This window comes from Barbatula barbatula, assembly GCF_947034865.1.
Source record: "Barbatula barbatula genome assembly, chromosome: 22".
Taxonomy (NCBI): domain Eukaryota; kingdom Metazoa; phylum Chordata; class Actinopteri; order Cypriniformes; family Nemacheilidae; genus Barbatula; species Barbatula barbatula.
The window spans coordinates 6,083,525-6,155,613 of NC_136785.1; the positions used below are offsets into that span (position 1 = coordinate 6,083,525).

Consider the following 72,089-nt stretch of genomic DNA (forward strand, 5'->3'; position numbering starts at 1 on the left):
TCACAGTGAATCTCTTGTTACACGTGTTGAGCAGTGTGTGCAATGTGTGTAAAGACATTTTAGGAAGCTGACACAGCAAATGGTGATGCACAGGAATGCCTTTTGAAAATCTGTCACAAAAAAACACTTGTATTTAATGTTTGTTTACTGATTATTTTAAGATTTGAAGAAGATGCAGGAAAGATGACTGGCAAGCAACTTCAAAGTTGCTTCATCTCCTCCCAGCCTTCGTCGTCACCTCAGGTGAGAACAATGTTTTGAATTTCATTTATTTATTCTGTTCCATGTTTGTTAAAAGTATATTTAGATATGTTCAGGAAAACGGTGTGTCGCTTCTGGATAAACTTTGGCGTCGCTGTCATTTTGAAACATTTGGCAAAGCATGCCTTCTGATAAAAAGCTCCGTAAGGAAAGAAGCGTTGACTTCAGTCAACAAACTAACAAACATTGTACAGAAAAAAACGGGCACACCCTGGGCCAGTCAGCAATGCAAATGATGCACCTTAAAGCCATCAGGTGCGAGATTTGACAGAAAATAATGAGAACCACTGAATCTTTTATAAGGTTAACACTCACATTTCCCAGTCAGCTGTCACACAAGAAAGACTTTAGCGCATTCATGCTGGAGAAATATACCTTTATTGGCTCATTAAAGCTGACAGGGGGCTCGGGACCGCCACTACTTGGGCTCGAGACCGCGAGTGCGCCACCCTGTTTTGTGTCAGTAATTTGCCGAGGAGATATACCTACCTTAAAAAAACGAAGGGGGAAAATTATGAAGGGAGCAAGAATAAGAGAGAGAGAAATGGCAGAAGCTGGCGGGGCGAGTGCCGAAAGATGGGGGTGGAGGGGGGCTTTAAGGAAGGGCCTTGGGGGAGGGTGGAAAGATCGCTAGCACGCCAGGAGTCTGATTCTCTCCTAATTGGAAGCATTGGGCATTGTCAACTGAGGATTTTCAGTTGTTCACTGACAGGTAGAGTCGTCAGGATGATAGCCCACTTGTCAGCGCAAAACACCAATAAAAACAAACCACTTTTGATTTAATTGGAGGCCTAGCCGTGGTGGGGTGAGGCAGAGTGGATTGGGGGCCGCGGATTGCTTCAGGGAAAAAGTGCTGTGTGTGAGAGTGTGTGTATCGAAACAGTGTTTGACAAAGAAATCATCACTTTGTGTAAAACCACCCGGTGCAGTGGCTCACATCGTTGGACAGAGAAGAGCGGGTCGTCGTTATTCTGTGTGCGCCGCGCATGTGCGGTCACTTCCCAGGGTGCTGAGGTTACAGGAAACACAGAGTTTGATTTGGTCTCAGGAGGCCTTGAGGTTGTTCCGCACTCATCACTTCGAGTGTTTCTTCTCAAAAATGCACGCTCAGAGAGATATTGATATGGTGATACCTCCGAGACTGAAGCAGAGGAAGAGCTGACCTTACCTGACTTCTGCTACAACCACTCCACAAAGTACAAAAAACACCTTTTTACCTCTCATCTCTGCAGCTGGGTATCACTTTATACAACAGCAGTCTGAAATCACAGTGTTCAGCAAAGTGATAGACTTTTTTGAAAAACATTGTATTTGTTTGCTAGGCTTGATACAAACAAATGAAAGAACATATATTTCTAGTACTGGGTGGGAGGGGCATGTTACTTTAATGTGACCACCTTCAGCGAAGAACAGATGTTAGGCACTCTTTTATGTCATGCAGTTCAGGAACAAGTCTGTTCCATTTAGTTTTAAACTACAATGTTTGCACAAGGTGATTTGAAGCTGGAAATCTCAACGTTAAGAGCTATTAGCTTTGTTGTTAGAGATATTTCAGTTTTATTAATTCAGTTTATGAATTGCAATGGAATTCCAAAAGTTTTCGTGTCAATTTCAATTTAATTTTTAGCTATTTTGTAATGTGATTTTGTAATTTCATTATTTCTGTTAATTATTTTTGTAAAATTCATACTTATTTCTGTTCAAGTTTATTTATTTAGTTAGTAATTCGGTTTTAGTACATTTTCCTCAATTTAAATGTATTTCATTGCAAAGGCAACATTTCTAATTCCTGTTTAGGTTATGTTTTTCAAATAATATTATGGCCGATATTTTATTTGATTTCAAATGAACTGAAATGTTTTATTTGTTGCTTCAAAAGAGGAAAAGTCAAAAAGTTCTTCAGCTCTCAAGAACTATACAGTTTATTTGTGTGTAATCCGTAGCATAGATGAAGCATTCAGAAGCATTTATTCAAGTTTGACATTGGTAAGCTTTAACTGTTTCAGCTGTTTTGAATATCGACATTGTGTTTGTCGTTAGTTGGTTCATGATGACTGAATTTCTACTACTACATTGTCAAAAATCCAATTCTACTCTTTTGGCATTTATCATTTTCCTTTGTGCCTGTTTTCAAATGTAAACCATTCTCTCCATTCCTAAGGTCAAAGAAATGCATAGAAGGAATACAGCCAAGGTGGTTTTTCATTAAGAGTTCAGAGTTCAATGTTAACCCATTGCACAGCCATTACAGAATAATGGGGTGGGTGGGCATTGCTGCGGCTGGTGGTCCCATCCAGCTGCCACTGGGAGACACACACAAGCTGTTGGACAGAGGGAAAGATGCCCCGTATAGCCTGGCCTACAGGGGGTGGCAGAGAGCACTGCCCCTCATCTTTAGCCTCTCTGTCAGGGCTTTTGGGAGAATTTTTGAAGAACAATTAATCATTGAAAAATGTTACTTTGAAGTCATTGGAGAGACTGGCGGGAGACAGTGACAGAGGGAGTGTGGTATGAAGTGGTCAGTAGAGCATACTTAAGGTGTGTCATTAAGTCAGTGTATAGATGTTTTTTGTATCTTAGTCAACACTGTGCTGGGGTTTGGAGATGATGATTGTCTTGTTATATAATGCATTTTGGTAGCATGTACATGTGCAGTCCATCATCCCCATTTCATGTCCCTTAGATTTAATCCGGTCGAAATATTTTGCAATGTGCAGGTAAAATGAGAGTTCAGAACATCATAATTATCACACCTGTCATTGTTAGGACCGCCCCCCCCCCTCGCCCCCAACCGTGACTTTTATTGCTTCATTAGTGCACACCACATGTTTTAGAGCACACTCGCCTTTCATTCTGTAAGCAAAGATGATCATCTAGCGCTCCAGGGCGGGGAAAGAAACCATAAAGACTGTCTTAAATCTTCCCTAACCAGGATTGAATATCTGCTCCTTAATCTCGAGATAAACAAAATGATGCAAGTGATAGAATAAGAACAGATAGAATGTGAAAAGTATACAGATTTATTAAATCAGATATTAAAGGGATAGTTCACCCAAAAATGTCATCATTTACTCACCCACTTGTCTTTTCAAACCTGTTTGACTTTCTTCTGCAGAACACAAAAGAAGATATTTTGAAGAATCTTATGAAACCGAACCGGGATGGTACCCATTTTTGTTATTTATTATATGTTTAAACTAAGTGAAAGAAAACACACAATTTAGGAGTTAGGCATTCAGAAAGCCTATAAAGACAATAAAGTCATCTGATTTACATTTTAATATCAAACTTAAGCATAATGTCAAACAATTACTGCAAGAAAATGTAACTGAAGCAGTTTTAACTGAGTCTTTTATTTTTGTATTTTATTATAACGGTTAAAAATGACAGACCTTCAACGGAATGAAATTTACACTAGTACTTTCTCAACACCTACAGATTTGTATTCAGTATTTACTTTATGAGTCAGTGTATAGGGAGGCTTCTCGTGAACTGTACAGGTATTTCTGGATTTTCAAAAACTATGTGTGTGTGAGTGAGTGTGTGTATGCATGTGAAAGAAACCAAGCGAGACAGAGGTAGAGGGGTGTGGGGTACCGAGAAAAAGACCCCAGCAAATGCTCATTAGAGTTGACCTTGGCACCAGGAGCATGCGTTTGATGGATCGGGTACAGGGCCAAACAAGCCCCCGGGGAGCCATGATCTTATCTCTTATTGTACACACACCTCCCTCCAACTGACCCTATCCCTGAGCACTCACAATGCTCCCCTCTCCACACATCACAGGCAGAATAAATCTGTGCTTGACAGAGAGAGAGAGAGAGAGAGAGCGAGAGGAAACAATGTCAAGGAATGGAAGGAAAAAGAAGATGGAGGCGCAACAGAGAGAAAAACACGCAAGGGCCATGACAAACCAATAGCTTGCTGAGGTGTCATTAACCACACAAGTCAGGTGCACTTCTTCAGTCGACGCGTTTCTTCACAGAGCCGAGGAGATGGTAGGCCACAGGATTGGATTGGGAGAGGGCGTTGCAGATTTGAGAAACTGAAGAATATTGAGATCAGTGTAGTGGAGAAAGAGCTGATGAATCTTTATTGAAACTAGCCTTTATTCCTGAGGGACACTGAGTGGAGTTTGTTCCCAGAGCCTCAACCATCCTTCTCGTCTGTCTCTCCTGTTGCAGCACGCCGAATCTTCCCCCGTAACTTGTAGGCAGGGGACAGGCATGAGGCAATCAATACCTGCAGGAGGAAAAGCTAGGGAGCACTATTCACATGGGCTTCCTCCACAGCCCCTCACAGAGATCTATTATTCCTTTTTACTGTACCTGAAAGAGATGTAGCTCCTTTGGGCTTCTGATGGAACAGGAGAGGAAAATGAGTCTTTTAAGCATTTTATTTCAGATGAACCACGACCCGTGAGTGTGAGCTGAAAAACACGTAATTTACCGCAGTGGACCAGAATGACAGAAGAGGCGTTGTTGACAATCCTTCCAACAGTTGGAAGGGTTTTACGTTTTGTCATTTTAAAATGATTTCATGTAATTTTGTTCATAAAATGGTAATTTTTTGGGAGAATCTATTGACAGAAATGCAATATAATATACATAAATAGAGGTGAATAAAGATCTTACACAATGAATGAGCTATTTCCACCTACATGCACCACGGGTCCCCTTAAGAAGCCCTTAACGGACAAACTGATCAGAGCGTGTTTCATAAATAAATTTTTTCCCATTCGGCAAAGAAGTGAAAACATGACTACATCTTAGCGATGTGTAGGCTAGTGCTTCGAAAGGGAGGGTTGGAGCGAGCCGTTGGTTGCAATTTACAACCTCACCACCAGATGCTGCTTATTTTCATACACTGGACCCTTAAAGCTTCAGGAGCAATAGGGGTGCAAATATTTGCTCTGACTCAATGCAAGTTTGATTCTTATGAAATGATGCAATGCATCATAAATTCTTAAATTTGGTCAGGATGGGGTTCAAATTGTGTGTATAGAGGTGACTTATGTAATTGGAGGGGCAATTAACACACTTTTCACGAAGTAGAACTGGGTCTATTTTTGGTGGATTCTTTGAATTTAAATGAATCCCCAAATTGTACTTGGAAAAAATGATGCACACTATATCATGCATAAAACAGATAAAATGTTTATCAGATGCATTTGTACAAGTGTATTGAGAATCCCCTTAATGACAGATTTGTATTCTGTGTGTGGTTGTGAATGGTTTGTTCAGCTGTTTTACATATTGAATTTTTTATTTTTTAGTTCAAGACATGTCAAGGTGCTGGACAATTAAGCCATTGCTCTGACTAAATGACGAGAGACATAGATATCAAGTCCACTGATGGAGCAAGTAAGCTGCTAGTCTGAGGTCAGTGGCTCCTCTGTGAGCTTGTGTCAGAAATCTCTTTTCTTTGTTGCGCTGACACTTTTAAACACTGCTCCATCATCGTTTGGTCTTAAACACCCTTTGCCATGGCAAGCTAATGAACAAAAATACATAGTATATACTTTCCTGGTCGTTTGACAGATGGTGTGAAAAGGACAAAATTGGCTTCCCACAGGAAAGAGGAATCCACCCTTACTGCCCTGATTCCCTGTCCCTCAGTCTCCTCCTGTCTGCTTCTTAACAACTGGGTGGGCTTGATGTCTTATCTCTGATATCTCTCCACTCTGGGCTCATTTCTGACAGTTGGGGATGGAAACACAGCAAGAATGTTGCTGTAATTGCATCTGGTTGCGTCATGAAAAAGTAATAATGCACCGTCAAGAACGTCAAAGTGTCAGCGTTCAGCAGAACTGATTTGGTGTCGGCGGCCGTGAAAGTAAAGCCCCTTGCCGGTGGGCTGCCGTAAGTTATGAGAAGGGAATTTAGGCTGAAGGACATTTGCCAATTATCAATCTTTTTGTTTAATTGGAAGGAGAGGTGGCATGAATGAAGAAATGCTCTTTTGCATGCAGTTTGAATGGCAATACCTTTATTTTTGTGCACTGATACAATAACCTTCTGCCAACGGATGGATAATATTTAGTCAGAGGTAAAATGCAGAGATGAACTGACACTGTGAAAACTTCTTGATCACAAAAACTATTTTGGTGAAAGGATTTGTGGAGAGTCACAAATTTGTAATCGCCATATTGGTGTGTAAGCAGATTCAAGGGTGGACATTGTATTATTGTTAAAACATCTTAAGTATGCATGGAATACTTGTTCATCATTACACATAGGTCAAACGGCATCACTAGGGAAAAAGCTGTTAATAAGCTGGTAGCCTAGTTTCTTCATTTGATAAATCTCAGTATTCAACAGAGCTGAATATAGACTGCAGTGAGACCGTTTTGGTTGTTCTAGTCTAGTCTAGTCTAGTCTAGTCTAGTCTAGTCTAGTTTAGTTTAGTTTAGTTTTATATATTTTTATATTTTTATTTTTATTTAATTTCTTTCTTTATTTCATTTCATTTAAGCACTCTCACACTCTATCTACTTAAAACCTGATGTGCACACATTCATATGGTTAAACAGATCCTACTGAAGTTAAAAAAGCGTCTGCAGCATTAAAAAAAAGGGATTATTAGGGCCAAATGCCTGTGGATTGATCCTATTGTCCTTTAATAATGTGTCTATGGACTCACTTAGACATGCAAAGAGAGAGCGAGTCACCAGGATTTACTCTTCGTGTGGAATCCATGTTTGCTGAGAGAAAGCCAGAGGTCAAAGTTCCTTTCAGTTCCCAGAGTTGTGAAAGAACGCGTTAATCAATTCTCACATCATCATTGCCACGTCGACTGCTCATCTTCCGTCTCTTCTCTTACCCGTTCACTCCATCTCTTTTTTTAGTTTGTGTACGTTTCGGATTGTCAGAAAGTTTGAGATTAGCTGGCCTTGTGGTCACTACGCGGACACGAAACACGGACGAACAAAAGCGTACACTTTTTCTGCCTCCATTCTCCATTTTGCATTTCCCAAGCAAATAGTTGCATGACCCTGATGTCTTTCGCTTCAGGGTTTTCTGCTGCCCCTGTGTGGCAAAGTTCCTCCCGCAGAGTCTCACAAACGCCTCGGTGTTCCACAATACACGCGTGAAGGCCTTTGCATCCGCAATCCATGTATCCCATAAGGCCTTGCGTAATTAAGCGCATATGGTCGTTAGCAGCCTGTCCTTTCTATTCCCTCACGTTTACATATACCTCTCGCTATATATCCCCCGCCCCCTTCCTCCCCATGCTGCGGTTTGTCAGATGAAGTGATTGCTTCTTGCGCCCACCCCCTCAGTGGTATTTAGCTATTCTCATTTGCATGTACATGCCCTTGCTGTGCGGCCCGCGAGCCGCTGAGATTGATCAACAACGCAGCGGCATGTTTTATTACATGTCAGTCGGAGGCAGGAAACCAGACGCAATGGGCACATAGAAGCACACACACACACACATACACGCATGTGTATAGCTATGTACATGTGTAATGTCGACAGTCCACACAAACACATATACGCACAGAGACATGCAAATGTGACATGTACATAGTAGTGTGCATTTATTTCAGATTCTGGGGAGGATTCACTAAAAATGAATGCGTCTGCCGTCAGTGCAGTTTATTTACATGCGCTGTTTGCGTTGTTATATCTGGCATACCTTGCAGGTACTGTATGGCATCACTCCACCAAGACTGCTTTCCACGGACATAAAAAGTGCATTCTGGGTTGCACTGGATTTTGTGAATATGGTGCAGTGTGCAGCTTAATATGCAAAGAAAAGAGACGTGTTTGCACAGAAAAGAATGACAGGAAGTTCAAATTTTTAAACTGGATTGTGGCTAGTTAGTACACAGGTTGCATACACATTAGCCATTAGTGTGCACTATTCATTTGTATATACATATTAATATATGTGGACTGTGTGTTTATGTTTAGTGTATATAGATGTGTATATACTTAGCCACATTAGTTTTGTTACGGGTCCACGTTTAATCCTGTCTAGTTGACTCAATCATTTGCAATCTGCCCGGATAAACCGTCGAATAAACCCACAAATGGTGCCCTGAGATTCTTCTTGAGTTTCTTTTCCTGAAGAAACAGTTTTTTTAAGACTTTGGCAAAGTCGGCTCCACCGTGCCTCGGCTTCCATGGCTGATAGATATTAATATGCGCAAACGGTGGATGCGGTACAAAACGCTGGTAATGAAGTGAAGAGCTTTGGGCTCTTGTGGAGCTTAAGAGCAGGCGTGGGGGAGCCAGCACATGGTTAGCCATATGCCTCTGAGCAGTTAGCAGACTCCTTTGGGAGGCCTTGGGGAGCGCTTGCTTGCTTGCTTGCTTTCTTTCTTTCTCCCAGTATGGCTTGCATTTCTTATATTTTTAGTCATGTTTGCACTAATTCAGTCCTCTCGAATATATAACCTGCCCTTCAACCTGATTTTGCACCGTGGGTACGGTCTGGTTAGCATCTGATGGCAAGCAGGTACAAAAAGGTACCTGGCACTTAATAGAAAAAAATGTCAGTCAGAAATATATAAAGGCCATGGAATTATATATATAATATATATGTGTTTGTGTGTGTGTGCGTGCGTGTGTGTTTGTATATATTACATAAATGATATATATCTGTATATATATATATACATATATATATATATAATGAAAATATATAAGTAATGTGTGTGTGTGTGTGTGTGTGTGTGTGTGTGTGTGTGTGTGTGTGTATATATATATATATATATATATATATATATATAAACAATAAAGAATATTTATATATATATATAATAAAGTAAATGTGTAGCGTAAAGTAATGTGTAGCGTGTGTGTGTGTATATATTCCTTAAATTATATATATATATATATATATATATATGTATGAACAAATTTATATATATATATTGTTTATTATATTATAATTTATTAATATATTTTGACATAATTTCATAAATTTAAAATATTACAATTGTTTAGTTTTTTCTCTGAATATTTAAGTATTTTGTTCTGTGTTATATACTTAAATGTTATTTTAAGAAGCACAAATCAAAATGTTTACCACATTGTCATTTTTTCAGTGTATTCCTTTTAGCGGTCAAATGCTACGAATATTTCACATAGTGCCACCACATGCAGTTTTGAAGGGGAAGGTGTTCTTGATAATATTTGGAGAAAAAAAGTTGTTTGAAGATGAATGTTTGTTTACTTAGATGTTTTGTATGTCGTCGTTTTGCTTTGCATACAATCGATCTTAACCACATGGTTTTGGGCACTGGTGAATAATTCTTAAATATTTAAATGGCAAGGCCAATTTGGTACTTTGTTAATTTTCTATTGTCTGCCTAGACCTAGGTCCTTGTATGTAAGCAGAGAGAGCGTCAGAGGTCACAGAAAAGGCCTACAGCAGAGGAGGAGACTTTCAAGTGCTGTGATGTATGTGAATGGACCAGAAAGAGCACGAGAATCAGTCAGGGCTGAGGGCTCTTCCCCTCACCAAGACATCTGGATGGAGATATCTGCTGCTGTTCTGTGTTGAGAGAGAGAAAAAGATTTAGAATGAAGAGGGATTGTTCTCTTTTAAATCTCATTGTAGCCCAGCAGCCTGGCTGAATCTCTGCAGTCCCTGAGGAGAGAGCGCAGAGTAATCCAGGCTCTGCCTTCTCCTTACACAAACGCCGGGATCAGTGCTCCTCGCACAAGTAATTAGAAGATAATGGGCAGTAATGCGGCCCGATCTGTCCCCATTATCTCCTGGCACTGCCAGCACAGCGCCATCTGGTGCCTGATCTGGACACAGCAGATCCTGAAAATCGAGCCCGGCTTTAATTTAATCCGGCCACACCTTTCGTTTTTTCACGAACTCTGTGTGTTGACAAATCATAATTAAATAATATGTCTGCAGTGGCTGAACTTGTTATGTGTGTTTCTACCCCATAACCATAATAGTGTATGTATCTATTGACAGTGATGTCTGAATGAGATCATAGGAATGCCTACAAAAAGTTATATAAGCAGTTTTTAGGCTACCTGTCTATCCACATTAAGCTGGAAAGAAGTTCTTCCAATACGTTTTGTTGTTACAGGTACAAGCCTCTCTTTAGCATGTCATCCAAGCATTCAAATCATGTATTGTGATAGGGCATAACTTTTTCATAGTTTCATTTTTTATACTGTTGTCCAGGACTCTAGGCTATATATAGAAGGTGGCTCATGTATTTGTATTCACAAGGGAAATGTATCTGTTCTCTCGTTGCTGTTCCGGGCATTGACGTTTACCCTACACCCGAAGCACATCTTTCCTATCAGCCAGGTCAGGTGTCTGTTTCTGTACTGAGCAGCTAAATGACAACACTTGTCTACACTTACACAAAAACTGGCAGCGCTTTTAAAACCTGGATGCATGCATCCTTATCCTTTAGCCGTGTTATTTATTAATCACGGTTTGTCTTTCTGTGTTTTCTGCGTATTAATCAGATAATGGCATTGGTAGTTTGTTTAGATCTGATCTCTGTGATCTCAGGTATAGTCCAGTGTTTTAAAATATCTGCCATTATTTACTCATTTTCATGTTTTTTATAGCTTTCTTTGGACAGTAAAACAGGAACGGAAATTATAGCAGAATGCGAAACTTCTGTTTTATACATGTAAAGTGAATGGTGACCAGGGAACCTTCTAACAATAAAAAATGCATTTGTTTACTTGTTTATTACTAGTATGGTAGTTTATGGTGCTTGTTGATCAAACTTGACAGACTCTGGTCATCGTTCACTTGAAAAAAGCAATGTCAACATCTTGCTTAACTTCTCCTTTGGTGGTCCACAGAAAAAAGAAAATGTTTGGAGTCGAGTAAATGATGACGCTACTAACGCAATTCCCAATCACATGAATGAAATCCTGTGCATACCCATTCATAGAGTCAATTTCATATCCATATGGCGACCCCTCCCATTACTAATCTATAACACAGATGATATGCAAATAAAAACATAAACACCACAAATCAACACAAGCCCATATTGTTTTTCACTGCATCTCCCGCCCCCTGCCTCCCCGTTTCACTAATTTGCTCTTGCAGCAAACCTGTCTCTTTATTGAGATGCTAACTCCCTTTATGAGCACCTAATCCTGTAGCACGGGGGATAATTTATAGGGCATTTACATGAGGAAGGCTAGCTAATTGGGAGCATGTGTCTGCGTAAGCCTGCACGACACCCCTGCACTACAAATGAGCGTCTGCCTCCTCTGACATCATCCATCTGCATCTTAATATCATTTACTTTCATAAACTTGACTAGATGGTTTCGTACATTTCACCTGCCTGTATAAAGTGCATTATAAGCGCTTTCTGGGTTGTTGCAGGGTAAATATTAAGTGTAAGTCTTGGCGTCTGGATCTCCCAGAGTGCACCAATGCAGTGGACATGCTGCTGGGTGACCTAGTTGCGAGGTGAACATTTGTTTATACCATCATTCCTGATCTCTCTCTCTCGCTCTCGCTCTCTCTCTCTCTCTCTCTCTCCTCTCTCTCTCCTCTCTCTCTCTCTCTCTGTGACCCCAAAAGATGATCCAAAATTATTCACTGCTGGACAAAGGAATGGATTAAGAGTGGGTGACGCAGGGGTTATTTGTATAAAATAGATGTACTATCTTTTATCCTACGCTTTAGAAATCTTGCTGACTTGCTTGCTTTGAAGTACAATTAAATTAGCTTTACAACCGTTTCAACTTACAAAATTTGGGCCAGTGGTGAATTAAGTTGAAATTGAAATGAAGTTGATAAATTGGAGTAAAAACATTGGACAATTTAGAATAGTTCAAATTTCTTTAGCCAATTTTATTGTACTTAATTAGTAAGGAATTAGTTGAATTCTTTCAAAAAAATCCTTGAATGCTTTTTGGTTAGCCTTGAATAAACTTCAGGCACTTCAACTGAAAGGCACAGTCTGAGAATCTCCCCTAACATTTGATTGAACACATCCCCACCTCTAACGTGCAGCTGTCATCTTTGGCTAAGTGCCACACAAGACTGGGAAAGTCCATCCGAGAGCTGCACCACTGCACCTCTCAAGAGCTGACCCTTGACCCCCTCGGCCAACAGGGAAGTGTCTGGGTCGGCCTCCGCCAGGCAAGCGGCCCTTTATGTACCGGTGATATCACCTGACCTGTGACTCTCCTCCTCAGTCTCAACAGGAGGAGCGGAGAGTCCTGCTCTACTCTGAGATCCCCCATTTCTCGTTCCTCTCCCTCCTCTCCCTCTCATTTACATCAGCTCGTTTTTTATAGCTTCACGGTTATATATTGGGCTTTGTCTGACTGTGTGTGTACCTGCACCGGTCCCAGCTGCTGCTCATTAATAACCTGGCCTGCCAAAGACACAGAGAGAGAAATGGACGAGCTAGTTACCATCCCGGTAAAACATTCAGAAGCTGTAAGCACAGCAGAGCGGAAAGAAAAGTCTAGAGCATCGAAAGAAATGTGCTTAAACTGATAAGTTATGCAGGTTCGTAACCTGAATTCATAACAAGTGTTAAGGGGTTTGTACAATATATGAAGCAAAGTTTTAGGTGAACTTGAAACAAAGGTGAACTCAATGTATGGAAGGAAAATGAATTATTTTGGGCCAGACTAAAACTAAGATTGAGAACCCCTGTTTCAAACAATAGGTTTTGTTTATATATTTTGACATGTCCTGTAGACAGTGCAGGTGATGCTGGGGTTGTTCTGAAGAGGTGAGATCACTGATCTGAGCAGACGGGTTCTTTTATAAAACGAGTAGAATGACAGAGGGCCTGAAATCTGTTACCCCGATCTCTGCTTAGAGAGCCAGAGGGGAATTAAAAGCATGGAAAAAGGATTTCTTTAGCACGCCTCATCAAAAGGGAATTAGTACGCTCTGGGAGGGGTGACAGGGGAAGGGCGACACAATGAAAGGATAACGGGGGAAACAGCAGGATGAGCTGGTGTTCTACGTCTCAAGATTAGCCAAGATTAAAGACTGAAAACACTGAGTCTGTACACCTCTGACCATGTACTGTCTGTAAACTTTGTTTCAGTTTGGGACTAATTTGGGCTGTTTTTGCATATCCACTACTATGAAACAGATAGGGTACAGATTCACTTTTTGGCCATAGTGGCAAATAGCAGGTAATGTTTTTTTAACCAAAACATTTCTTTCTATAAAACTGCATTATTGTTTATTAACGATGTTTGTCCAATATTTTTTATAGTTTTTTCTTTGCTTATTTCTGGATTGGTGCATGTCAGTGTAACTCAGAATATCATATATGAGTATGAGAATCGCTCTGTCTCTCCCGTCAAAAAAAGTACATGGAGTTCTGTCGAAAAAACATTTAGACATCCTAGATAAACTTCTATTGAAAGATTTTCCACTAAAATGTTTCAGAAACCATGGATTTCTAACTAAATTATGTCAAATTTAGTGATGCAATCTAACTGTTAGGTGTGTTGGAGAAGTTATTTTCATTCAAACAGATGTGCAGGGGCTTATAAAATATTCTGTGACTTATATTTATAAACACTGATTCTCACGCATTGCTATTATTATGCCGTCAAATGTAAAGCTAAATTGTTTCTTTGAAAACTGGCTTAATTTCAGGGGCTTGATTCCTCTCACACAAGTTTTCTCTTTAAGTGTTGAGAGACTTGAACCCTTCAGTGTACCAGTAGAGGGAATCGAAAACCAGAAGTTTAAAGCAACTCCCGAGATCCGCCTCGGGCGTCTGAATTCGACCTGAGGTGTTACATCACCAACAAACCTTCGATTTCTCTCCCCACACTCCTCTCACGCTCTTTATTTTCTCCTTTTTCTGTAACTCGACATGGCGCCTCTGTCTGATTTGATGAAGCGAGCTTTGAGGCATCCGGCGCAAGACGTGCAACAACCAGCAAACAGCGTGTAAACTAATGTCAACAGAAGCTCTCGTCGCCACTCCTCACCTTCACCCTGATGAAACACGCTGAAACTGCATCTCTACCGAACATACAAGCTTTGCTTTCCTTTTTTGTGGATCTTTGTCTTCGTGATTTTACGGTCACGGTTTTGGTGGTGTTTCAGGACTAAAGAAGAGTTATATTGAGACATTATCTCTGGCACGGCGGCTGACTTGACTGTGTTCTTTATTTATCACGTGTAGTGACACATCACATCGATGTTGTGTCAAAGAAATCTGCTCACGAGTGAGCTCGGTGTGCTGTTTTTTTCCATCTGCTTATATGAAGCAAAGCTTTTGCTAAGGCTTAAATGAGGCTAAAATCCTGCTATTGATATAAATGTGTTTTTAATTGTTTGTCCTTGCAGATTTTGCATGCATTCCACATTAGTTATTCCCTCTGGATGTATTTGCCGTTTTTCCACCCCCTTTTTCCTCCTCCATTAGACTAGTGTCTTTTTTGTTCCCCTGCTTTGTTCCGAGAACACGCCGTTGTGTCTTAATCAATGTTTGGCTAATACCGACCCAGCAAAAGTCACATCCCTCAACATGCCCTGCTCCGTGTCCCCATGCACCCTCTCCCAAAGCACGTCCCCCTCAACTTCATGTTCGCACCAACGCAAACACCGAACATCTTGTTGCAGTACTTAATACCCATGGGCCTCCACCCCTGCCAAGGTGCAGCACGCTGTGAAACAACACACCCCATCAGTAACCAACCACGCCGTACTGTACGACCGCCCCGCCCAGCAGATTCATCTCCACGCGCACGGCCCTGATCATCAGCGCTCTGCATTATTGTGATTTATCGCTAGCCGCTCTGCGGAATAGCAATAGATCACACGAGCCGCGGGGGGCCTGGGGAGGAAGAGCAGGAACATGGGATGCAGGGGCCTACAGAAAACCCACCTATGATGAAGTGCTCTGTAATACACAAGCAGCGCCCGGTAGTCACTCTATCAGAGCGACCGTACCACATTCTCTTAATGCAGCTTCATTACACGTTTCTGTTTTCAGACGCCATTATGTTTTGTGGACCTGTGGTTTCTCCCACACCGCAATTTTTAAATAGTGAATCTGAGATCCAGTGGATAATGTCTTGTCTGTCCCTCTTGTATTTATGGTTCACTTTATTTATAGTGTATTGTATCTCCTTAAAGCATTTGTTGTGTTAAAAAATGTGGATGTGCTGCTGTTGTTACCCTTGCATCTCGTCTGTGTTTATCTAACATACAATGTATTTGCAGTACAGACTTTGTACAGTGTACTTTACTAGGATAATATGATGATTTGTGCAGTCTGGTAGACAAAGTTCACAGTTACTTTACAATTATGGTATTTTTATCATTTAAAAAAATCATAATTCAGTTACAGAAGATAGTATAAGTATGAATCACAACATACTGCATGGATGCGCCAAATCTGTTGACCGGGGTAATTTTTTTACCCCATTGTATCCAACAATATTCAAAGGCCCCGCTCACAAGAACTAACCATTTCTACCCAATAAAATAGCGTGTTAATTCAATATAAAAATAGTCAAATAATAAGAATTATCTTCATTTTTTGGGTTGTTTTAAGATGTATTCAATGCTCGTTTTGACAAAATGTAAATTATCAGTCATCTTGAGGCCCCCTTGGAAGTAGAATGGGTCCCGCTTCTAGGCCACGACCCCCCTGTTGAGAACCACTGTGATGGACATAACTTTAAGAAGTTCAATTTAAAAATGTAAAAAGTAAAATGTCAATATGCTGGTTTGGCATACAGAATGGGAGATAAACCTGTACTGGTGCTGCTGGTAAACTTTCCATTCCCATGTGCATAAACCTCAATGGCGATCACAACAGATATCTATTCTCCAACTCAAATCCCCTTATATTTTGACATCCGTAATCTCTGATTATAAATGAGATTAAGTTTTTTAAAATGCAATATCCATATCCTATCACCGTATGGCCTGGCGAACAAATAAGCCACCTTGTGCGTGAACTGTAAATCAGGAATAAAGAGGCACCCCGGGGACGGGATAAAAAAGACCAGCAGACCAGAGATGCTAAGAACCTGTACATATGACACCCCCATTGTTAGCATGTGCAGATGAGGCAGCTCAGCTAAATTGCTAACAATGAGTGGAGGAAAATCCCCCTTTTACAGGGGGCCAAAGGCACACAACACTATTATCATAGTGATTTGAATAAACTAATCTCATTTTCTGCATCAGCTAAGGGGGCAGATCAAAATCACTGACATGCATGTGCGTATGTGTGTGATGAAGTGTTAGGAATGAGGTAGTAGCTATACGTGGAGGTTTGGGGTCGAGGGCTATAGGATTAGTATACACTTAAAAGATTTTGTAGATATTTCTGTTTTTGATACTGTGGCGAAGAATTAGTATAATATTTATGTTGATGTTTGTGTGCGAGAGAGAGAGCACTGGGGTGTGAAGGCGTAATATCAGATCTGACAACAAAAGGATAGCGGAGGTGAAAAAAACAGAATCAAGCTGTTTCCATTCTTCTCGTCTTCCGGTCCAGTGGAAAAGTTGATGAAGTTTAAATGAAGCAGAATTAGGAGATCAAGCGGGCAGGCGCGTGCTGATACTATCCGTAAGCCCTCTCCCACAGGACTTCACGAAGCCAGGAATTGAGTACGGGCCAGCTGACTTGGATGAATTGGAGAGAAATAGCAGAGAAAGATGGGAATGGAGGGAGAAACAGGGGCGGGAGATGGGGGTTACGAGCGGATGGAGCATTCCCTAAATGTGATAATCTCCAATCACCTCTAACATCAATTCTGTCAAGGTTTCGGTTAATGAGCTCACGACCGCTCGAGCGTTCTGCCACCTCCCGTTTCTCTCTGATTCCCTCACCATGGCTATCATCACTGTTATTCTTTTCATTTAATCCTCCTCTCTTCAGCTTATTTGACAGGGGAAGCCTATTACGCAGGCCTTACTGCTCTCGTCTATCTAAATGCTAACTACGCCCGCACCTCACACGCGGGGAAGGAAACCGCGTTCGAATGCAAAGGGTGCCAAAGCAAGGGCTAATCTGTTGACAACTTCGGTTGTGTTTTATCAGTTTATTATTTGTTACGATGGAGGGGAGGTGGGCTGTTAACGGGGGGAAATATTTGTCACTGCGCGCTGACGTTTTCTCCGAGGTCACTGGGCCTCATCAACGCGCGTTTCCACTCGAGATGGTCCGACCCTTCTGCGGGTGCCGAATCGAGCGAGTTCGTTTTCAACCGCTTCTCACCCTCTCATATCCGCCTCTCTTTTAATATCCACTGCTCAGATATTGATGGAAAAATCACGAGTGTCTTTATTCCTCCCGCTACTTGCATGAAGTTAGACGTGCTGAATTGATTGGTTGTTGCTGGTGTATTGGGTTGGAAAGCTTGGGGTAAAAGCTCTGGGTCACCTTGGAGCCAAAGCTGACTTTCCTTCTTGAAGCCAGCTCCTTAGTAGAAAGTTTAGCGATATTTTCTCCCTATTAATAAATCTAGAACTTCCCCAATAGAAATGTCACAATATCCGATGTTCACTACATATTTATTGTGGAATATCAAAGAATTCATGATAACAGTATTATTATAATCTATGTTCAAATCTTAATAACTTTTTGGGGGCACAATGAAGGACTATTGTATCTATTGTGACTCCTAGAGTAATATCGATAAACAAGGTTCTTAATATCAGTCATTGACAATACCAGATTTTTTTAAATAAATCTATCTTAAATAAACTGGTTTATAGTTGGTCTTTAACTGCATGGTGCAAGCTTGTTTATTGAAGCTTGTGTACCCTTCTCTCTCACACAAACTTACTCAATTATTTTCTTTGTGTTCCACATTGCATACATTATAACAATTTTTGTCTTTTTTCCAGAATGTCAAAACAAAGAAACGGAATAAGATGCATATCCTTTGGCGTCTTTTATTGCAAGCTTTGCTGTCCCCAGTGCACGATTCCTTAATTCCTTTGATTCGCCTTTATCAAGGGTGCGTTTGATTTCACACAGACCAATGAAACAGCAGTCGGTAAGATTGCGAGTGAACTATCAATCTTTGTAATGCGATCGGTGGATGGAGCACCATGTGTAAATGTTTGCACAACCCTTCATTCAGGCCTGCCGTCAAACTTATTCCATTGAACAGAAGATTCAGGGCAGGCACGTCCCTCTTTCTATATATTTTCTCTCACTTCAAAAGCAGCATGGCATTGAGCCTGATGAGCGTAGTGCATTTTACAGATCTGTACATTTTTCATATAGCCGCAGCTTTAATGTTTCATCTAAACCAGCTCGGGAGAGAACAGCTGTGTGGGTCCCAGTTCTTCAGCAACTGACTGAGAACTCATTTCACTGGAAGAGACGGGTCAGGATGTAAAGGGCTTTTTTATGGTGCTACCTGCGGGATCAGATACAAATTGATCTCTCTATGCCTTAAAAAAATTCCACTGGCACCATGCGAGCATCCAGATAACTGGAATAATACACAGAAAATTATATCAGTGACAGCTAAGACTGGATTAATGTAACTTATTAAAATACGTTGTGTCCATCACGCAACACACACCTGAAGTCGCTCAGACACTGTAAAAAAGAGTGTTTAAACAAATGAATAATTAAAAAATAATACCATCTTTATCCAAATCAATTAATGTGGTATTTCATTATATTTTCTTTATATTTAATTAAAGATACAACACACAGGTCAAAACAATCAAGCAATCACAGTATTTGCGGGTCACTTGAGTCTCCTGTAACATTACAGTACAAACAATGTAGGTCACAATGAGTGCAAAGACCAATCCAGTAATATCTGAATTCTTTGAGGAGTAACATCGCCCTCTTGTGTTAGAAATGCTAAATCGCAGTCTGGTTGGAACGCTGTAATACCTTTGGCCTCATTTATACAATTTTGAGTAGATTTTATCCGTAAAGTGTGCGTGTGTGGGCAAATTTCTATGCCCATTTTGTGCATACGCACGATTTATGAATGAGGCCCGGTTACTTGTATCTCCATTTTCATTCTATGCAGCATAGTGTCCGGTGTTGGTCTAGGGGAAAAGCAGGATTCTTTTTTATAATTTATAAACAGATTGAAAATATCAAAACATACAGTGATGTCTAAAACATCAAATAGGTAAGTGTAGCTTAATCGCTGTCATGCTTTTGCTGTCTCCGGACAAACAGCGTTCAATGCCCTGTGAGCGTCAGACGGTTTAAAGCCTATGCAACAGAATTGATTCACACACCTTTTCTAGACCTTGGAAGCTAAAGGGAATATGTCAGCAATCAATAAAGACCAAAACAGTGTGCGCCAGGTGCAACTTACTGAGGAAGAAAGAGCTCAAGCGAGAAACCAAGAGCAATGCATCATGCGTATTTTCTAACTCATCCTCCGTGACTACATGCAGCTCAAGAAAAATCTTTAGCTCTGAAGGAAAAGGTCAAATCAGAGGTAGCCCCTGGTGAGGGAAGAGCATTTTTTCACACATGAGGAGGCAGCGTAAGGCCCTAACAGGCTGCTGCCAGTCAGTGATGTGCACTTCTCCCAGCTTGGTGCTTTGTCAATGTGCTGTGACTAAGCCAGGGTGGTCCCATATCTTCTCTCCTTAGCCTAATTAAAAGAGGATTAGACGCCACGGAGCCCCAGACCACTCCAGCGAGCAGCACATCCTTTCCTCTTACTTTCTCGGGAGAATCGCACATCGAGGAACGACAAGAAGGGCGAGAGGGGCTGTCTGGATTGATGCCCAGACAACGAGGGCCGTGATGGGAATGACGGGAAGCTTCGGTCACTTTGAGCATGAGAACAAAAACGATGGGGTGTAGCCTATCTGTGAACAGCCCCCCATCTTTTCAAAGGCCTGCGGTGCAAGTGATATGAAGTGCAATTTAAAACGAGACATTTACTAATTGACACAACGTGCGTTGTGTTTTAGAAATATTAAGACCTATTTGTTTTATAAAAGATGTTTTAAAAAACAGAAGCATAATAAACATATTTGAAATATGCAGAATACGTTCAAACTATTTGCAGAAATTGTAACATTGGCCTGTATAAATACATACAAGGACATCTGAAAACAGAAAAACGTGCATAAATAATAAAATAATCAAATAGAAATTGCGTATACATATTCGTAATTCTACGCTTTCCTTTATAATTGGCAAGCATTTTTGTCGTTAGTTGAGAAATAAAACATTTTATATTATAATGTAATATGTATAAAATAGAAATCGTTCATGCAGCTATTGGTTGCTTTTTTGGTTGGCATTATATTCATACAGCATTGGTTCGATTTCCAGGGAACACACATGATGACGTACTGATGAAATTGAATAACAAATACACTAAGTTGCTTTGGATAAAAGCATGTGTCATATAATAAAAAGATAAAGACACATTTTACAGTCAGTTAATGGATAATATATCAACTATTAAAATTATATATAGTCTATTAATGCACCAGACTCACACCTCACACCTGCTCTCCAATTCACACATTCCCCCACCATTCTACCTGCACTTAAAGGTGTATGTAGAGTATGTGAACAGGGTCTTCAAGAAGCAGAAGACTAAGAAAGCTCCAGGCCCCGATGGTGTTTCTCCTACCTGTTTAAAAGTCTGAGCTGACCAACTCTTTAACAGATCTCTGGAACTGTGTGAAGTTCCCCATTGCTTCAAATGAGAAAATGGGCTAAGTAAATTGCTTTAGACCCCAATAACTCAGCTCACTCCCTCTTCGAAGTGTTGCCATCTGGCGGGGACAATAGAGCACTGTATTAAAAGCTCTTCCTACACACTGTCCATTTCATTGCACATTTGCACATAGCATCAGGAAATTGTACATTGTAAGAAACAATACGATAAACCTGTAAATAACACATCTGCACATTCATTAAAACAATTAAATGTTTTTTTAAAACTGTATATTTTTCACTTTCATTTTGACGGGTTATCACATTTATTTTGAGGTTTTTGAATGGCACAAGTTGTTCTAGCCTTATTGGATAAGTGTTCATTTAGATTTTTCTAAAAAAAGCTGGACTCCATTATTAGCCGTTAGGCTTTTCAGCTAGTGGCTTTGTTGTCAACTGAGAGATTCAAAACACAGCATGAACTGAAAAACAGGTGGGGTCTCCACACGCAAAAGAGGTGACAGTGCAGTTAAGACTAGAGTATGACATCAAAGTACCGCGATAGCTTTAGGATGGTACTCACTGCAGAACACAAGATCCAGGGGGTGAGGTTGGATCAAGATTTGGAGAGTAAAGCAGCGGTCACATTATTGCAGTCTGAGCATGCATTTGTCATATGCAGCTGCAAATATGGGCGTGACATAAGGAAACTAATGCAAGAATGAAGGAGGGTCACGTCCTGAGGAGGGGATGGTCACGCCTTGACGAATCCATCTGGTTGCACGTCTTCACGTGATGCGAATTCGCAGGTCAGAGTTCACCGAACTTGATCTGCATGCGCAACCTTGCAGCAGAATCATGCGCTTCCAGTCTGTCGCATTCGCATGCGTATGAATGGAAGTAAATGGAGCAAAAAGACAGGTGTGATCGCCGCTTAAGTTGTAACTCGTGGTCGCCAATGTTTCCTCTTATCAATGTCATCATTTAGTGTATGCCTGTAAGGATCACAGTTGAATATTTGTTAACCCAAACCCTTACCCTAAACCTAATAAAATAATTCAATTCAATCTTATTTATATAGCGCTTTTCATAATGTGCATTGTTCCAAAGCAGCTTTACAGGAGAAAATAAGAAAAACACAGAAAAGGTCAAACACAGCACAGTGCATGGTGTTTATAGAAAAAGCAAGATCATCCTAATAAATAATATCTAATAAAAGCAGTCTCCTGGTGAGCAAGCCAAGAAGGCCCTGTGGCGAGGAACCCAAACTCCAATGATAAATGAATGAAATAAAAACTCTCAGCCGTGAGGGTCAGGTGACCTCTGACGCGTCACAGCTGCACTCATTAAAACATTTTATTAGCAGTTTATTATAGAGTTACTAGTTGTGACATTTAATTTGTTGAAGCTGTTTAGGTTTAATTTTGTCTTATTCTGTGATCGATATCAGAGACAGCAGAGGAATGCTATAAGGGAAATAAAATAGTAATGCGTTACATAATTAAAAAGAATCTTACCCGAAACCTAAATCTTATAAAATACGATTATTAAAAATGTGTCAATAAATAAAGCTTGTCTTCAGCGAGATTGTCTTCCGTCAAAAGAATAACTTTAGTTACGACTCCGAAAACGGAAGCGCAAAAACACGAGTAGCATATGACGTAAATCCGTCGACCAATCGAAACGCAGTGGAAAGAGGCTGGCTCTGATTAATCTCAATGCAATAGGGGGAGACTGGATCTGGACCCAACCTTGCCCCCTGGATGTCGCGTATTGCAGTAAAGAGCTAATGGAGAGAGCAATCTGAGAGCCAAGAGTTATGCTTCAGAACGGCTCTCGCGGTTCCTTTAAGTTGTACGCCGACTGGTCTGCGCAGCGCAAACGCGGCTTATGCGTCTGGAGGCTCCGCTCCTTGTAGATTAAAGGATACCCGCCCCCACCCTGAAGCCCAGCCCCACAACAATACCCACCCCCCAGAGTAAGCTGAACTGCACGTATGATCTGAACTGCCCCGTTAGTATTTTAAACCCCCGCTATTTGCTCTTCCAAGCAAGCCTGTCGACGGTCGTGTGCGCTATAGCAACCGTGTATAACTCAAAGATTTCTCCTACAATGGAAGATGGCCGAGAAACAACTGCGATGAGGGAGCAGAAGAGAAAGGAACGACAATTAGGTTGGTTATTCGTGAATTATTGGTAATTCATTCAAAATGCAAGCACGGGTGCGTTGGTTGGATATACGCCGTATTTGGTTTACATTTAGTAAACGGACCTTACATAGTTGATCAGGTCATGCTTACCTGTCAACGATAGCAGGTCACAGCATATTAGATTAGATTAGATTAGATTAGATTAGATTAGATTAGATTAGATTCAACTTTATTGTCATTACACATATACAAGTACAGTGTAACGAAATGTAGTTTAGGTCTAACCAGAAGTGCAGTTAGCAAGTGCAGGATATACAGTTAGAATAAATACAGAATACAATAGTGAGAATATAATACAGTGGGCATGGACTATAAAAATATTTTGCAGTAGGTGTGTTCTATGAAAATATGACAGAAGGTATATACTATGAACAATATATACAGATGACTATATACTATGAACATTAATATGTACAGATATTAACACTCAGCGTCTTCTCTAGTTATTTTTAAAGGATTAACGTTATTGTTGCTAGTGCAGCAATGGTGTCTTCATGCCCCCTGTGCCAAACTAACAACAGGTGTTCAGCCCCATACCACAACAACATTACAGTGCAGTCCTGTGTAAGACCCTGTATGTAGCCAAGCATTTGATCTCAGAAATGTAACTGATGCTTTGTTGCTAGTTTATTTGGCTGTGCACCAGGCAAAATAACTCTTTGTCATCATAATTACAATTATAAACTTTGTTTGTACAGTATGGTAAAAAAGCACACGCATATGCGTAGACTATTACTAGTTTCAATTCAGTGTTTATTTTCTTTGCACTAAACAACGTTACTCGTCGTCTTTATGCCATGGTGCTGAGCATCACTGGCTCCTCCACTGTTTAAATTGTTGAACAGTTTAAGGAATAACAACATTTTCAAACATCATTTTAAAATAAGGTATACAGTGAAACTGGCAAAATATGCATGAGATCTAAGGTTTATTGAAGGCATAACAGAAGTTTAGTTAGATCATGTGGTTGGTGATCAAAGATCTTGCTTGTAAAAACAAAGGTTGCATGATCGGTTCAATGCAGGGTCGATCTAATCATTCAGCGATTACTGTTACTTTACTAGTCTGTAATTTAATCACTGGCATACAATCTTATAGGTTTCTGTCAATTCATGTCATTTTCTTCATGTGTTATATCTGCTAAAACGCTGTGTTTCAATTCTATACTGCATTACAGATATTTAGCTTTTAAACTCTTTTAGGTCTTTGGCTCTGACTAATGCATCATATGCTTTACATGCACATTGTTTAGCTCCTATTTCAATATTCCTTATCAGTCCATCCTTAGCTTATTACAGTTACATTTCTCTATAGATCAATGGTCCTACACAATTGGTGATAATGGTAGGTACAATTTAAGAGGAATGTCCATTTATATTTGTTTATTTTTGGTTTATTGCTTTCGGGACACTTCCATTAGTTGTGTCTAATTTTCTTTAATGGGGACACATTCGCTTTGAAGTGATACATTTTTCTCGTATGTTATATGATTTTAATATTGGTTATGCACTGCTGAGGTACCCTGATAAATGCACACCCAATTCCCATAATGCATGCATTTCAGTTTGATCGTTCCATTTTGCATTCGGTTTCTGTTTTTTGCACCGCCTTAGGGTAATTTATATTGCAAAGTAAACTCGTGTGAGTTTTTTCATATGGCATTTCTTTATCTTTATAGCCTTGGAAAACACAGACGATGACATTGGCCTGTGTGGATGGATCCTGGTGCTGTTTTCTATTCTGCTCACCCTGCTGACTCTGCCTCTCTCCATATGGATGTGCATTAAGGTACTTAGTGTTGTTCCATTGGCTCGTGTAGCGTTAATGGGAGGCTTATTTTTCACGTTCTATGCTTTTATAAGACTCTCTTTGCAAATTGAAAATACTATGTTTCCATAGATAGTGAAGGAATATGAACGGGCGATCATCTTTCGCCTGGGACGCATTTTACGAGGAGGTGCCAAAGGACCAGGTAGAAACAAAATCAATATCACATAGTTAAAGCATTTGATGATTGTAATTGGATCAGTGTTGGTGAATGAAGCATCAGGTGTGACACACAAATGCGGTCTGCAATCAGTTTTTGTTGTAGAGGGGTGTGTGTGGTTTAAATGTGCTTGTTTGCATGTGTGCTGTGGCTGTTCACCACTTGAAAGAGAATTGAGAGTGTTGAATCAATATTATTACTTGTAGGAGGATTCAAGTCTGATAGAATCAAACGTTCTCGTAGAAACAGCGTTTGCTTGTATATTTTTACATACCATACATTTTCGAGGTAGTCACATTACTGGATGGTCTGTATTTGTGTCCCTGGTATATATTCGTCTATGCCGGGGTTTTGGAATATGAATCCACAGTGCTTTCCCTTCTGGATGTTAAGATAGTGTCTATTATTTTCTAATCCTGTCATTCACTGAAAATCAACACAGCTTTCAACTTTCTAGATCAAACGTATTCAGAGTGTTAAGGCACTAAATTCAGTTCTGGAAAACACTATTTAATTTGTTCAATAGGTTAGGCCAACGAGGAAAGCTTTGTTTTTTGCAACATCGCTGAGGGTATGGTGTCTGTAAAACTATCTGAGCCCATTTCCCCTAACCATATTTAGAGTGAGGATGTAAGTGGAATTTTTCCACAGTACGCTATACAAACCTTTGAGCAAAGTCATGGCTGCTTTTACAGAATGCCTATTTGCATGGGAGTGATGTTATATATCATGTAAAGGTTCTACTGTAAAGATGCTCACACTGCTTTCCTTGCCCCTGGGTTCTTATTGTTCCACTTTTATGAACTGGAATAAATTTTTTAAAGCAATGCACTGTATAAACACGTACCTAATAAATCTGGTCTTCTTTGTGGATAATGCCCAGTTTTGTTTTGGTTACTGTCTACTAATGAAAGGCCAGCACACACACAGACCTGCTTGTCTTCCTGGTCACATATTTCCAAACTGTTTGTTGTCCCCATTTGCTTCTTCAGTCTTTTAATCCTTTACTAATCATTCAGGACTTTGGAATGTCCCACCGTGTTTGGGAGAAAAAACTAATTAGTCCAAATACTTCATTTTGAACGTTTATGTTTTCATGATTTTAAACCGTATATGCATCCGTGTTTGAAATAAGTGCCTTCGGGTGTGATTTTTTTTTTGGCTTATAATTCGATGACCATGACATGTATGTGGTTGAAGCTCTGGCTTCACATTTTATTGTTGTATTAGTAGTTGTAAAAATGTGGTTCGCGTGTGGAATTTAAAAATGTAAACATTTTATTTGAACTAGTTTGTTCACACAAAACATGAACTGATATGGGTTCTTTTTATCATTAAGCACAAAAACATGTCGTCCTATAAACTGTCACTGCACAGTACTGTTGGACATCAAAGCAGATGATCATGTGATCTTACACTATATTTGTGAATGCAGTCAGCTCCTGCTGGCAGTCAGTATATAATTTGGTTGGTTGCCAGACATGCAGTCAAATCAGCTAATTGTACTGGAGACTATGTTGGTCATATAGCCTACTTTATGCGTTGCAGTGTCTGTAGATGTAATCTTGTTGTGTATCTTAAATCTCCTGTGGTATCTGTGTGTTATCCTGCCATAGGCCTTTTCTTCATCCTGCCCTGCACGGACAGCTTTATAAATGTGGACATGCGCACCATTACTTTTGATATCCCCCCTCAGGAGGTGAGATCACACATATGCAAACAGACACACATGCTTTAAAATTATTGTTATAAAATGACATTATTTTTATCGATTCTATTTGTTTAGCCTTTAGGTTTATTCATTTGTTTTCCTTGTCACTTTGCTGATATTTTCTCACAGGTGCTGACAAAAGACTCAGTGACAGTGAGTGTAGATGGTGTGGTCTATTACCGTGTGAACAACGCCACGCTGGCGGTCGCCAACATCACCAATGCTGATGCAGCCACTCGCCTGTTGGCACAGACCACCTTGAGGAATGTGTTGGGCACAAAAAACCTGTCAGAGATCCTATCAGACAGAGAGGAAATTGCTCACAGTATGCAGGTAAAACAAACCACAATACAGAATGTCATTTAAAAAAACATATTTAGCATTACTGCTACCTGACATTTTAGTACCATAATCCAAACGAAAGCAAATCTTTATAGACCTAGCCTACTTTGTGGCAAAATTCTTGAATGCCAGTCTCTGGTGATAACAGTTAGATCTCATCCCTGTCTGAATCATTCAGACATTCTGTAACGTCAGGCAGTGTTTACACCGTTGCTTATCTGATGTGTTCAAATATCCATCCTGTGTGCACTGCTAGCACATTTTCTCAGAGGCTCGGCATGCTGTTTGTCCCAAGAAACATGAGGATAGAAGTATTTCTGACAGGAAACGTTGAGCTGAACCTTAGATTTATGTTTTTTCAGTCCTCTCTGGATGATGCGACAGATGACTGGGGCATTAAAGTGGAACGTGTGGAGATCAAGGACGTCAAACTGCCCCTGCAACTCCAGAGAGCCATGGCAGCCGAAGCTGAAGCGACCAGAGAAGCCAGAGCTAAGGTACCTTGGAGGTGTTGCTACTTACTTGACATGTGAACCGTTTAGCTAATCGTGATCACATATTAAGAAGTCCTAAAGGTACTGTACTTTTAAAGTGTAAATGTGTCATTTTTTGGAGGATCTATCGACAGAAATCCAACATAGTATACATAACTATGTCTTCAAAGGCGTTTAAAGACCTTACATAATGAAGCATTATATTTGTATTACCTTAGAATGAGCGATTTCTATCACCACACCGCGCGGTTCCCCTTACATGGAATTCGCCACGTTGTTTCTACATTAGCCCTAAACTGACAAACTGCTCAGAGCGCATTTCGTAAAGATTGTATCTCTATCAGAAAACGTGACAACATCTAAGTCCTGTGTCAGCCACCGTAGTGCTTCGAAAGGGAGGGGTGTAGTGAGCTGTTGGTTGCAATTCACAACTTCACCGCTTGATGCCGCTACATTTCACTAACTGGACCTTTAAAGATCAAAGATTAAAGAATACAATTTATGTTATATTATACTTCGAGATAATGTTAAACAACAACATTTCAGAGGCATTCTATGTATTTTATATATTAATTGTTATGAAGCAACTACATACAAATTTCATTGCATTAGAGTTGTATTCTAACATTCACTACTCTGTGCCAAGACCACTGCAAAAACGTAGGAATAGGAACTCCTTTCCGGTTTCTGTACAAGTTTCCTACTCGTTTATCTGTTGATTTATATTATAGGATTTCCAGTTGTGACATATTTCAACCTCCTTTGTGTACTACACGTATATGTGTATCTTACTCCTAGAAGACTGTGGGAACGGGTTTGTATTTTAGTGCATGCATGCTCAATGCTATATTTAGTTACTGTATGAATAGCTCTGCCTACATTAACCCCTGTCCTTGTTCGTGAATAAATGTTCTCTCTGTGTGGGATTTTCTGAAAGCTGGTCTTTTGTGCAAGGGAATGTTTTGAGCGGTATACCAATGTTCCATTCGTGGTCGAATATGTCGAGCCATAACTGCTTTTTTACTCTGCTCATTGCTTATATTCATCACCCCATTTTTTTGTTTTGTGTAGGTGATTGCAGCTGAGGGTGAAATGAATGCGTCAAGGGCGCTGAAGGAGGCGTCTCTGGTGATAGCCGAGTCCCCCTCAGCCTTGCAGCTCCGCTACCTCCAGACCCTCAATACAATCGCAGCAGAGAAGAACTCCACCATCATCTTCCCACTGCCCATCGACATTATGCAGTCTTTTATGAAGCACTGAGGATACAGCAACACGTACAGATGGATCCATGCAGAAGTGAACAGAACAACGTTAGAGACCATGCACTTGTGCATATAATCTACATAAAGTGGGGTCCAAAAGTCTGAGACTGTTTGAAAATGAGCTGTTTTTGTTTTTACTGTTCGTAGGTTTTAATAGCAAAATTAATTTATAGCTAAATTGTTTTTAATTTCAGTTGAATTTCGTAAGAAGCTCATCTTAAATCATGCAAAGATGTCGTCACATGTTGCATAAATTCAAGCGCTCTCTTTGAAGCTAAATAACTAAATAGTCAAACATTTTGACATTTATGTGAAACTTTCCTTTATCATTAGAATCTGTAATTTAAAATATATATATATAGAAATGCATTTTTAAAAAGTGGTCTGTTTGTTTGGACCCCATTTAATCAACACTGCATGTACTCTTGTTCAGATATAGACAGTTTCAGCTGTAACCCAAACTTAACTTCCGGCAGACAAGAATCAATAACTGTTGAGTAGTTTTAATTCAATTTAATACAATTATTTATTAAAAACAATAATTGTTTATTATTAAATTAACATGAATATAAATTGTTATATTATAACCAAACACAGGCCAACTTCATGTGCGTTTGATGAAGCCGCATATACTCTGACGTATGATCTGTAGATGTTTTTAGTAAAGAATGAAAGGAATGCGTAGCTTTTATTTCTGTCTCACATAGACAAGTTCAAAGATCTTGGGTCATGCATTGCTTGGAAATTACAGCAATTCAAACCTTTTGGTTGATAATTTATCTCTTGATCTTATGAATGTATATGTGTGTGTTTCACGCATGCATAACCTAATCCATCTATTTGCCAAATAGGTCAGAAAACATACAAGTGTATATTTAGATAGTATCCGTTGTCAAGACATCAGCTGACAGCAGTGCTTTGTGCCGACCAGTTTTTCTCGCCGATAACCTTTATTAATGCCGTCTATCAATATAAAGCCTTAAGCCATATATTTAGATTGTTAAAACAATATTTACAGGTTTACACAAACCTTTTTTTTAACCAGGGTCTAGCGTTTATATACATTTTTTATGACCTCATTTTCATATTTAATCAGGACTTAAGATCTTATTTCAGATCATTGTTTGGCTCACACTTTAATATGTAATCTAATCTTCATAATCACAATGCAGTGGTTAAACAATGAAGACAGAACAGGTGCTTGTAATGAGTGTATTTGCTGCTTCAATATCAGAGGATAGAATCACATATTCTGCTTATTAAAGATGTGAATCTGGTTAAATGCTGCCTGTGAGCACAAACGGAAAAAAGTGGTAAAGGTTATTCAGATATTTGTATCTGTCTATTACTAATCATATTCTGTATTCAATGTTTAACTGCTATCTGTTTTTCTGTTCACTCACATTATAATATTGTATTATAACATTGTTTTTCCGTGCACTGCACGTGTGTGCATATCATATAGCATCGTTTTTAAATGTCCCATGTCCTTTAGTAGATTAAAGCATTACTATTATTTCAAGACATTTAAAAGCATAAATTCTTTACCAGAGTTATTATCTCAGAATGCTGTTATTAAGACTGTTTAATGAATCATAAAATAACACCCTGGAAACTCATTTGGGGTTGTGGTTCTTTATTTTACTACTTGTAAAACCATTTCCACGTTTTTCAGTACATTACAATATGCACGGCAAAAGCAACAGTATCTGGAAATATGTGTTTTTTGCTAAACATATTGCACATAATGGGGTCTGCATTGAGGAGAATGGCTTGCATTGCTCTAGCCAGTGAACCTACCCTCATTTGTTAACAATCATCTACATAAATAGACATCAGTCAGTTTTAACACTGCATAGGATATGTTGACCAATGCTAAGATTTGTCAACTTCAACTTTCTGAAACTGATGATGGATTAAGCCTAGTCATACATTCAAATCGCAAATCAACAAGTGAAATTAAAATGACACTATGGATTAGATTGAAGGCAGAATTGCATAATTTTCGCAGCTCCCCCTGCAGGATATGATGTGTCGTTGTTTACAGTGGGATGATCTATGTTTAGAATGGAATACTAATATGCTTGCTGAATACTGTACAATACACACTTCATACTGCCCGCTATATTTCTGTCTCACGTATAATATAATAGATACAACAATTCTATAGCATACTGTTTGTTTGTATTTTGGTGCGCATGTAAACAACAAATCCCTTCATCCAAAATATAAAAAATGGAAATGAATTAAGACACTTCAGGTTACTGTTGCTAGCAAAACCTGCTCCATTCAAAAGTTGAAAACAAATAAACACAGGATCCCCTTGACCACATTACTAATGCTAGGAAGCACGTTTTATTTGCTTGCTTTTGAAAATGACTAAAAAAAAAATCTGATTAATTTTACATGAAAAAGTTAACGTTAATGCAAGGAACCTGGCCGACCTGTACACTATGACAAACAATTTCCTTTATGTGTAGTTTATGGCCGATAGTTAACTGCTAGTTGTATAATGAACAAAGTTAGCTAGCATAGCCTATGCGTTCCAAAGTTAACGCTAGGTGAAAAATAACCTTTCTCCCCAGTTTCTGATTTGGGCATACATGAGATATTTTTAGAAACATACCCAAATCCTAATCCACACCAACAACAGACAGTAGTTGTTTTTTTATCTTAAGAGTTATGAAGTGAAACGCTAGAATTTTGATTATCGTTTCTGTTCAGTCTGCTCGTTTTATGCCGTGATGTTGGCGCAAATGGGGTCTAAAGACCGTTTCATCAGACGTGCGTGCGCATGACCCCCAGTTAACTTCCGGTTTGTGTTTGGCTAGTGTCTCATTGTTGAATGGGTCCTGTATTCGTTCGCATTTAAACAAAACGTATGGTACATTGACATTTAGCAGTTGAGCTTGGTATCGCAGTCTAAATTCAAAATATTGGAGTGACAAGTTTAGCCAAGTAACGGTGCTTCTCGGTTTCTTATGCTTGTTATCAGAAATAATCTATAGGTACTCTATTGTTTGTGAATGTGTACCGGAAGTTAAATTGGGGTCGAGAAAGTACGCATGTTCAGTAACGTTTGTTTACGTTGTTAAGATGAAACCGTCAATAACGATAACCATGTGTGTTGTCATCTGATGCACTTCATTGGAATCGGGTGTACGAACCAGATCAATGCAAAAGCTTTGTACAGTTTAAATTAACATTAAAGTAACATTGCCGAGTGCAGGCGACAAATGCGTTTAAATATAAAGCAACTAGGTAAAGAATTAATAAAGTTGAATCAGTAAGGTGCCTTAAAAAAAATTGCCCTTTTATAAGGATCCAGGACCATCTTTCGTTATTTAGATGGTGTTGATTCTAAAGGCAATTTTGACCAGCTTGCAAGGCAGTATAGCTGAAGGGTCAGAAGTGAAGGTTTACAGCTCAAGCTCAGCCATGGCTCTTTCCAGGGGGTCGGTGGTCCAGTAATCGTGGTCCCAGCCCAGAAACCAGCCTGTGAAAGTGGGCGGTTCAAAGCCCTGTTTGATCTTCACGATGGGTGTGCGTGGGTCACGGTTGGCTGGGTCAGACTCAATGTATCGGGCAGCTGTAGAGAAATGATAATGACGGGTTAGGGTTTAAACCTTGTATGATTTTCATGTTTCATGTCATCTTCTGGCTGGCTGACTGGCTGCATAGGTCATCTGCCGATGGAGGGCAGGAAGTGATTTTCTCCATAGGAATTCACTAGAATGTTTTGTATCGTTTTTGACTGTTCAATTTGATCAAACCATTAAAGGTGTTTTTGTGCAGATAATTAAAGACATGAAAACAGAGGAGGCATTCTGTCTGAATAGCCCCTAAGAATACTCTTACGTTAAGCTTGTTACTCATTAAAGTTCATCATAAGGAAACCACATAACGTGACTCACAGCAGCGACAAACTGGGCTTACCTGGTAGTTGTTTAGGTTGTTAAACATAGGTACTTTGAGTTTGTGACAGTGAATTAGATGGAGGAAAATCACTTGCTCATCCAGCCCAGCCTTGAGCGTCATAAAAACCATCTGACTGCACAAGACCTGTCTTAAACAGTTTCTGTTTTAACATATATGTTGTAAAAGTCTCACCTGAAGTCATAGCTTCAGTCTTCTCCTCCTCATGAGCCTCATTACCAATCCAAACAAACACCTAAAACACATAAAGACTCATTAAATTGCTGATCATTGATGATGCATCCAATTCACAGGTGTATTACAAGAAAATGCAAAAGAGTCAACTCACCTGGTCCCAGGTATCAAGGATCATGACATCATCTGTCGCCAGGTCTTCTTGGGTCATCTCTCCAGGCACCTCCTCAATCTGACAGCCACACATCCATATCAGTTTATTATCAAAACACACAGCTCATACGCAATCTTAAAAATAAATCAACCAATTGTTTTAGATTCATCAAATCTAAAGCCATGTGCTTTTTCTCACAATGAAGTTGCCGGTTTTGTTAGAGCAGGCAAACAGTCTTGGCGGGTGGGCATCCATCTTATCCTTCAGCCTGGCTGACGTGCGGTAGTCTGCTTTTCCTCCCAGAGAGTTCCAGAAGCCGTCTGCAAAAATACAGCGCAGAAATGTATTCTTATGAGTCAAAACCGTAATGGTCACACTGTATTGAGAAGAACATTTTGAAATTGTGTGACTTATGGTTTACAGAAGTTAAAAATGAGTCTAAAAATGTCTTTACTGTTTTCTCCCCCTTCATTCATAGTTGAGGGTGAAACTCCAAGAATGTCACACAGCTGCTTTGCCCCATGTTTCTCTGTATCGTTGGCTCCACGTCCCACCCACAAGAAAGAACCGTCTGGGGTCACCAGGACGAAAGCATCATTGGAGTTCAGATTGGTAGACTCTGCATCAACCTAAAAGTGAAAACAGCTCCGATTTAGCAAAGTTTGCACTTCACTTGGAGAAAAATGTTAAGATACTGACCTCCACAGCTCGCGTGCACCCTGCAGAGTTAGAGCGCACTTGGAACAGGCGCATCTCGGCTGGTGCCGTCTGACCACCTTCCCTGGAGGTGCCACCCTTGTGGACCACCATTGGCTTTCCTCCGAACAGACTCATCAGGTGAGCTGGTTCCTTACCCTGGACCACCCGTACCTGAAAAATACACACACTGTAGAATGAGGTCACGGTATTTTTGTTGTTTAGTTGGTAGATGCTTTCCAAATTAGGCAGACAAGTTTTGTGTCACGCTCTCATCCTCAAACATTTGTAATAATCGCACATTTAAATCTTTGACAAAGACTTCTGTATAAAACAATAAATTCAGTACGGTCTAATACTTTGCCCAATGTAACCTGCAGGTCCATGAAGAAAATCGGTTGAGCCACTGGTCTATATGACAAACAACAGTAAGTTTAAGGTTTGTAAGTAATTCCACAAGGTGGCAATGTTGAGCTTTCTATGAAAATGTTGGACTTATGCCAACCTTCCCATCATCCTTTGTGTCTGGAATAATGATAGTGTTTTTTTCCATGTTGCTCGCTGCTGAATTGTGTGGTAGTATTTAATGGAATGTTATTTAACATTTTTCCCTGAAACCTCACTTTAGTATGTGATGCTTGCTAGAAAAAGACATGCTTTCAGAAAAAGACATACTGGACCACAATTGAGATAAACATTATCTGGATGCTGTTTAGTGCACGGCACACATAATCTACTAGAGCTTGCAACATTAGATGTGCTTCCGTTACTTTTCAGATTTGAGTTTCTTCAGTTCTACAGCATGCATAGTACAGAGTAAAACGGCAATCTGAATGAATAAACTCTCAAAAATGCCAAGATGGAGCATTTCTGTTAAGTTTCCCATGCTGACTCCCAAAAGTAATCTGTCAATGTGGTTCAAACAGTTACTTGTGCACAGATGACAAAATATCAATGTATACACACAGATACACGTAGGCCTACACAAGTGGAGGAGGGTGCAGGGATAGAATATATCCGTGTACAGTCTTGCAAAAGATCACGATAGTCTTTGAACATATTAATCAGTCTAATTTAACACCAAGACACAAGTGGTATAACTGAGGCCTTAAAGGTACAGTTCACTCAAATAAAAATTCTCTCAATATGTTCCGTACAAATTTGTCATTGACATTTGTATCTGCTGTTTACCAAAAATAAAGACTGCATGTAAAAAAGGAATGAGGCACTGCAGCAGTCTGACTGTACATGGACATTCTATCTGGGAGTTTGGATACCTGAGTGGTGAAGGAAATGCCAGCCATCTCCAGGAGGATATTCAATTTAAATAAAGGACAGGAAGGAAAGACATAGAGGAGGAAGTTGATTTAGCAGATGTAAAAAACAAGGAATGATGTAAGTACAGGGTCAGAAGATTCGTAGTAATAGCATGGCTATGATGAGGTTACAGAAGTGAACCACATAACATGGCTAAAGTAAGCATGATGGAGCAAAAATGCTATGATTGTCCTACACAATAAATACAAATTCAGCTTGAAGTAACACACATATAGATGTGAATGTAACAGCAATATCAATTCAATAATGTTACCTGTACGGGTCCACCTCCAAGCTCATCGTCCAGCTGGGCCCCTAAAATGGCAGATGCCCCGATCTCATCTTGTGATGAATCCTTACCCTGCCTGCGACAGACATCATACATCAATCCTTAAAGAGCAGGATTATCTCATTGAATTTTTCTAATGACAAAACCTAGCATGTGTTCTATTGTGGGATAGATAAACTGATCCGGATAAAGTCTGACAGCAGGGGGCGTATGGGAGCGATTAAATCATACCAGATGTAGATAATGTGGCCTTGTCTGCCTCCGTGGCGATAACTGTACAGGATAATATAACTGTCTCCACCACAGAACTGGCCATAAGTAGAGGGGTCTACTGGAACCTTGTCTGAACCTTCGATACGCCAGATCTGTAGAGTAGCAGTTGACACAAGAATAAAACAGATGAACCTAGTTTCACATCTAAAGATGAGAGCCAATCAGAAGTTTCCATTCCCTTACTGACCTGTTTCTCTCCATTGCCATCATCGATCATGCCGTGCTGAGCAGCCATGGCCGGAGAATCATGCAGGGTGGAGGCGTCGAACGGCACCTTCTCAATCTTAGCGATGCTGTTGGAGACGTAAGCCACACCCAAGCCCTCCGTCTGCTCCAAATCACGCCAGTTTTTAAAGAACTGCTTGAATAGAGGAGTCTCGCCCATCTCTGGAAGAATCTGCACCTGCGTTTGCTTGGGGTAACCCATTTTCTTGATAAACTCATCAGCTGCCTTCATGGCAGCCTTTCGTTCCTCCATATTGGCATCTTTTCCTGTGAGGGGGACACCAGGATGATGTAAAAGTTCTCTGTTCAGAAGACACAGTCGTTGTGATTGAACATTTGCATTGGCCTACCTTTCCAAACAAAGATCCTGCCATCCGAGCCGTGGTCCAGGATGAAACAGTCGCTTGATTCCAGCGCGCTCTGGGAGAAGGGGTTCTCAGCGGCCACCAGTGCAATTGCCATGTTTCCACTGGCGTCCGACACCTAATGGACGAAAAACAGGTATTTAAACTGGGAATTAAACAGTTTGATGACTCGAAAGGTTGTATTGACATTGTGGTACCTTATAGAGTTTGGCCATCTTCCTATTGGAGGCGTCAGCATGGATGTCATCAGAAGCTCCTTCAGGCAGGTCTGGCTTTTCTCCAAGAACCTTTCAATACATAAATGAATGTTAAATGTATTTATTTTGAGCATTTCAAATCGTAAATGCGTAGATTGCTTACCTCCAACATCTTCTCTCGTTCCATTCCTTCATCGCAAACGTACACCCGGGCACGACCACTGCGTTCATTGTCACGAATGCCTTTCGCAAGCTGAGTAGCTTTTAGCTTCTCAAAGCGGTTGCTCTTTGAACCACACCACTGATAGATCTCCTGTAAGTCACACAAAGTAAACATGGTTACGATTTTTGTTTTTACAATTGTTATTATTATTATTATTCATATGATACTTACATTGCCCAAGTCCAGAATAAAGCAGTCTCCCTGGTTGAAGCTGTCCCAGGTGACTGGTACTTCTGTTGCCCTGACGACACGTCGACCTTTGACCTGCAGCACACGCTGCATTATAACTTCATTGGTGACCACATGCTTGAACCCAGAAGCAACTCCACCTTTCTAAAGAAAAAAGGTCTGTCTTTAAAGTGCATGCCTTGCAAACATTGAAAGTACATTTTATTGTGAATTTGATGGAGAAATGCACAATATTTATCTATTATGAATAAAACAGCCACTTTCACATTTGTTGTTATGCTTTTTAAGCAATATACACTCAATTATTAATATTACATCGACCGCATAACTGCACTGGAATTTTCAAAATGTTATGGTGTCATATTTTTGCAGCTACAACCTTTATATCCATCTTGTGGCACTATATACAGTAATTTTATATTAATGTACAAAGACTTTTCTTTAAAGATTATTTCATTCTTAATATTTTAATAGATTATGCTGTATTCTTCATATTTTACATTTTTGTCTTGCAAACTGTGGGGAGAGAGTCATTCCAAGCATGTTACTGCATGTTGTGCTGTGTAGCTTGAAATTGTACTTGGGTCACTCACCATGTACTGTATTCCTTTCTTAAAGTAGCCCAGGAAAGCTTTAGACTCATAGCCTTGCACTTCACGGTACTGGATGGGTTTTCCACCCAGATAGTCGTCCATCTGCACTGTGAAAATGGCAGCTGCACCACTCTCATCCTGTGTGCAGTAATCACCTGTCAATAAAAAAAAGGAGTTAATGCATAAAACCCAAATTATTGCTGGACCTCTCAAAAATATTGTGTTGGAGTGCTGAAACAAATGCAAATTCTCTTTTAAACAGGACTGTGCTCTTACCCAGCCAGAAGTGGAGATCATACTGTAAGTTGCCTGAACGTTGTTTGATAGTATTGAGGATCAGGTAGGCGTCTCCGGTGTAGAACCCTCCATAAAGGTTCTGAGGAACAGCCACCAAATCAAACTTCTCGATTCTCCACACCTGGAGCCCAGGCTCTTTGCCTGCACGCTCAAATTCAGGGTGGTACACCATGCTGTCTGCAAAAAGAGAGACGTGTAGTTTATATAGACCAATTTAGAAAAGAGACAAATGTGTAGTCATCAGTTCTGTGCGCTACAGGAGTGCCGTGATGGGAAGGATTAGAGTGATTTTAAGGGTTGTGGTCACCCAGGGGGGCCACTAGAACCCCATACAATCCTGTATTATTGTGGTATTTGGGGCATAAAGTACAAATCCCTGGGGGCTGAAGTATATACCCTGGCGGCATACCTGATTGAGAGTAAACTTTAAGCATTTTGCAAAACTTATGACGTAATACTCAAAGCATAAAATACATAATCATAAATAAAGTAAATGACCCATTTAAATTACATGGGATAGCTCACCCAAAAAAAATTATTTTGTCAAAAAATGTTCACCCTCCGTCAACTTCTGTATATGACTTTTCCTTCTGTCAAACACATAGAAAGTTATTTTGAGAAATGTCTCAGTAGTCTTCGGTCCATAAATTTAAGTTAGTGGGGTCCCATGTTACCAATTCTATAAAATATCTGGTTTTGTGTTCTGCAGAAGATAAAAAATCACAGAAGTTAACATGAGGGTGGAATGAATGATAAAATAATTAAAATTTTTGGTTGAACTGTGTTTACAGTTATCATTTTATAATCGCAATTGTCTCTCAAAATTCAATTCCTCCACATCTTATAACATTTTGTCCCTGAGTTTATTTCAATGCATTCTGGGATTGCCTAATCAATATCTTTTAAAACAGCTCTGCATTGGGAGCCTACAAAGTGATGATCTTTTAAATGTTGCTGGTTTTTAAATGGATCAATAGAGTGGAGTTTGTACACCCCCAAAGATTTTGTCTCACGTTGCAGACTTATCCCGATGAACAGGCCACTATAAAAATCCAGTGGCTGGGAGTTTCCCTCTGCGCTAATGGACAATTGTGTTGGATGCAGGAAAAAGGAAGAGCTGTGACTAACACTGTTAGAGTGACAGGGCCAACCGTGCACACAGTGTATACAGATTATTCATTATTTCATTTCACAGTCTTTCATGTACAAATTCCTGCATGTATTAGTGGCTGCCAAAAGTGTCCCCTAAGGCCTCTGAGAGGGTAACCTTGTCAGCTGTGCTTTCTGCCCACTTGTGGGGTGGGGACATAAAGTTTGGGATGTTTTAGAGATGAGTCATTCAGATCGGTCAGAAATTGTACGCTTTTCCACAGCCGTTCCTAAGAGGGGGAAAACTGGAATCCATCTTTAGGAAATGGTCTGTATTCACTAAGAGTAGGTCTGTGTTAGCTAATCATCATTTACACAATCTATATTCATTCAAACGTACTCTATACAGGTAACATGCGGTTTCCTGTGTTGCTTGGAGACCACAAAAGTTCTGGTTTGTGCTTCGTTAAAAACCACAGAAACCATAGAAACAAAAACTTAGTCATTGGTTCCAACGCCAAGCAATCTAAAAAAAAACCTTTCATTTTTATGAAAGGATGAGGAACACACGCACTTCCAAATATGGAGTTCTAATGTCAGGGTCTACAATGTCTACCAAGAGTGTCCTTGTCTACTAACCTGAATGCCTTGAATAAATATATAGCCTCGACATGTTTGCGAAAGATAATTTCATGAAAAGATTACAGTACTGCTGAATATTTAAGATGACCGCAACAACTTATTATGGTGAAATAAACTTACAAAGCCCTGCAGCTGTCATCGTGAATTCATTGACACTTTCTTTTTAGATCTAAACGCTGCTGCATGTGCTTCAAAATAAGGGGTTTATTTTGAGATCGATGGCATGCTAAGAGCTTGATAAAAAAGAAACAGATGTTTTGCTTTGAATTGCACTTCTTCACAATGCTCAGACTTTGGTCTATAACATTACTTCACACATTCCAAATACTTGTTGATGTATTCGAGGGCATAAGTGACATTTGTTTCTACTTGAAATGTTCTTAACAAACACCATCACATCTATCTGATAAGAATGTTATTTAAAATGGACATGCTAATGACATGCTGTTTCATGCTAATGACAAAACTCAGTCTGATCCTGGTTCCTTGTTTGTTGGTTGCATGAAATACTTCATACATAAGGGGCTGTGTACAGTATCTGAACTGAGCACGTCTGATATAATCTGATGCAGTAGCTGCCAATCTGCTAGCCCACAGGGGACTATAAATAGTCGAGGTCATGTGACATTTGCTTATGGGTAAAAAAAGGAGGGAGGATTGTTTCTGGGAAGTGCCTGTATACACTTTGAATATGCCTAAATACTGTGACATTGTTTTTTTCACTGTTCTTAGTGTTAGAACTAATTTGGCAAAGCTATACATTGGGATAGAGTCCATATACTGGTCGTAATTTTATTAAATTACCACTAAAAATTCAAATAAACTATGGTGAAATTACTTAAAAAAAACACATCTGCCACATCTTTTAGTGGCTTACTGAATTAGTACCTACTGTGCAAACTAATGTACTGTATTGATACAATCCTCATTTTGAAAAAAGAACCTGACAAATCTCTGTTTTCCATGGAGAAATCCTTGAATCTCTCAGGGTGATTCAGTTTTTCCCTCCAGGCATTGCTTAACACACCTGAAGCTCTTGAGATAACATCTCAGTATGGGCCCTATAAAGCTGGTTTATTCTGTGCTCTCGGCACAGACCAACCTCTGACTTCTGTGTTTAATAACTAGGGAGAAAACAGACTAAACACAGAGTACACTGTCTCAGCCTAGCGACAGAGAAAAATACTAGTGGACTGAGAAATGCAATTTAATATAGGGAGGAACACATGCAATAGGGTCAAAGTCTGACTTATCAAGGGTGTGAGACTGTTTGCTACAACCTATTTGCCACAAACAAAGTGTCAGACTCGAACACGCCAGTTGAGCGCATGCTGCCAGTAAAAGGAATCGAAAAACGTCAAACACTCAAACAAATCATAAAGAGCGAGCTTGTTGAAGGTTGTTCCAGTCTGTTTATCACCTTTGGGTTTCCTGAAGAGAATATATCATCTGCAGCACTTCCTCTTTAACTACAGCATCTTAACCACGAAGTCAATATTTGGTAAAGTAGGGTGTGTTGCTATGGCAACAGATGATAAATGCACACGGGGGCTGATGAGTAATCAAACGGGGAACCCATAACAAACAATGCTATAAGGTTCAACTGTATAAAAAGGATGTGGCCAAATACTTTATTTAAAGCAATAAATCACCTATTTCCAAGTCGCCCCGTGTGACTTCAATGTTTGAAAAAATCTAATGGTTTCCATAACAAGATCCATTATAAACCATCAGACGTTTACCAACAACATTTTGTTACGTAGGCTACTCCAAAAACATTTGATGGTGTTTAAGCAGTTCCCACCTCACAGATCTGACATCCCACCAGTACACATTACAAGTGGAGACCCACAAAAGATGTGTAGTTTCTATTTAACTATACAATTCCCATCATAACCATTAAATACAAATACTGTCATGGTTTTGTTAGTTATTGACGGATAAGTAACTGCTGCTGAGACAAGCTCTCACCATCAACTCCAAACATCATCAATAGTAGGTAACTTTTCTAAATGCATGTGGTCGCTGCAGACTGCGCACTTCCAAATATTCCAAATTACCGCATAATTGAGACGCATCCTGGAACTCAGGATTTAGAAATGTCCAAATATGGCTTTGTTTGTTGAGCAGAGCTTTGTCTGCAAATGCTGAATGTGTGTGTTTGAGTTCAGACTGTGCCATACCATCGAACGCGTGAATGGACACAACAGCTCAACATTGCACCACCTATATGATCGCGCAGAGACGCTCGTAGTTTATCTTTGCGGTAAAAATGTTATTTCGTTGCAAATAAGACGGTGAGATAGAGAAAACTTACCTTAGTATGATTGGAGTCTGGATACAGAGTTTGGATGACTGGATACGGTGGAGCAGAGTTACTTTGACAGCACTGTATCGTTATGACTGGACAGGACAACACCCATCTGATTCAGAGAGATTCCGCTGAAGTAAACCCCATCCAGGACCAGGCCAATCCAGGCATTTAAACCACTCCCCTGTATGAACCGAACAGGGCAAATCACTGCCACCTACTGCACCACGTGGAGACTACGCACAGTTGTTCCTACTGTTCATTTATTTCCTGTTTCACAAATGTATTGTGGCAACCACAGTTTTCAATCATAAAGTTGCTACTATGATTGTGACGGCAACGAAACCCACCACGATCACCAAAACAAACAGAAACGTCTCTTTAAAATAACAATACAACTAATATTATTAAATGTCCTATGTAGGAACATCAATGTGGTGTGGTTCATATTCTCTTGGGGAAGAAACAGTCAGCAGTTAACATTTTTTACATATTCAACACGTTTGAAATGCATATTTAATTGAGTTATAAATGTAACAAAATTGACATTCCATGATACCGCAGAGAGTTGCATGGTATGAAGGGACGTGATTCTATCTTGTCTATTTTCTTTTGCTAGAAGTATATCTGTAAAATGTGTTCATTAGAATGTGTGATGTTATGCTGAAACTTGCAAATATGTCCATGTAAATTTTATTTTTATTTTGAAATGGCGTCATCTTAAATGATTGTGATGATTTATTTACCCTTTCTTATAGAGATATTTTAGATTTGTGATGATTTTTCTGTGGTGAAAAGTTTATTTTTAAAACTCATTTTAAAAATATTTTATAAAATGTATAAGAAAAGAACAAATGCCTTTTTATAAATAATGCCTCTTGTGTGCCAATCCAAATAAAGAATTACCCTAACACACAGTGGCATTGTGGTTGGAATGTATACATTCGTATTGTAGATCGTACAGTTTGAGCCATATACATGACTGGATTTTTCCTTTACTGAACAACAAAGGGGGAAATTATATGAAAGTAACATTCTCATTTATCAGGATATTTTCCAATGTAGAGGTTTTCGAGATGTAGCACCTCAAAATGTCCCAAAGGTGGAATGAAGAGTACTGTGAAATATGCCAACTGTAGGGGTTAATAACTTTAAAATGCTACTGTAAAAATGTCTGCTTTTTGGCTAGGGGGAAGTCAAGGATACTGGGTATAACCCCTGTGTGGAACTTTTAACGCAGCCTTAAAGGTTTTCGAGATGTAGCACCTCAAAATGTCCCATAGGTGCAAAGGCCCATTGAAGAGTACTGTAAGATATGCCAAGTTCACAAGTCCATAACTTTAAAATGCTTTTTGGCTAGATGTTAGTCGCCAATACTGGGTATAACTCCAATGTAGAACTTCTGACGCACCCTCAAAGAAAGTCGAGATATGGCACCCCAAATTGTCCCAATAACCCCATAATGCTACAGTAAAACCGTCTGTTTTCTTGCATGACGGTAGACATCAAGACAAGGTATAACCTAGCTGTGGAACTTTTAACGCACCATCAAAGACGTACTTGTACAAAAACACATTTTCTGTACATACAAGAAGTGACGAAGTTTACATAAATCTATATACATGTAACTGCATAGCAGTAATATACGCAATGGCTTAGACCAACAAGAGTATAATAAATTATATAAGAGTGAATATTTGAATAAGCTTTATTTTCCAATCGTGCACACACAGACAAGCAACGTGTTGTGATTTCAGGAGCTCAGAATGAAAAAATACAGTATAGACAAACACAGGAAATGGAAAAAATAAATACATAAAATAAAAATAAAATACATCAATGATGAAAAATAATTAATTTACTATGTTTTTTACAAATATACACATAATTTACTTAATTATGCATAAACCGTATTGCATGCTCTTCACTAGAATATTGCACTTTCAAACTTGTAGGTACTTTTGGATATGATTATTATTCTTTGTGGAGATATCCTGCCTAAAAAAACTGTTCTATCAAAGTAATATAGAGAATGGTAAGGGGAGTGGGTAATGGAGGTTCCACGTGAAGTTCACGTTCATCTCAAGGGGCATTCAGCATGTCATGACTTAGACAGCAAGCAGCAGCCCATCCTCTGTGCACTCTCTCTCTCTCACACACATACGCACGCACACACACATACATACATACATACATACATACATACAGACAGACACGCCCACAGACAAACGCGCGGACACAAACACACACACACACACAAAGTTTTTATTTTAAAAACGTAAAAGAAGAGAAACGCGAGATGGTCCCTAAGATAAGCGTGAATAAGAAACTGGAAAAGCGGATGCTTCGCGTTTTTAAGGTGGAACGGAAAGCGTCAATAAGAAACTGCGAATAAGAAGCTGGATTCAGCCTCGTACGTAAGAGAAAGATCAACCCCCTAGAAAATCACACAGGTTTAAAATAGGGAGAGTCGATTACTTTTTTTACCTGACCTGACATTAACAGTCTGAGTTATCAGGATGCAATTTTCCTATTTCCCTTTTTTAAATTTAAGCGGGTAAAAGCAGAGAATTAGTTTTCGAGTCAAAAATAAAAATTGCACATTTTACACACGAATTAACTTTCTTTCATATGAAACACTTATAACGCTTATAGTAATATTCAGGGGCGTCACTCGGCCCTTTTTAGGGGGGCTTCAGCCCAGCCCCCCTAAAAATTATTTGATTAATTAATTTTTGATCGCTTCAGTCCCCTTTAAAAACTAATTTGTAACGGCGGCGCGCTGCGTCAAGTTTCGGCTCCTCCCCTGATCTGAGTCTGCATGGATTCAGTGCGTTTTTCAATCCGCAGGGGCGCCGAGCAGAGCGAACATCAGAGAGTACAAAGTGTGTGTGTGTGTGTGTGTGTGCGTGCGTGTGTGCGTGCGTGCGTGCGTGCGTGTGCGTGCGTGCGTGCGTGCGTGTGTGCGTGTGTGTGTGTGCTTGTGCGTGTGCGTGCGTGCGTGCGTGTGCATTTATTGATAGATTGCTATGATATGACATCTGCATCGGTGCAGTTCTTGTAATTGCAGTTTACATAATGTTACTGGACCAATACACGGTTCGGTTTCTCATCCAATACCAGTACGCCTTCGCTACAGTGTGGTAGTTGTTTTTTCTTCCAACAAAAATGAAGCGATTAACACCTATGAAAACATACTTTAGAAGACGATCATGATTTATTTTAATTTACTTTTTAAAATTTAAAACATATTATTGTGTATCTCGGCATTACATTGTGCAGCCATGTCCAGAAATGGTTAAATACACACATCATTGTCTGAAAGCAACAAATGGCACAGAGAGAGAAACATCATGTGGAGTTATTTTGTTTTGTAATATTAAATATTTTTTTGTATTAAGTAATAATGAATCATTAGTGTATCATGATACATTAGAGTAAGAGTAGAGCAAAGGGATTTGTGTTTTATTTTAAGTAATTGATTTATAGAAGTGGCAAATTGACAATTCATGTTGTTATTTTTAATAAATAGAAATAAATATAGAACAGATTAAACATATTTCCAATAGACAATTACATTAATACATGTTTTGTCTATATTCTTATACATACACCTCTCGAATATAATGAAATAGTGGATAGCAATAAGGTTAGTAGTAGGCTATACAAATACCCTAATAGTCAAATTATATTTTTTTAATCATACCCTTATTGGGGGCTGACCCCCCCTAAAATGAAAATCCTAGAATCGCCCCTGGTAATATTAACAACCGTCAGAATAAGAATTTGCATGTTTCCTGATTGTTGGTTTGAGGCCTGCTCGAGCAGGATTAATTTCTATTGAACACAGGGGAACCTTATCTGACAGTGTCTTTCTCAGTTGTCTGAATCTGTTCCTTATACTATGATGGACAGATTTAAAGACATCAATGTCAGAAGTCACAATTTTCATTGTTGCAAAGCAGCTTTACATACATAAAAATGAGAAATTGAAAATGAAAGAGAATATACAGTGTACACTGATGTCAGTGGATTGTATGAAACTATAGATTATTCAATTGAAGTAAATTTAATTTAGGTATATTATTATTTTAAATATTGTTATCAGGAGTGGGAGCCCAAAATTACAATATACCAGAACCATTTGCAATAATAATCGAAGTATATTTAATTTTAGTATAAATTAAATAAAGGTATATTATTATTTTAATATCATTAGTTTATGTTTTTATGTGATTTTAATGTTCTCTCTTAACTTTCAAATCAAAAATTATTTTCATATATTTACATATATTCCATATTTACATATGATCAACCCTCAAATGTAGTCTCTTGTTTTTTCGGTGGTTATCCACAAGATGGCGATGTTTACCAGCATACACAGCTTTGCCTGCTAAAGCCGGATTTGCCTGAACTTTTGATCCCGACCTCAACGATGACCTCAAATAACACGTGTGGCTTGGTTCGGTTTCTATTTAAAGCGAAATAGGACTATTCTATCAATAAAACCAGTCAATTTGACCTAGTCCATAATGCAGTTGACAATTACCTGTAGGACACTTAATATTAAAATGACCTGTGATTATGAAATGGCACGAGGTGAAACACAATGGCATGATTTGGCTCAAAAAATGTTGCAAAATCTCTTGTTAATATCAAACCGAGCAGAGACAACTGGTGTTGGGGGAGATCTCGGCCAACTTAACTCGAAAAGACATATGGAAAAGGAATCATGGAAGTAACTATAAAAACTTATTTCGAAATGTCCCTGTTCTGTTGCAGTCATTATAAACTGGGCACTGTGTAATTAGACGTTTTTCATTGTCAGTCATGATAGTGGAAATGCGGCACTGCTCCGTTGACCAGACGTTGGTGCCAAAGCATGACAAACAACGTAATCGGCTCAAAACATTTTTTAAACCGCGGTCAAAATAAAAGGGGACCTGAAAGAGCTGTTTGGTGCAATCCTCCGCTATGCTGTCGCCTTACAGTCTGTCACATATGCCGATATAGCATTGTCTCAGAGGTTGCGAGTGGGAAACTGCAGCCTCCACCCAATGTTCCGTGTTACTTAAGCCGAGCTGACACTTCAGGACTGTGAGACTACTTGAATTGCTATGGGGCTTACACTACACAACAAGGTTTTCTTGTCATCCTTCATCTTCTTGTTGTAGCAGTACGCACGCTACACAACACAATGCAGACAAAGTGCACTAGCAACAAGACCTTGGTCGAGGAGCAGATGCGACCAACAGCGAAAACACCTCCCACATCGCCCTATCTTCTTGTTTGATGGTGGATGGCAAACAAGTTGTTTGTGCATTTACACTATCCACTGGAATCGAGCTGGAAACATTGAAGTGTTCCATATTCTATTATAGAGGCTTAAGGATAGTTTAAAAATAGCTTTACGTCGGTTATACCAGCCATTCAACATGCTCTGTTAATATACGCCAGCAGTTTTTAATTCCTCCACGCAATCATTTGACGTAAACCTTCCTGCGCAGTGATTGGCCGGATTAGTTCCACAGTGTCACACACGACAAGATCATTTGGCGATAACATCAAGCAGGAAATCTGTCTGCGACAAAAAAATCCAGCCAAAAGTCACATAATGTGAGCTTGCCATAGAGGAGTGCTTTACTTGGTCTAACATCATTTTGGCATACCAAATGAGAAGACCAGACGTTCAAATTCAATATATTGTGTACATTAGAAAGTCTTATCTGCATGTTATTGTAAAAAATGTACAGAAGTTTCCGTCATGGTACATACATGGTGATTTTTCATTGTACATTTGGAGAAAAGCAAAAGCAGCACTCTCAACACTTCTTATGGAGTTTCTCAATTAGCTAGAGACCAGGCTGCTTTAAATCATCATTCTCTCTCTTACTCTTTTTTTCTTTCCACGGTACGGACCAGTCTTATCTTGTGTATAAGGATATATTGCATAAGACAGGAAGTCAGAGGACAGGTATAGCTTCCACATGAAAATATTGCTTTTGGCGCGTAAGGTAACACAGAAAGCTCTTTGTTTCACTCCAAGAAATACTTCACAGAGGCAGGCTGTGTTTATGTAGAGCAGTCATCCTCAATTGGCGGACCACGGGCCGGGGGTCCGTACCTTTGCTTCGTTCCATCCAGACAGCGAGACATAGCCTAACTAACCATTTAAAGTATTTTAAATTGAGCTTCGCGTCACACATTCTTGACGGGTATGTCGTGTCGAGCCGCATCCAGTGTGGACTGTCACGTCCGGTGTAGACACGGCATTAATAACTAAGAAGATAAATGAAGATGAATTCTTGATTTATTGTGATTATTTCAAAGCAGATGCATGTTGAATGTAAGAAAAAGCTCCTTTATTTCCTTTCGAGAAAGCTTGTTGAGTTCGCAAGACTTTATTTACAGTACATCACTTCTTTGTTTTACATTGCTACTCTCAGGTGTCCTCCAGCTAAATGAAGACAGATGACTGTGGACTTAGACAGAGACTTATCTCTCCGATTTGGTCCTTGGCAGAGCGGTCTGTTTTAACCTTATACATCACAAGTTCATATGAACGTAACAAAAAGTTGTCTGGTGCTTTTAATCCACTAAACATGTTTATGAAATTAGGTAACCACATATAAAGGAACTCATTTACTCTCATCCTGTGGGATGAAGTGTATCTTTCCCAACCGTCTGATTTCTTGCCCGACTGCTGTTTTACTGTCTCTGTCTCTTTGTGTGTCTGTCTGTCCACTTGAGCAACATGAACGAATAGTGTCTGTTTATTATTACTGTTGAGACAGTTCTTTCAAGGCACACCATTTTAAAACAATGGGAAGCCTGATGTATCGTTTTCACTGAGTTCAGTGATGTATGGGGACGTGCATGCAAAAAGATACAATAGATTGTCTTTTTTGAGTTAAAGTACCCCTCCTCCGACTCATCTCTGTTTGGATCTCCAGCATGTTAGAACAAATGTCCACATTGACACGTATTTAGCATTTCAACGCAGATCAAAAAGAAACGCTTCACTCCACTTCAAAGCCTTCGCTTTCAGTCAGAAGTCTCTCAATGGCTGGTTTGACTTTGACTTTTTAGGGAGGTCAAAAAGAAAGTTGGCGGACTAAAAGGCTCAGAGCAACAGACGTTTTTTTCCAGCAGCGCTGGTTCTCTGGTTTGTCCGTACATTAGCCATATTGAAATGACGCCAACACAAACCGCTGTAGAGCCGCATGAGAATCCGCTCACGTTTTTGATAAATGAAAGCCAGTTACAGTGAGTGAAAGTGAGTACGTGAAAGTATGTTTTGATGAAGTGTGCATGCTCTTTCATCCGCTCCTGGCAATTAAAGAGAATCAGCAGTCATTGATTGTGGGAATGAACGTGAACTTGCGTGTATCACATGTCACTTATTGATATCTCGAGTGGTGATGAAGGACCCTGGTCAGCTCTGATCTAAGGTGTTCTCAGTGTGTTTGGGTTATGAGAGACATCCTGAAGGTAAGCAGGAAGTGCAATAGTGTAGTTTGTCTGGGATTTTTATGATACGGACCACAAAGTGGTAGGTGTACACAGTTGTGGCTGTTTAATTGTTTCACGCTTGTTTTTACAAGTACTGCAATGCATGGCAAGCGTAATTGAGTTTTTACAATGCATGTGGCAAATTCTAGATTTTGTAAGTGATTTCGACAGCTTTGTTGGTAAAAATGTAGCTTCATGAAAGATTACCATTTGAGCCACACATTGGAATTTCCCTCATAGATTATCTGCTTGGACAGAATCTTCTTTGCATTAGTTGAATAAAAAAAAAATTATGCAAAGATTTTTGTCAATTTAAAGAACATCCCTATGGTATAAAGCACATGTTCAAATATGAATTATTGCTTCCTTTTGGATTCTTCTTCGTTCCATTCTCTTTAAACACTGGTCCGCCAAGATTTAGCAAGATATGTGAGGGAAGACTGAGAATTGGGTAATCTGTGATAGTTTTTAAGGATCAGGGCAACCGAAGTTCACCATGACTGCCAACAGAAAACAGACACAAAGTGCTAAATTACATTACACAAAGTCTTTGTTCGTTACGGCCAATAACTTGGTTGTAAACCCTCAAAAACAATAGGACCTTTACATATCTAATGTGCCTTGTCTCCCTCCATTTCTCAGTTGTTGATGCCAACACCAGCGTTTGCTGCAAGCAAGCAGACCCTTTTAAATGGTTTCATGGTTGAGCTTGGACTTTTGTGAGTTTCATGATGTTCCTGTCTTAATGTAATTTTTGAATTGCCTCAGAAATGTAACTCATAATTCATTTATCCCCCTTTTTCCACCCTAATCTGGATCAGGACACCATCCCAGAAAGGTTAGCAGAGAGTGATTTGTTCATTCACACAGAAAACTTCCCAACTGGTTTCTCAACTCTGCTTCTTTTGATGAGGGACACACTTGCTTCAGAGGCCCATAAGCTTTCTCAATGTTTTTTTCATGAACGTTCAGTTTATGGTGTCATAAATGTGCAGGGCTGTGTGGACTTATTATGTGGAATGGTTGCATTACTTCATTTGGCAATGTGAATAAAGGAATATTGTTAACTGCATCTCCACTGAGAGCACCATTCACCTCAAAGCACAGAAAGACATATCGGTTTGCAGAGTTGTGCTGATGTGTTCTTACTGCGCAATTTTCATGCGGCTAATGTGCGCTCTGTAACTGTATGTTCAAACCTGTTTATAAGAATGTTGGTTACCAGTGGTTTTTCGTGCCAACATGGTATGGCTGGAAAAACAGATTTTCCCTACGCAGGGTTTAGCTTGATCATAGTCATTTTGTGACCATGTTGTAGTTAAAGTCCAATGTGTAAGTTTGTTGGCTTTTCAAACAAATGAAGACTTCTGCCACCGCCCAATAAACAGGGGGAAGAAAGGCGAGTGTGTTAAATAAAATAATTAAAAAGTTGCAAGCTTGATGTATTTCTAAACTACGAAATATAATGAAGACCAGTGGCAAGGCTGGGCAATAAGTGAACTGCTCGTAGTTTTATCATTATACGCTGAATGTTTACCATGTCGGAAAACAGCTGCTTGTTCATGCTTCTTTAAAGCCGTGTGACAGTGTCTGATTTAAATACGTCCCATAGGCGCATAGCTACACACATAGGACAGCTACTAATGATGAGACCTGCCCCACTTCATCAAAGAAAGTGTTTCTCTCTCTCTCTCTCTCTCCCTGCATCCTCCTAGGAGCAGAGATTTAATCTATTATATATAGACAGCAACGGTCACGCAATGGAAAACCTTCTCTGACACTTGCCGCTCGACATTGGATCATAAAAGTCACTCTGAAATCTACATCTGACATCCACATGTACAGTTTATCAGCGGGAAAGACCTTTCGCACACACGGGCCACAACTATAAAGCATTTTTCATTGGGTTTTCCGTCCCTATTAGGACTCAGATCCATCTCATTCTGTTATCCACCAGAGAAGGTGGAGAAGATCAGATCAAAGCCTTTGTAGAGGTAGAGAACATCCTTTGTGGAAATCTGTCTTAGCTTTACAGACTCACGGTGATCAAAGGGAGATTAATGATGTCTGACGATAGCCACTGATATATTCTAGATGACGAAATCAAATAAACAACAGCTTAACACTCGATACGACCAGCATAAGCCGGGCGCACGCTGTGCAGATTTTTTGCTCTGTCCTTGACGACTGTTGCTTGTCAGATTGTGTGATGTGATCCCAGTGGGATCTTGGGTAAAAGCCAAGGCACACAGTGCGATATCATTTTATGTCAAACTGTGTGACATGCATTTTGGGTCAGGATTGACAGCGTTAACTGGCTGATCAATCATGGTGTTTTGACGTCCCAATTGACATGTAAAATTGAAATTTCATGTGAGCGCTTACTTTGTTCTTTTTTATATCTTTTATGTCTCCTTAGCCCATTGTTGGACGGCAAAAACCTTGACCCTAACTGTACTGCGCATGCCAAACTTTAGAAAAGCTCCGCATGGTATATTGACTAATCGAAGTGTTATGCATCAACACACATTTTGCCATTTTCTGTCTTTTTTCTACGTCTCTTTCACCACTCTGTCTCTTCTTTATGCGATTACTGTCAGCATCAGAAAAATTAAAAGTGTTTTAGTTTAGTGCTGTCAAACAATTCGTGCACACACTTTAGTCATATCTTGTTAGCGCCCCTCGCTGGAAATGTATAGCCCCTGAGAATTCAAAGCTCTTTCATGTCCGATAAATATGCATAAAGGGCTATTAATTGCTTTGCTTTAATGTATAAAGGCTTCTATTTCAAGTCAAGGAATGCAGCCGGTTGTCTATCTGTAAATGTGAATTCAATAATATAAATATAGTTTAGCTGAGAACAGACGGCTATTGTGCTCCTAAAGAACTCCATATGTCTGGTAAGGAGCAATTGTCCTCCCGTTGTTTAGATTCCTTTAGGCAAAACCTTAGCACATTCTATTCACTTAAATTGGAATTGAATGGCAAATAACATTTATTTGAGATCAGTTTAAGTAGCACACAATTGAGCCTTATCTGTAAACTGCACAAAAACTTTCAAGTGGTTCAGAGATTCTTTATAAGAAGTGAATCCAGTTCTCGAAATAACTCAATAAATTGACATATTGCACATATGATCTGTTAGCTTTCTGTTGTTTTGCTGCCATGGTTATTAGTCCAGTACAAAAAACAAATGTCTAAATGTGGGTGGCACTTTGTCTTGGCCCAGGCACTGTGGAAATGTTGTTTTTTCGAAAGCTCTTACTAAATGTTGTCTTTCCTGTCAGTAGACACAAACATTGCCCTAATCCAAAACCATAGAGAATAATCAATCATTGTGTCCTTTCCAGAATGAAAGCATGTGCTTGGCGGCTCTGTGTTTTTCTTTTTGACTAATAGGACGCAGGACGAGTGCTTTTATTTCATGGATTTACGTCAATTAACCAAGTAGCGGTGCACTGACGCAGCCTTTAAAACCCCTCAGGGCCTTTAGACCTGTTTCTTTTATATACATTGTCAATAACCAATTATTCTAGGCAGTAGTTATTTTTTACTGTAATGGGAGTTGTAAACACTCATGCACATAACTTAATAAATCCAGATCTATACTTTAAGTAATGGATGTCCAGAAGACTTTAATGCTGGAGAGAGTTCTTTGAAAGATACTTAGCACATGCTACAAATGTATAGTATGCAGTGTAAGTCGCTTAGGATAAAAGCATCTGCCAAATGCGTAAATGTAAATGTACTTGAAAGCCTGATGTAAGTGTACTATGACTCTGTTCCAAAACCTATTGAGCCGCCTGCATGTCTACTGCACACTTAAAGTCTCAAGTCAAAAGTTCCTTTTAATTCTATTTAAATATTACTGTCCCCTTGAACGAAAAAGTATACTTGAACACCTTTTCAATGAATTCATTTCAGATTTATTTTTCAAGCTTGTGCATTATAGTGTACAATATCCGAACTAAATAATCTTTTAAAGCCTTTTAAGAAACAGCCATTGTTTGTGTAGGGAGCATGCTCATGATCATTTGCTTCCAGGCAGCTCACTACGTTTTGGAAAAAACAGTAGTATCCTCCATAGAGAGGGTTCAGCAAGTTAGTCTAAGAAAAGGTAATTGTGCGAAACTCAGCCTACCACAGCTGGACTTGGTTTAAAGCTCATTCTGCACTCGGAGGCAAACTTTGGTGGCTGTAAGCCAATGTTGTTTAGGGGGGTTCAAGTTTAGTCTCTGTGACCCCAGAATGATAAGGTGAGGGTTCAGCAATGAGTCAGGAAGCCATTCTTTTCAAAAATTCCTATTATTTAGGTGTTTTAGCCAACCACGAGTGTGCGGGGCCCATGTTGCTGCACGGGGCGGCCTGCACTGCTTCAGATATATTTTTTTGAGATTGTGTTTTCAAACTGCAGCTGCAATTTACAGTCTTATAAAAGAGACAATAGAGGCTGACATCATGCTTTTGAACTTTTACTTAAAGTAACATGGTCTGTCATTGTCTATCTTTGACAACACATTTTTGGAAATTAACTTTGATTAAAACAAAGAAAAAATAAAGAAAGGAACCTAAAAGATTTTCCGATGGCGCTGTCATTTTTCTTAAAGGGTTTTCAACTGCTTAACCTTTGTTTGTGTTTTTGCTTTATTTTCTCTCTCCATCGTCTCCATAGTAGTTGTTGTCTTGGAGAAACAATTGAGATCTTTAAAAGCTATTTTGGTCTTTCCCAAAGAAACTTTGCATATTCTATATCTTAATACGCTAGAGCTGTAATATTTAAACAGTGTTTATATTGTGCCAAATGACATTCTGAGATCATGTATAGATATGCGCGTGGTGTGTACCGGCTCTGCACATGTGTCACAGCAGTCGCCTCTGTACCCTATTCTTCAGATGAACTCATTATGCGGTGAGGTGATGGGAGGGTCATCTGGGTGCAGGTTTGACTAGATGTGAATGGAGATGATTAGCACAGGAGGCTCTGCTGAATATGCAGCTGCAGATAATAGATGCTGATGTGCATCTAAGCTTCCATTTCTTGTTTTCGGTGTCATTCAGATCTCACTATTTCGCTTTCTCTTTCTCAGCATGAATGTGACAGCACCGTAAGGGGTCTGTGCTTCCGCACGGTACTCAAAATGGAGTGCTGTATGTGAGAGTGTCTGTTAAATTACTGTTAATTTAAAGTGCAGTAGCATTCCTGTGTCACTAGGGGCGCCAAACAGAATTGCCAGTTTCAGCTTTCTCGTCTTCTGTGGTTGGGACTTCAAACTCATGCCATTAGGAGAGCCACTGATGCTGTTGGGCGGAACTGAATGCACAAATAAATAAATACAACTATGTATGAATGCAAAGCAGCCATTTGTTTATATGTTTTTTGCTTGCATATAAATGTTTTAAACATTTAAAACGATTCACATAATCTTCAAGATAATAAAATCCTGTTTTGAGTTCTGGTTTTGTCCTTATGCAGTCTGTAATTACAGTGATGAATAGAGATGACTGCTTGGAATTGTGCGTTTTTATTTCAACCACAATACATTTGAATTCCGTCAGTGGAGAAAAAGCAGATGCATTCAAAATAGCTGATGGGTTCTGGCAGAGAAGTTTTTCCACAAACATCTCTGGGTGCGTTTGTTTGTCTTTGTATGTATGTGTAGATACTTTAATTGGAACATCCACTTGAGAACATTTGGTGTAATTTAGCAATAGTAAACTCATGCCTGCATTATTCAGGCTAACTTAGACGGCAAATGCCGTGATGGATTGATTTAAACCCATCCATTACTTTAATCTGTAGTGCATGCTGGTTCTATTGCAGAGATGCATGGTAATAACGTCCGTCTTGTGTCTGGGCCTCGCGTGGGAGATGGATTTTTCAAGAGACCTCCAAAGATGCTTAAGGTGAATGTCACTCCTGCAGTTCAATGAATCAAAATCAAACATTTAGAGATGGAGATGTTGGTAAAGGTGTTGTGGTGCAGCCTGCAGGCTGTCTGACAAAGTAACTGTTACAAAACCCTAAAGGCTGGATGAAGCCATGAGAGAGAGGTGCTCATTTAGAAGGCAGACACGTTGAGTTTGTGTTCCACACCGTGCTGAGTTAGAGGCCTTTGGGAATTGGTTAGTCTCTCTCCTTGACATCTCTGTTCTCTCTCTCTCTATCAGTTCTTTGATGTGTTCTGTTCTGTACCGATGTTTCGCACCAGCTGTTGGCTTCCCTTTGAGAATAATTCACTAAATTATTAAATCAGGACTGACTAGAATTAAGCCAGACAAAATTGATATCATGATATTTCTTAGTGAATAAATATGAAAAACACTATTCTCTCAGTAAGAAAAGGAGTTGATGTAATTCAGTTCAATTTTATGAAGCAATTGTGTAATATAGATAAATCCATATTAGGCTGATTGGTCAATATACAATGGACAATGCATATAGAATGCTATAGTATATACTGATATAGGATTATAGATGATGTATGAATAACAGAATGATGTAATAATAATATTAATAATAGAATAAAGCTACATATACAGCTGTGGGGAAAAAATAAGACCATTTGAATATTATTTTCTGTTTTTCGTAATTTACTATTTATAGATAATAGTAGATAATGTATGTGTTTAGGTATAATGGTAATTTTGGTTTTATTCTGTGAACTACTAACGCATTTACTCCCAAATGTCAAATAAATTATTGTTTCTAAATGCATTTATTTGACGAAATTGAAAACTGCAGAAATAAGTTCAGTTCATATTCACTTTTAAGCAATACAACAGTGATATGAAGTTGTTTTTATGTGGTAACCTCTATTTTTATCACAGTTTTCATGGGACTTGTCATGTTGTCAGTCTTTCACATGCTGTTGGATGACTTTGTCACTCCTGAGGTTTGATTTTGATGAGATTCAAAAGACACTGGACTGAATAAATGACAATTTTGAATAATCTCTTATTTTTTTCGTGTCTGTACAATGTGTGTGCATTTATATGTAGCATTATTCTATTATTTATTAATCATATATAGTAATTGTAAGTATGTATTGTAAGTATATATTATGCTGTCCACAGTAGTTGAACTATAAGGAAAGTGTCCACTTTAAATCCCACAAAAGCCCTTATAATAAGCAAACTTCCAGCCAACATCAAATTGTCAGTGATGGATAAACCGTGTTAAGCTTTCTCTGTCAATAGCTTTGGAACATTTTCTGTAAATGAAATTCAGCAGAACTTCAGAGTTTTATTAACCACCTGGCACTTTTTCGTGGATTTCAGTGGGACAATATGAAATTATAAGTGCTTGTACAGACAGATTTGTTTTTGGTCTGATGACACTGCACGGTGCAGAAAGATGAAATCTTGGTGGGTGAGTCAATAGGGGATGAAGAAAGCGTTGGCACCCATGTGATTTTTTTAAGCTCCTTAGGCGTTTCTCTTTCTTTCTCTACTCTCTCTATCTGTGCCTCTCTTGAATGGTTCCATGACAGCAAAGAAAGTTATTCTTGGCAAGTTCTCCCCTCCCTTTCAGCAAGAGCTGCCTTTCCTGCGCTGACCTGCTGCAGCCTGTCTGGGGCCCCACTCCCCTATTTCCCCCCCCCCTCATTTTTGTATTTTTTAGCATTCTCCCACTTTTCTTCAATACTCACTCTTTTTCCAGCTTGTCTGTTTGCACCTCTCATTCAATTCCTCCCACAATGTTCCCATATATTTGAGCATGTGTTTATTTTACAGTTCTCACTGGCCATTTCCTCTTTTCTGACTAGTAAAACCCATTCCCTTTTCACAGAAATAGTTCTGTCAGGATATCTTCATCCACTGTTCATCCCTTCTTCATATTCGGGCAGGGGCCGGGGTGCTCAGAGAGGAACTTGATTCATCATGTATTAGGCAGAGCTGCTAAGGATTAATAGATTCCGAGCAATAATCTCACACATGGGAAACAACTAAAGTCATAGATGTTTTCCACCGTTATTAATAAAGACTGAGTGAGCAAGATGGGCGAAACGAGAAAAACTAAAGGCACGCTCTCTAAAGAGACCTTTAAATCAGAACCTGCTCAATCCCACTGAGAAAAGGTTCTGCAGTTTTCCATCAGGGAGAATGGCTCAATTGTTCAAGGCAAATGGCGATAATTTGAGAGGATAATTGACATTGGTTTCCATCGTTTTGGGCAATTCTGTTGACATACAACCACATCATAAATAGCATAGAAAAAGTATTGTAATATATCAAGTTAAGTATATTTAAAACCATAAAGTTATGATGACATTTATATTAAAGGAGTAAGGAAATTAGTACCGTGCTAGCAAATTTCAAACCAGATGGAAATTGTTTGATCCTGTTAAGGGGAGATCTGCTGTGCTATAACATAATTTTTATGTATCAATATTTGTATTCTTTATCAATATTTGTATTCTTGGCCATTAATATGCTCTCACTAGCCAAAGTGTAATATTACCCTTTTTTGTCATGTAAAACATGATATTCTTAAAATACCTTGCAGTATCATAGTATTTAGTATAGACTATTGCAAATGCCATAGTACTTTTAGTACGTTCTGATTTTCACAGAGATTGAGGGAAATTCTGTCATCATTTACTCACCCTCTAGTTGTTCCAAACCTGTATACATGTATATGTTTGGTTAAACACAAATAAAGATATGTGGAAGAATGTCAGTAACTGACAATTCTGAGGCATCATTGAATAGTCAAAAATATAGGAAGTCAAAGGTGCCCTAGAACTGCTTTCCTAAATTTTTTATAAAAAATGTCTTCTACTATGGTTGTCAATGATGCACCAGAATTGTCAATTGCTAACATTCTACCAAATATCTTTCTTTGTGTTCAACTGAAAAAGGAATTGATACAGGTTTGGAACAACTAGAGGGTGAGTAATTCATGAATTTTCTTTTTTGTGTGGGCTATCCCTTTAAGAGGAAGACTAATCTGTATCATGCTCAAAAATATCTTGAGCACTTATCCCACAGATATGAAAGGTATGTTGTTTGAGGCAAAAACCTTTTTGAACGGCTGCTCAATCCAGAATCAGTTGTCAGATTTGTAAACTTGATGAACTCTGCACAGCAGCTCAATTCAATTCAATTGTATTTATATAGCGCTTTTCACAATGTGCATTGTTCCAAAGCAGCTTTACAGGGGAAAATAAGAAAAACACAAAAAGGTAAAACACAGTACATGAATAGTTCAGCTATGGTAAAAACAGCATTCCGAAAGCTAATAGGTGTGATCCATAAACTAAACCCCAGAGTCAGATCAGACACCTGCAGAGAAAGAAAGGAAAGTGTCCAGACCCATTTGAAGACCCATTTGTATCTCACTATATCTTCGTTAAAGCTGACGTCCAACAGCCTTTCGGTGATGAGCCTCCAAGGAAAATGAAAGATTCACAGAATTTTGTCACCTGTTAAAGTTTTACAGAAAGGGTCTAGACATCCAGCGTGAGAGCAAAGTTCTTTCCACAGCAACTGTAGAGTTTACATCAGGACTTAAGACTATATATTTTTGCTTTCCCATAGCTTGATTGCTAAAGCATGGTGGTAGCAAAGCCAGAGTTTGATTCTCAGGGAACACACATCAAATACATTAAATGCGTACTTTGCCTTCACTGTAATTCTGTGTGAATTCACAGAATGTTTTTTATAAAGCCTCTTGTTTAGATGAAAACATCTCAATCATACACTGAATGCAACACAAAACTTCTCTAAACATTTACAAGACAGTGCCAGGATGACCACAATGTGGTAGGACGTTAATTCATTTTCCCAACTTTCATTGCAGTTTCTGTTCTGTTTTGTTTCATAGCAACGTTTTCTATTAATGATCTTTAGGGCTTTTAGTAGCTACCTCTTCTTTATATATAATGACCCCTCATTTTGTAATTTTCCCTCTCTTAACAATGAGAGAAAGTGAATGAGTGAGAGCAAGACCAAGTGACGCATTGCAAATGTTAACATGTATATAAATCACTGGCTTTATAACATTAATACATTTTATCTTCATGTGTCATTTTCATCGTATGAACTGAAATGTGTACACAGGTACTTTGTGTATTGTAGCTTAGAAGTGGAGGATCTATTGACAGAAATGCAATATAATAAACATACTAGAGGTGTATAAAGACCTTACATAATGAAGCGTTTTGTTTTTATTACCTTAGAATGAGCTATTTCTATCTACATGCACCGCGGGTCCCATTGCATGGAATTCGCCATGTTGTTATACAGTAACAGCCTTAAACGGAGAAACCGCTCTATAGAGCGCGTTTGGTAGATACGTTATCTCCTTCGGCAAAGAAGCAAGGGAGGATGGGTGGGTGGAGTGAGCCGTTGGTTGCAATTTGCAACCTCACAGCTAGATGCTGCTAAAATCAACCCAGTGCACCTTTAAGGAAGGTATATTGTGCAGTCAGATAGTTGATATCATTAAATAAACCCCGATCAAGACCCGACACTAAGCTTTTCTATTTGTTGTCAGTAATTGAGGAGGAAGCGCACCTGCCCTCTGTGTAGAGATGAGTGATAAACATATGCCTCTGCTGTCAAATATCATACCTGATGAATGGTCCACTTAGGGTTACTGAGCCTCTGGATGCTAACTTGTGAATTCAACTAAACGCTGCTCACATCAGTCATAGTAAATTCGATATGCTGGATGGGTACTTCGGTTGGTGGGTGAATTTTAGCTGTCATTAGAAGTCCGTCCTTGAGTCAAAGACATCTGTCACTTCCAAGAGTTACTTGGCGAATCATGGTAGAGCAAGGTAACACGATCAATCTCGAATAAACTGGTGTTCATGGGGTCTGAAGAGGGGTTACAGCCCACAATGTGAAACCTACTGCCCGTGTATTTGAATCTAAAGAAAATACTAGTGCAAAAAATGTATCCGTCAAAGAAAAAAAATTTACTGCCTATATATGTTTTTTAATTGGCTTATTTGACAATCATTATTGAGTGAGAGGATCAAACTAAAACAACACTTGACGTACACTAGAGCTACACAACTTGAACTAAATTAAATGGGAAATCTACAGAGCATGAATTGACGGCACGCAAACATCGAGGCATGAAGCAGACAAGGCATGGAAGCAAAACGAACGAGCACAGGACAGCAAACACAGGGGCATAATATGGGGAGACTAACATGGGGTAAATTAACACAAGCTGAAACACTAATGGAAAGCTAAACGAGGAAACAAGAGGGCGGGGCCAATGACAAGACCAGAGAAATGCATGACAGGCCAAAACAAACAATGTCATGTCTCTCTCTACACTAAACACGTGGCTCCGTCATGATCCTGCCACTAGACTAGAAAATCAAGACGAAAAGAGGCAGAATCATGACACATCGTCTTTTGTTTTTCCCAAATTAGTTTTTCCCTTTTAATTGTACTGTATTTTCAATGTTGGGTGGAGAGGGTGGAGGTTAGAGTCTTTGGAACATGTCACACGTAGGTGGCGGTAATGCTCGATTTCTGGTGTAAACCACCATTAAACAAAAAGAAGATGACGACGCTTGAGGTTCAGTGTGTTTGACGTGGCTTCACTCAAACAGTGAAACGCTTGTAAAGTGAAGTCAGAACAGCTCTGTGGATGAAGTTCACGTGTTCATGTCATTGTATAGTGAGATACAGACAAATCACGCTTAAAGTGTGCAGCTCATTCACTCGTTCACACGCAGAACAAGCAGATGACATATTTAAATAATAGAATTCCGCTTATACTATTCCTTCCACGGTTTCCCACATCGCGCAGATCAGTGCTCTACATAAATTGACTCAATGCAGCTGGAAAACAAGTTTTAATCGCAAAAACTTAATATAAACAAAAATAAATATTGGTGCACCATTAGTTAACCTCACACATGAACAGGCACAAAGGCAAACGCACCTCACACAAACAAGCGGGTCTGTCTACCACACGTTCATAACTGTATCGCACACGTGCAACACTATTACATTTATTCTTAGCACAGACCGACTTTTTTGTAGCATGTGCGATATATGCATGCACGTGCATATATGTCGCATTGTACAGCCCTGGGCATATATAGAAGTTGAAGTTAGGAAACACAAGTTGTGAGACATCGGTGAGATGTGCACGAACAACCCCACCTGTGATTGGGACGAACAGTAAATATGGAAATTCTTCTGTGGACGTTTTCACTTTGAGTTTGAAGTTGCTGGTGTGATTAAAGTGAAAAATGAAAACAATAATGGTTAAGACTGGTTCAGCCGTCTCATAGATTTGCTGTGAAATTGAAAACAGAACAGATGAGCGAATTCCCAATCAATTATGAGAAATGATGTGTGAAAAGAATATTTGCACAGTATTTCCTGACATGCGTACGGCCACTTTCAATTTCCAGATCGGTCCCTCGGTTCGGTTTTTACCTCTTTTCTCTTGTGTGGGAGGAGAGCAAAGGGGACAAGGCACTGGAAAATATGAATCCTATTTTACCGAGATGCCTTGCAGGAAAGTGGATTTCAGTCCCGCTGTCTTTGATCTTCTCTGTCCATTCGTCTTATTGGCTTTTTGCTAGCGGAGCTGAGGGGGCTGCCATGCTACAGCGAAGGGGCCGGCCTGAGCAGGGACTGAACCGTCCACTTTAGCCTTCACACACATACTGTCAACCTGCTAGATAGTGAATAAATGAGAAAAACATTCATTTCTTTTAGGCTTAATCTTGAAAAACTGCACCGGATTCATGGGTTCAGACTGAGTTGAAGATTCATTTTAAGATTGTGCTGTGAATATGAGATGCTGATCTTTTGGGGCGGGGTTTTCGGCATCGGTGTGTCGTGCAATTTGGCCACATTTACCTTTACGCAAATGAGCAGTGATGTAATTTCTATTTTATAAATCCTTGACTTTAACAGCTTAAGATAATAAAGAATTTAATAAAAATAATACATGGGAACTTTTTAAGTTAGCATTTTTTTTGTCATTGCTAGCATTCTGTTTGATTTAGTCATTTATGATCATTGATCTTTTTTATGTTATGATATTAACTTCTGCAATCTACACCTGTTTTCCATCACACATTCCTTATTTTTCACAAGAAAAGAGTTTCAGAGATTTTACCATCTTGAGTTATCAGAAGAGTTTGTCCTCTTGACTTGAAGTGATAGTTCACATCCATTTAATTCTGTTAATGACGCAGGACAGATGAGCTCAAACATTGATGTATCTGATATCAGAAGCCCAAAACAAGATTAATAGACCCTGTAATGAGGTCCGATATAGTTTAATGGTGATGTTGCTTCAAAATTCCAATTCGGTTTAAATTGAAAATTTCATGTCATTCATCCCCCACCAAATGTTTTATTGTGGAAGAAGAATGCTCCTCACGGTCAGGCCTGAATCACTGTCATCTCTTGAAGGCCAATGGACCCAAACACGTGCGTCGGCTGACAAGTGTTCCACCTCTGCATGGGGACAGCAAGCCTTCATTTGTTTAGGAACAGGAGCTCTGTGGAGATTTAATTAAAGTGGGCAGCGTTAAGACGGAAGTAAGCGCGTTCATGGAGGTCTCTGGAATGAGCTTGCTAATGGAAGACCAGCTGGCTGGATCCTTCATAAAATGGGGTAAATAATTCAGTTTTAAAGAGAGGGTGTTACTCAAATAATTTAAAAGGCGGAGGCTGAAGACCTCCAGTTGGTTGTAGCAGTATGAAAGCAGGTTTCGCTATCAGTTCAATTGCATGTCTGAATCATTCACAGTTTAGACACCCACTTGAACAAAGCAACAGAATGAAATCGAACATTATAATTGAAACATGCTTTCGTTGATAGTGACTGAAAGCAAATTAAGTTATTTCTTTCTATTTCTTTGCTAAATCATTCACAGCGCTTAAATTAGATTCCACCATTACTGATCCCAACCTGAACAATGCAACTGAACATTATGCTTATTTAATAGAAAATTATTAATTTGTTCACACAGAATTAAAGATTATTAACTTTTAAACAATTGTGTCAATTTTATATTGAAGTTCCACCTCAATGGTCTTGCTGCACTTTATTAATAGCTAAACCGCACTTTGAACTTAAAACAGTGTATTTAGAGGGGTCATATTTTATGGAAAAAACAAACATCATTGTGCGTATTTGTTGTAAAACAGAGTGTTTACGCGGTTTACAGTTAAAAAAAACACATTAGTTTTCACATACCGTGCATGTTGCTCCTCTGTGCCTCGCTTTCTGAAACACCTCGATTTTTAACAAAGCTCATCGTTGTGAAAAGCAGTGTATGCTCTGATTGGCTAGCTACCCGGTGCGATGTGTTTTGCCGAATTCTTCAAGCATGTGGCGGAAATGTAACAGCCCTTACCATATTCGGACCATAAGCCTTCAAAGCATATTGACCGCTGGTAATGTCAACGGTACCGTTTCAGGTCAAGCACGAATATGATATATGTGACTCTGGATCACAAAACCAGTCTTAAGTAGCACAGGAACATTTTTAGTAAAAGCCAAAAATACATTGTGTGGGTCAAAATTATTGATTTTCTTTTATGCCAAAAATCATTAGGATATTAAGTAAAGGTCATGTTCCATAAAGATATTTTGTAAATTTTCAACCCAAAATATATCAAAACTTTATTTTTGTGAGTGGATGGCCTGCTACAGTGCCTCGGATTAACAACTTCAAAGGCGATTTTCTCAATATTTAGATTTTTTGCACCCTTTACTTCCAGAGTTTTACACTCTTATCTCCACCAGATATTGTCCCATCTTAACAACCCATATATCAATAAAAAGCTTAACTATTCAGCTTTCAGTTGATGTAAAAATCTAAATTTCAAAAAATTTACCCATAACTGTGTGTTCACACCGAGCGCGAATGAGGCGTCAAGCGCGAGTGATTTACATGTTAAGTCAATGTAAAGACGCGATAGACGCGCTTGCGGCGCGAATAGCGCGAATGAGGCGGCGCGAATGACGCGAATGACGGGAATTGCGCGAATGGTGCGAATGATGCGAATGACGCGAATTGCGCGAATGACGCGAATTGCGCGAATCGCGCGAGTTGAAAAATCTGAACTTTGGCGGAAATTCGCGCCGCGTTAACCAATCAGGAGCCTGCTTGAGTAGTGACGTAGACGACGTAGCGAGCAGAGGCAGAAATAAAAAATGGAGGACACGCTCATCTCAGTGTGTGGACACCCGGAGCTATATGATACGTGTTCATAAAAATAGGAATAAAAAGGATCTTGCTTGGAAGAAAGTGAGTGAGGAGGTCGGAGAATCCGGTAAATTGTAAAAACATTTTCGTGAAGCGAATTTCACTCGCGAATGACGCGAATAGCGCGAATGACGCGTTTTTCACGCGCGAATAGCGCGAATGACGCGAATGAAGCGAATGACGCGAATGACGCGAATGAAGCGAGTAAACACAAAATGTTCAAGCGTCAAACTACTCGCGAATAGCGCGTTTTTTACGCCTCATTCGCGCTCTATGTGAACACACAGTAAGACTGGTTTTGTTGTCCAGGGTCACATATATATTGCAAGCATGACTTTGCCAGCAGAGCGTAACAGATCAGTAAGGTTTTATTTATAAAAACTGTTAGGTTTAACAATTAGCTAGCTATAGCTAACTTTATGAGGTGCCTTTGACTATGTGTCTCGACACAACACGACAAAGTCAATAAAACATATAATAACAAGGCATTTTTTGCATCCAGCGGGACATAGTTACTGAATTTATTGACTTGCATTGACTTTTTTCGTGTAGCATAACGCTGCAGGGGAGAACAGCCAGAGGATATCAGCCTCGTAAATATAAAAAATATCTGCATTTGTGATCGTAGGACCGACAAAAAGCTTACGTTTGTATAGTATAGTAATTATGAAAACTTACTTACAGGCTGTGACATGGCGGCAGCAACAACAACATAACAGCGGGAATAGACATGCCTTCATTCTTTGCGTATACATTTTGGCCGGTGTTCTTCAATGCTTCTCACGAACTGACGTAGAAATGTGGGGGCATGTTCAAATGTTTTAGGCAGGTTTCGATGAGCCTCCGCTTTTAAAAAAAACATCCCTTTTGGTTGAAATTTTACGTGTCTTATATATGCATGAATATCTTGTAACACACCAAAAATACATGAAAACACGAAACTGCGTCGTATGAATCCTTTAATATAGAAAAAGCCCTTAGATAACCATAACCTCTTATATCACTTTATGTCTGTTCAGTTCATCTTTGAATTATCCTCATTTGGGGGAATTTTTTGCAAATATTTATACATTTTGTTTCCATGGATGTATTAATTACAATATCATGTTTTTTAATTGAGTCCAAATGGGATGTAATTGACAGCCTTAATTATAAAGGATTTAAGAAGCAAATCAGATGAAGAGTCAACCATCAATAGTGTTTATCTGTCCCAGTTATTGTGTGTTAACCAATGACAAAGAAAAAGAACCACACAGCGTTTCATTGTCTCTCTTTATATTTGATTGACTTATTTTGACAACATTAAACCTTCTATCTCTCATTTCCTGTTTAAATATACCAGCAAATGAACTCCCTCCTGAATACGGAAATTAAGATTCAATCCTGATCTTCTCATCCATCGAGCTGGATTCCACTACTACACAGTGAGATCTGCTTAACGCTCTCCTTCCATTTGTATTTCACATCCATACACATCACATTCAGTACATTTCAAAACTCTGGCATAAGACATCTGAGTTTGCTGGTATGAGATGTTCCTTGGAGACCCCTTAGCAACAGGCTGTGGATGCTTGTGGTGTTGACACTGATTGTTTTGAGTGAAAACAGATGTGGTTTCGCTGCTTCTCTCTGATGAGGCAGCCCTCCATCACAGGGTCCGTGATATTGTGTTTCTCAAACATCCGGCCCTCCAGGAGGTCACATCTGACCTGGCCACTTTCTCTGTCACCGCTCTCTGTTGTAGAAAACATGAAGTATAAACATAAAAGAATGTTTTTTTTCTCAGTGCAGTTAAGCAGGAGTTCCAAAGCGAGATGTTGTGCGTGTCTGCCTTGCAGCAGAATGGAAACGAGAGTTGCATATCTGGCCACGATTTACAAGTCTGATTATTCTCAATTGAATCTGTTCAAGAAGGCATGATAGACCTCCAAACACTAATGTTGTCCTATTTGAGTCATTTATCACAGTTGAAAAAAACAAAGTTCTTTTAGTTACTTTACTTCGAATATCGGACCACCAATGTCAGACCACCAATCACCAACTTTCACTTTCTCATTTTGTTGAGCAAGAAATTCAAATGCATTGTGTAAAAACAGGGTGTATTAGCCTTAGCCACGACGAAGGGTCTTAATAAGAAAAGATTATTGTGCATGCAGCATGGCTGAGCAGGGAAGAAACTAACAATGTTACTCGTAGGGGCCACAGTGACTGATTTTGTTATGTGATTTGTTTACATAGGCTCACATATCCCACCACATGTGCCATGTGTCCTGCAGGGAAAGTCGCCTCAATCCAACAATGTTGTTTTAATTCGGTATAACTTTCTTCTGCACAACACAAAAGAAGATATTTTGAAGAATGTGAACAACATTGGCACCCATTAACTTCCATTTTATGGACACATAACCACTGAGACATTTATCAAAATATCTTCTTTTGTGTTTTATACAAGTTTGAATAACGTAAACAAAATGAATGAAAGTAAAATAAAAGGTAGTTTTTTGGGTGAACTGTCCATTAAAATCAATTTAATGCATAACTTCTCCCCTAGCATCTGACTTTAAATCTGAAAATAAAATTTATACAGGCTTGCACGGGAAGCACAATTCAGATTTTTTCAGAATGTACTCAGTTGTTTAGCTCTTTCTTTGGTTTTTAAATGAGTCTTTCTTTTGTGGAACAGCACTCTTGAGAGTTTCCTGTTATTTGTCCATTTCCAACTAATTTTATAGATTCAGAAGAAAATAATTCTATTTTGGGCCTTATAGAGAGCAATCGAAGAGAGCCATTGCAAGAAAGCATGCAACGTGGGACTTGATGGTTGTTGTTCCTGTCCATTACTTTAAGGGTACGTACTAAAACTTTTTAATTGAATTCTTGAATAATGTGGTTCCTCTTAAAAAGGTCAAAATGTTCTTCGATATCAACAAACCTCTTACTGAAATGTCTCTAATGGACCTCTTTGTCTGAATAAAGACCAGAACAGGACATTTTATCCTGGAAACTTTAAAAGAAGCAAATACAATAAAGCTAAAGTAGATTTATGTACAGTAAGTTTAAAATAATCAAGCAATGGATGGTCAGTTGTCATTTGTCTGCTTAACCTATTTCCCTAGTTGCACAGACGGCATATGGTACTGATGGATACCTACATGACCTTTCTCGTGAAAGATGAGTACCTCTGTGTCCCTGACCCATGGACCTCTAGTAAAAACACATCTTGACCCCAAGCTATGATGACCGTGTCTGCCTGGTCAGAAGAGAAATAGGAAGTAAATTGAACGTAAGCTTTATATTTACTGTTGCATGATAGTATGCTGAAATTATTTTGGAAATAAAATATTTTTTATATTAAATTTAATATTAAAATGTAGTACTTTATTTCATTTGTATATTAACTCAAACAATGCATATTTGTTAATATCAATCAAATGTTTGGCATGAGGTTGTTTCTACCGCATGGCAAATGATGCATTTTGTTTACAGACTTAAATTTAAGACTTTAAATTATAATTCTGTCATCATCAATACCTGTATGACTTTGTTTCCTTCTCCAGAACGAACACAAACAAAGATATGTTGAAGAATGTGGGTTCGGTGGTTATAATTTTATTTAAACAAATTTTGAGAAATTCATATGTTGTGTCAAGATGTCCTATGCAATGATAACCATATATCTTTAAAGCTATGATGAATATTCATATTTAATTAATTCATATTTTTAATGACGGACTTTCATATTTAAAAATCAGAAGTCTGCTTCTCAGATAAAAAAAGAAAACATTATTTTGAAATCAATTTCTACCCAAAAGATGTAAAAGTGTATGAAGTTAAAGTAACAACCAGTTGCTCTATTGTGTGCCGAGTCATGTGATTTATAAACAAAAACCCTTCCTCCGTTTTCTTCTGCTGTGTAATGATAGATTGTCGAATGTGCGTTTTTTTCACCAACTGTCACTTTAAACCTTTTCCCTGAATCATCTCTGCTTATTAAAGTGGCCATTTGTCCTCTCTAGTGCCATACGGGATGAAAGCAGTCGCACCGCCAATGACTGAAGTGCTCTTGTGGAGGAAGAGATGGCTGGACCAGGGTCGCGTCGGCCGTGAGCATCTCGGCTATGCCGGTCCTTTCTCTTACCATGTTATATTGTCAAGACAAGGCGATTCAGTTAATTGCCTCATTTAGAGGTTGAAATATTATGTGGTCGCTCTACTCTTTTATAGCCTTTTTGGAGTACTTGTCTAGATTCATGGTATGCGGGAAATTGATTTTCTTCTAACGTCCGAACAGTCCAGTTTACCTCCCGACACTTCATGTGTTTATTTAAACACTTTTCCTCTCAGCTGTATCTTTCACTTCTTTATCTTTAGAAGGCTACAGTATGGCTATAATGTGTGCCTCTTACGGGCTAAAATTCAACAGGAGAATAAAAGTAGCAGGTTTGGAATGACTTTAAGTCAGTATAGACTATCCATTCTATTCATTTCTTTAGGCTTCACACCCTTGCAGTTGATTATTCATTATCTTTGTTTTGTTAGTAATTAGGAGTTTACAGCTTTAATGGCACGAGCACGTCTGATTAAATCAGATTTCCTGCTCTTGAAATCGTAGGTTGCGAAGCGTAGACATGCAACACTATTGCACGAATGTAAAACAAACAGAGAAACAAACCTTACTGGCATGCGATTGTACATAGAGGTGCCACTTGGCATGAGAAAGTCTCGTTTTGGAAATCCATCCTGCAGTGCTCACTCTGGATAGATTTCCAATGGAAGAAAGCCAGGATTTCCTAATTCATAGAGAATGGAGAGTTCTTAACGGATTGATCGGCAGCAGGGGACATCTATTCTTAAAATGACTGTTCGGGGGGGGGGGGGTAAAAGGTACTTTATGGATGTGTGTTTTAAAGAGCAGCCTCAAAAAATCCTTTTGTTTTGTCTTAGGTGCATGGCAGGAGAAAAGAAGCTCAGAGATCACTGCAGCTATCGTAGGATTTGATAAAGCTGATAGAGGAATCATCTATCAGCATCACAGCTGTGCCTCATGGATCCTTTTTGCCTTGATATACACATGGGTAAGCGTCTTAAGGTTTCAATAGTCTGAATAGCATGTGAAGTACAACTATTGCTGCTGTTTTTTTATTTTATTTCAATTGATATTATTTGCATTGAAAAGTTGATTGGAAGTTTAGCATATCGAGTTGGCATGGACTCCTCCATTTTGTATGAAACTTGATGTTCCTTTTTATCCCAAGGTGATTTGAAAATGGTCCAATGAATGTCTTGTGTGTTTTAATGGAAACAAGAAAACCAGACATTTTGTAAAAAGGTGTAAAAACATGTGTAAAAACAAGTTGCTTGTTTGCATAGTGACATCGAATCGGGCAGAATCTTCCACATTTCATATTTCTTTGCTTTCTAACATCTTTCTGTTCAAAGTCAAAAAGATTTTTAAATATTTTTTCCAGATATTCAAATGTTTGAATGGACTTTCATCCTACAGGATTCAGAGCTTAGCTGATATGATTTATCTAGTAAACAAACAGGAAAACAGTTATTATTGTTGCTGCAGATGCGGTACATTACATTCATACTGTACAATATATCCATTGTAATTACAACAGCTGCGTCTTATTATATAATTATGCACTTTCTTGCTACGCTTTCAATGTGTTGTTGTTTGCAGTAATTGCTGTTGAATTCACAAACCTCTTGGAAACAGAACCTCTGAACGGTTTCATAAATAGTACCGTACTCAAGCATAAAGCTGTCACAAGCCGATTATGTATTTTTCAACAAGTGATCATTTGCCATTTTAGAGTTGGTTTGCATCACTAGACGGTGACTGAGCTGGTTTTTACTTGGACTCTGTAAAGGTCATTCATCTGGCATACTAAATCTTTCTCCACAGGTTTTGCTGCCTGCTAGAGCCATGAAATGCAATAGGCTGGACTCACTTGAAGAGCAAATAATATTTGGCAAACCGCTGCTTTCATTTATGTGCCTTGAAAAGAGATGGTTGTCCAAATATAGCAGCGTTTGGTACGTAACCACCAGCTACAGCAAATGACCACACGTTTAACTTTTCAGAGGTTGACAGCTTGATCTTTCCTGTGTCCTGTGAGGGCCGGACCACAGTCTTGAATTTTTTCGTTGTACTTTTGCCCAAGCATTTCATCCATCTTGACTAAAAAAGTGAAAATAGCGAGCAAGGAAAATGCTGAATACAATTTGAACGCATAAAACATGCAGCTGACTGAAGTTTGGCACAATGTGGAGCTCTCATACTGTCGAGAAGAGCTGGGCTGTTTGTTAAGAGGGGCTGTTGAGTATTGATTTTGCAAGAGTGTTGGCACGGCACTTTGGAATGTAAGCCGCTTCTGTGGCAAAAGCCAGAACGTGTTTCTTTTTTGTAAGATGATGTTAACACTCCACCCAAAACGGCTGTGCGTCAGATGGACATGGTCATCAGACCTCCATGACGCCTATACGCTAGGGTTCCATTGATTTCAGTAAAGATTTTGTTGAAAAGTGCGAGGGGGTAAATGGAAGTGACGCTAAATCACATGACAAAAAGATTCATTTTAAAGGTTTGCTTAAGCAAGATTTGACATTTAGATGGATAAAAAGACATTTTGTTTATAAAAGATCATGATATCAGGTTTGGATTTAGCCATCTTTGGGGTTGGGCGAACCTTAAATGTCCTCTACTCACGCTATCAGAGTATTTACTAGTGTATAGACCCCTATGTGAGTTGTCTTTTTCTAGACATGAATTAGAACACAGATGGTTTGGGGTAGGGCTATATTAGATGTGATGATGAGGACAGTCGAGCAGCAGTCGAGCATTATAGATGTGGGTGGTCTGCAACACCCCAGGTGCAGGAAACAATCCATGTCATGCTCCAAGTTACCAAGAGATAAATTGACAAGACGTATGTATTGTACTGAATGTGGAGTAATACATGAAGAAAAACATTTGTTTTGTGATCGATACAGATAAAGATATCAGAACACTAGTGGGTATGGCTATGTAGGGGTCAAATCTGGTATAACTCCCTATCTGTGTGTCTTGGGGACATCTTACATCATATTAAAGGGATAGATAACCCCAAGATAATAATTATTTCATCATTTATTTACCCTCACAAATGTCTTAGTGATTTTATGTTCATACTATGGAAGTCCACAGGGTCCAGTGAGTTTTGGTTACCAACATTTTTATAAATATATTATTTTGTGTTATGGAGAAGAAATCATATAGGTTTGGAATGACACGAGGGTGAATAAATGCTTCATTTTTGGGTGAACCATCCCTTGAGGTTAAAAATAAAGTAATGTTATTAGATATTATACATAACATAAAAGGTGTTAACGGCCCTAAGAAACTAAGACAATGTTAAATAAATACAGTATATAAAATAATGTCTGGACACACAGAAAGCTGTTCGTAATCAGGTTTAGGGGAAAGATCAAGTTTAGGGAATAGAAAACATAATTGCTCTGTGTAAACATAATAAAAGTCGAGGCAATGGAAAGTAAGTGCCCAGCA

The 72,089-nt window shown here is 39.1% G+C and overlaps 2 protein-coding genes across 3 annotated transcripts; one reads left to right on the forward strand and one right to left on the reverse strand.

Moving 5' to 3' along the window:
* The first annotated feature begins 22,561 nt into the window (after positions 1-22,561).
* stom (stomatin) lies at positions 22,562-28,960 on the forward strand. 2 transcript variants are annotated; one of them, XM_079486391.1, is made up of 8 exons: positions 22,862-23,014; positions 24,365-24,394; positions 24,729-24,838; positions 24,950-25,022; positions 26,654-26,736; positions 26,878-27,081; positions 27,453-27,587; positions 28,656-28,940. In XM_079486391.1, the coding sequence occupies exons 1-8, from the start codon at positions 22,954-22,956 to the stop codon at positions 28,842-28,844; spliced, it is 885 nt and encodes a 294-aa protein (XP_079342517.1). In that variant the 5' UTR covers positions 22,862-22,953; the 3' UTR covers positions 28,845-28,940. The 2 variants fall into 2 exon arrangements, with proteins under 2 accessions (XP_079342518.1, XP_079342517.1); XM_079486392.1 differs by lacking the exon at positions 24,365-24,394 and having other exon boundaries at positions 22,562-23,014; positions 28,656-28,960.
* A 1,503-nt stretch (positions 28,961-30,463) lies between these two features.
* On the reverse strand, positions 30,464-41,976 carry gsna (gelsolin a). Its single transcript, XM_079486389.1, has 16 exons — positions 41,823-41,976; positions 37,754-37,951; positions 37,478-37,632; positions 36,867-37,028; positions 36,636-36,785; positions 36,473-36,562; positions 36,261-36,393; positions 35,873-36,177; positions 35,644-35,777; positions 35,398-35,488; positions 33,810-33,980; positions 33,565-33,739; positions 33,309-33,430; positions 33,111-33,188; positions 32,957-33,017; positions 30,464-32,435 (listed from the first exon to the last, which is right to left on the reverse strand). The coding sequence occupies exons 2-16, from the start codon at positions 37,944-37,946 to the stop codon at positions 32,266-32,268; spliced, it is 2,190 nt and encodes a 729-aa protein (XP_079342515.1). The 5' UTR covers positions 37,947-37,951; positions 41,823-41,976; the 3' UTR covers positions 30,464-32,265.
* Positions 41,977-72,089: the final 30,113 nt, after the last annotated feature.

Coding starts and splice junctions, on each gene's coding strand:
- gsna (XM_079486389.1), bottom strand. CDS start 37,946: ATGGTGTACCACCCTGAATTTGAGCGTGCAGGCAAAGAGCCTGGGCTC. Junction 33,740..33,809: donor GGTGCACGCGAGCTGTGGAG/GTCAGTATCTTA, acceptor TTTCACTTTTAG/GTTGATGCAGAGTCTACCAA. Junction 33,189..33,308: donor ACAAAACCGGCAACTTCATT/GTGAGAAAAAGC, acceptor TGTGGCTGTCAG/ATTGAGGAGGTGCCTGGAGA.
- stom (XM_079486391.1), top strand. CDS start 22,954: ATGGAAGATGGCCGAGAAACAACTGCGATGAGGGAGCAGAAGAGAAAG. Junction 25,023..26,653: donor AGGAGGTGCCAAAGGACCAG/GTAGAAACAAAA, acceptor ATCCTGCCATAG/GCCTTTTCTTCATCCTGCCC. Junction 27,082..27,452: donor AAATTGCTCACAGTATGCAG/GTAAAACAAACC, acceptor ATGTTTTTTCAG/TCCTCTCTGGATGATGCGAC.